This window comes from Nyctereutes procyonoides, unplaced genomic scaffold, assembly GCF_905146905.1.
Source record: "Nyctereutes procyonoides isolate TBG_1078 unplaced genomic scaffold, NYPRO_anot_genome, whole genome shotgun sequence".
NCBI lineage: Eukaryota > Metazoa > Chordata > Mammalia > Carnivora > Canidae > Nyctereutes > Nyctereutes procyonoides.
In genome coordinates this window covers 25,375,909-25,444,606 of record NW_026575036.1, presented here as the reverse complement: position 1 = coordinate 25,444,606, position 68,698 = coordinate 25,375,909, and the positions used below count along the sequence as shown (strand labels likewise).

At 54.2% G+C, this 68,698-nt stretch overlaps 2 protein-coding genes across 3 annotated transcripts; one reads left to right on the top strand and one right to left on the bottom strand.

The window, feature by feature from the left end:
- The first annotated feature begins 10,438 nt into the window (after positions 1–10,438).
- On the top strand, positions 10,439–41,000 carry COL2A1 (collagen type II alpha 1 chain). 2 transcript variants are annotated; one of them, XM_055318968.1, is made up of 54 exons: positions 10,439–10,564; positions 14,817–15,023; positions 16,462–16,478; positions 16,718–16,750; positions 16,856–16,888; positions 16,991–17,044; positions 17,221–17,322; positions 18,323–18,400; positions 19,035–19,079; positions 19,185–19,238; positions 19,640–19,693; positions 20,467–20,520; positions 20,934–20,987; positions 21,120–21,173; positions 21,486–21,530; positions 22,065–22,118; positions 25,141–25,185; positions 25,716–25,769; positions 26,980–27,078; positions 27,378–27,422; positions 27,515–27,613; positions 27,814–27,867; positions 28,219–28,326; positions 28,692–28,745; positions 28,826–28,924; positions 29,076–29,129; positions 29,533–29,631; positions 29,978–30,031; positions 30,384–30,437; positions 30,758–30,811; positions 31,028–31,081; positions 31,301–31,345; positions 31,488–31,586; positions 31,747–31,854; positions 32,126–32,179; positions 32,449–32,502; positions 32,859–32,912; positions 33,278–33,331; positions 33,607–33,714; positions 34,315–34,368; positions 34,821–34,874; positions 35,595–35,756; positions 35,949–36,056; positions 36,309–36,416; positions 36,741–36,794; positions 36,970–37,077; positions 37,305–37,358; positions 37,520–37,627; positions 37,884–37,937; positions 38,320–38,427; positions 38,792–39,080; positions 39,410–39,597; positions 39,792–40,034; positions 40,514–41,000. In XM_055318968.1, exons 1-54 carry the CDS (start codon positions 10,480–10,482, stop codon positions 40,658–40,660), a joined length of 4,464 nt encoding a protein of 1,487 aa, XP_055174943.1. In that variant the 5' UTR covers positions 10,439–10,479; the 3' UTR covers positions 40,661–41,000. The 2 variants fall into 2 exon arrangements, with proteins under 2 accessions (XP_055174943.1, XP_055174944.1); XM_055318969.1 differs by lacking the exon at positions 14,817–15,023.
- An 11,623-nt stretch (positions 41,001–52,623) lies between these two features.
- TMEM106C (transmembrane protein 106C) lies at positions 52,624–57,836 on the bottom strand. The gene is made up of 8 exons (XM_055318957.1): positions 57,722–57,836; positions 57,044–57,255; positions 56,072–56,135; positions 55,441–55,600; positions 55,208–55,348; positions 54,714–54,763; positions 54,200–54,253; positions 52,624–53,348 (listed from the first exon to the last, which is right to left on the bottom strand). Exons 2-8 carry the CDS (start codon positions 57,225–57,227, stop codon positions 53,252–53,254), a joined length of 750 nt encoding a protein of 249 aa, XP_055174932.1. The 5' UTR covers positions 57,228–57,255; positions 57,722–57,836; the 3' UTR covers positions 52,624–53,251.
- Between the last annotated feature and the right edge of the window lie 10,862 nt (positions 57,837–68,698).

The window sequence follows — 68,698 nt, the reverse complement described above, 5'->3', positions numbered from 1 at the left end:
AAATCTTTCATTTGTTTTAAAAGGAAGGTTCTGATTCAATAGGAGTGGGATCTGATAGTCTGTATTTTTGAAATGCTCCCAAGTGATGGGATGCTTCCGGTCTGCAGAACACACTTTGTGTAGCAGGGACATGATGCTGAGTAGGAGAGTATGATAACTATGGTCATTTAATTAAAATTAAATAAATTTAAAAATCCAGTTCCTCAGTTGCATTAGCCACACTTGAAATGCCCAGTCACCGCATGGGGCTAGTGGCTATCCTAGTAAACAACACAGATACAGAATATCTCCATCAGCACAGAAAGTTCTATCAGGTAGCTCTGTCTTAGAGCATTTCTTTGTCTCTGACACCCCATTCGAGTGACCACCTCTTGAAATGTTGAAGATTGAAGCTTTCTTGGTGGCAGGGAGCCATGGGGCTAGAACACATTTCTTCTGTTCTCCTCGGAGTGCCCAAGCACTGGGCCTGTAGTAGGTGCTCAATTAATACTTGCTCAGGTTAGAGCACTCATGCTTTTGTTCGTAGACTACCCTATATAAATACTAGGTGGTTACCTGATGCCTTCTTGGGCATCAGTCAGCATTCTTGGCGAGTTGTATCCAGGACCGCTCAATGGGTATGTCAGCTTGGCAAAGGTTAATGACCAGGTTGCGCTGGGAATGCTTCCTTACCCATGACTGGCCCATGAATCAGGCAAGAAAATGCAGGGCTCTGACACGGACCCAGGAGACAAGTAGGATGGGGCAAGTGGTGTTGAGTCCCAGAGGCAGAGGTGTTTCCCTCTGATTTAGCCACACTGGGTAGAAAAACTTTCAGCCAGTTGATCTCTTCTTTTAGCTTCACGGTAGTTGATTTTCAGATTCAACGGGAGGGACATTGATAGTGAAATTAAGTTCTGCTAGGATTAGGGTAAAGGATAGAGGCAAAGTGGAGCTGGTGCCTCTCATCACACAACTGCACGCAGCCACCCCACCTTACAGATTAACCATCTGAGGCCCACGGAGTAGAGCAAGTGGATCAAGAGCACACAGCAAGTTAGATGCACAGGTCAGTATAAGATGTAGAGTTCCTAACTCCAAGGCCAATACTCTTTTCACTGCTTCATGCCCAAGAGATCTACAAGAATGTATAAGCCATTCAAGAGAAGAAATCGAATATTACGTAAATCTGTGTCTCTAGTACAATATGTAATATTGGTGTCCTCGAAATGTTAGCTGGAAAAGATGGTAATGAAATTGCTTTTTTTCCTGCCTTCTCACTCCCACTCACCACATCCTACTGCTGGATTCACCTTGCACACACTCCTTCTGGGATGACTAACTCCCCTCCACCAGCTCACATATCTCAGCCCTACAGCAACATCTTTAATGAGTAACTCACCATGCATAAAGAAAGAAGACATGATGAGCACCACAACTATAGGAAATGTTTCCAAGCTGGTAAAGCAGAGAAGGGTAGCTCCGTTTGTGAGCCTGTGGATATGCCACCTGCACATTTGCAAGCTGTGCAGCCCAAGGCGCTTCCCTGGTAAAAAGTCTGCTCTTAATAAACACATGAACTTACGTCCACCAGCTTTTCTCAAAAATCTTCTTTCTCTCTCCCCACCCCGGCACGGATCATGTTATTTAGCCAGTTCTCGGGCTAGATGCCTATCCCAGAGTCATCACCATTCAGAGTTATCGCGACTGAGAAACTGTGTGGGCAAAAGTAATCCCTGCCCTTCAGTTTAACGCCAATAACAAACACACCAAAAAAACAAAACAAAACAAAACAAAAAAACAAAACAAAACACCAGACTGGATGGACACTCACAGGCATTAACATTAGGGGAGTCTAACATTTGCTAAGTGCTGTCATTTAAAAAACATTTGGGGATCCCTGGGTGACTCAGTGGTTTAGTGCCTGCCTTCGGCCTGGGGCATGATCCTGGAGTCCCAGGATCGAGTCCCACGTTGGACTCCCTGCATGGAGCCTGCTCCTCCTCTGCCTATGTCTCTGCCTCTCTCACTCTCTCTCTCTGGGTCTCTCATGAATAAATAAATAAAATGTTTAAAAATAAAAATGAAAAAACATTTGGTAGGTGCTCACCAAGAGTTGAAGACAGTAACTGAACTCACAAGGAGAATGTTGGGTATTTACGACCCTAATAGAAGAGTGATGTGACATTCACTATTAGGTGCATTTGCCAAGCCACGCTCCGGGCTCCTGGGCACTTTGCCTGCAATCGTGACACCAGGTGGATACCCTGTTTTACCTGTGGACAGTTTGAAGAATCTGGCACATGCAGTTTTCTATTTAACTCTATCTTCCCAAACAAAATGGAACCCTTTGTTAATGCAGTTAAGTGTAAAGATCACAGAGAATCAGAGCAAGTAACTTAGAAATAAAGCTACACAATTCTAAGCAAGACTTGAAGACACAGAAACACCTAGATACGATGAGGCACCTTTTTCGTTTATTCGGAATTGCTCTCCCTGTCTGGGAAAGATCATATCGGTGCTCTCCTGACCTGAGAAGCAGCAGCTTCTCCCTCTCACATCTTTGAGTTAGATCCTCTCAATCTTCTCATCAAACCAGATCAAAAAGCCTTGCAGGTGGCTCCCCCACCCCCCACCTTTATCTTTCCACAGTCAAATTAAACTTGTCTTTTTGTTTAACCTGGTAAGTGTTGAGAAGGTCAGTTGCTATTTTAGTCTTCCTAGACCTCAGGACAACATGACAAGCTCCAGTTCTCCTTCTTAGGGAAAAACTGTGCCCAAGTATCAGGTCTGTGTGTTCCCAGTGCCAAGGGTGCCTTTCGGGTAACAGTGAAAGTCTGTGCACCAAGAGTCTGTGTTACCGATTTAAAAATAATTAAAATGTCTTCAACTGCAAACCTCAAATTCCAGGATATTCATCGACCAGCCTAGATGCCATCGGTTGTAATCCAAACGCATGGAAACATAACTGGTAGGACAAAAATGGGACTCAATTAAAACCAGGGAAGTGAGATTGCTTTTTCATGGTGTGGCAAGCAGGTGGGATGAGTGAGGGTCAGAAACTAGGGTGGTGAGCAAGGAGGATAAATACGACTCCGAGCCTCATCTGTAACATCCTCTGTGGATGCTCCACTTCCGTTAATTCATTTATCCCAGCAGTGAGCCCAGGAGAGATTGCTGTTACCCTTGTTTTATAGATGAGGTTCAGGGAAGCTGAGTAATTCGCCCAAGGGGACAAAGCTAGGAAGCGCACTTGCCATGTTGAACCTGAGCAAGTTGAAGGGCAACGCTTATTTCTTGTTATGTTTACCCAAAAGAACAGTAGGGACTGGCGCTAGACTGACATCGTGACGGGCCTAGAACACTAGGATGGCCCTAGACTGACATCGTGACGGGCCGGCACAGGTGGCAGCTAGGTGCAAGTGGGGTTCTTTCCTCTCGTTCACATGAGAAGGATGTGAGGACTCCAGGACAGGGTCCCCGCGTGACAAGGAGCAAACCGTGGGGTGGGGGCCTCTCCTGTAACGTGGCTAAGCTGCCAGAGGAAGAAACTTCTCATTGAGGGTGAAGGTAGTGGTGGGAAAAGGCAGCTCTCTGGAGATCCTAACGAGATTAGCAAGGCCGTGGCCCAGCTGGCCTCCCTGCCCGGGGCCGTGTCCAGAAGAGCCACGCTCAGCTAAAGGCTGGAACAGGATGCTTCCGTGCGTGGCCCTGCGCAGCGCCTGTCACCCCTGGTCGCGACATAGTGCAGCTTATTTACCGCTGGGTTTGGCTCTTCCTGTATCTCCTCTGATGGGGTCACGTCCTTGAGCAGAGATCCTGCAGAGCAGATCCCCCCTGGTGGCCCCTGCACCCCTGAGCAAGTGTCTGGTGCCTTGTTGGTGCTGGAGCCGGGGGAGTGCTGGCTGGGGACGGGAGGGAGAGGGGACAGGAGGGAGGACAGGCTTGGGGACAGCCAAGAAGGACTGCAGGGCCCCAAGTGCCTGAGCATGCCCGGGAGGGGTTGGGCCGAGGGCAGCCCAGGCTGCGGGGGTGTGGGCGGGCGGCGCAGTGTGGCCGGGCTCCCCTGGACAGGTGCCTGGGCCAGGTCACACAAGGTGCCCTCCTTGGGTTTGCGGTGTGGAGGAGGGAGCACACGCTGTCCTGCTCCCTCCAGAGGTTGTTTTTGGCAGGGGAGCCCACTAGAAGCTTACCACTGGTTCCCTTGAGCTTTTCAGGGACTTCCTGGAGGGCAGGCCCCCCCACCCACTGGGGCAAAATAAACTTGGTTTCCAGGCACCTGGCTTTCTCTGAAGGTGTACGTGCCCTGACAGGCCCAGAGGCATCCCTGGATGGCGCCTCACTTCCCATGATCCTCGCCCCATCCCAAGAAGAATTCAGGGGTGAGCAGCCCCCCAGAGGCAGGCAGGGTGGAGGGGCTGTTGGCAAGGAGGCAGGACTGCAGCCTCTGCTCCCTGCTGCGCCTCAACACTCCCTCCACCTCCACGGAACCCAGCCTCTGCCTCGTGCTCTCATCCCATTTCCCATCTGGGGCACAGGAAAAGTGACCTCCCACCTACTTCAGAGGGAGATGTCCTTTGAGGGTTAACAGGCTCACACCCCCAGCAGCAGGCTTGTCAAAGTCGTGCCTCTTCCATAACCTTCTGACAATCCTTTCTCCTCAAGTCCTTTCTCCTTTCTACCACCCCTTGACTCAGCCCCCCGCCACCCCATCCCTGCCAGGCCTGCAGGTGCAGTGCACGTGTAATCCCAGCCATCTGTCACCGCAGGCCACACCGCCCCGTGAGCCAGGGCCACAAATAGCTAGCCACCCACCAATATTTAGGCCAGCACTTGGCTAAGGTCTAGGGGGCATGTGAGTTATCTGGAGATCTTGGTGAAATGCCAGGCCTGATCCAGTAGGTTCTGTTGTTCCAACAGTTCCCAGGGTAGGTTGGTATTGCTTGTCCATGGACCACACTTCCAGTAGCAAGAATTTAGAGCACTTCCCCTGTGACAGCACCGCGCTACAGAGACTCAAAATGTCTAAGTCACGGCCCCTGCTCTCAAGGAGGATATGAGGAGAGATTCACATAGGATTTCCCTGCAGGTTTGAGGAACAGACGAATGATTGGACGAATGAATGATTGACTAAGGGCACAACTCCACGGTGCTGGTACTAGTGTAAGTGTAGAGTTCAAGGGAGAGAAAGAGAGATGGGAGACAGAAGCAGCCACTTTCGCATGTCTTGCAGGGTTGTGGCCCCTAAAGGGTGTCCCTGGAGCCATTGGACTGTGCCATTGCTTGACGAGTGCCCAGGGCAAATGCTCTCTGGCTCTTAGAGATGGCCGGTGTGGCTGGACAAGCTTCTGATGCTTCACATGCAGCCTCTGGTGCAAGTGCTCGGACACCTCTGCAACGAGGCATGTACACTTCTCCCTTCACCCCAGCACCATACAAGAGATGATGAGAGAGACACGTGTTCCCTAAAGCTTGAATGCCACGTGTTTTTAAGAAAACACAAGATTTTGTATGAAAGGCCTCTGAAAAAAGAGAGAGAGAGAGAGAGAAGGAAACAAAGTGAAATGGGAAGATCATTTCTGTATTTCTTCCAAAAGTAAGTCTTTGAAAAACCCAGACATCTTTCTCTTGTTCCTCCAAGGCCTATCTAGTAGGAGAGAAGTCCAAGAGGGAAAAGAGGGGAAGTAAGAAAGGCAGGGTCTGGGCCAGACTCGGTGACACCCAGTGGCATTCATGGTGTCCTCTGTGTGTGGCCTAGATCTCAACCTTAGTGCCACGTCTTATTCCCAGTGGCCCCCACGGCTGACTCCATACTCTTCTGGGACCTTGGCCATGTCTTCCGGTTTGTGGGCCTGTTGGCCTTGTGATAGGAGCCATCCTGTGCTCTCGCCATACCTGTGCATTTCAAAACCCCACCCATCCCAGAGGCTCACTTGGCCCAGGAAACCTTCCCCAGCCTCCTCTATGGCCTCCAGAATGCTGTTCTTGCTCCCCCGCCCCTTCTCTGTGGTTTCTTTCCTTTTCTTTTTTTAGGAGGGTACCTTCCTTACAGGATTTTTTTTTTTTTGCAGTCTGTTTGTGTTTCCCTTACAAATTCAAAGACAGTCTCTTAATCCTGTCTCCCCACTTGACACAGCAGAAGGTGTTCAGTAGGAGTGCTGAGCTGGATTCGCATGGTGCTGAGACAGGGCCAAGGAGACTGCGATTCTTGACGCTGTTTGCGTTTGAGAGTACAGAGTGACGCATTTATGCTCCTATGCAGTGGAATGTACACCATAAATCTGGAAACCCTATCCTGGACTGTCCTGATTCTGTTACTCTTCCCCAAAAATGCCAAAGGAAAACAAACACGTCTTGAAAGGTTGTCTGAACTGAGCCCAACCAATAGAAGCTGAGTGTCGCTGAGTGAGCCGGACCTGCTCTCCCTCCACCACGGCCGTCTGGGTGAGGTGTGGCTGGAGGCTGAGTGACGTGTGTGCATTCACCACCTGCCATATTTGGGGTGGGTTTACCTCTTTGGAATGTGAATCCTTCCTCACTTTATCACTATTTTTAAATGGAATTTGTGCCGAGGGAGAGAAAGATCTTTTCTTTACAGTCTACCTACAAATATCTTTCCCAGTGAGTTTGTGTCTGCCTCAGTCTAAATTTAATATCCCTCCACAAGGAGAACACAGTGGAACAGTTATTTCACAATACAAAATGACTGGATTAATCCAGCTGTCTCACTGAGTCGATCTCGTCTGGGGTAGATGGAGCGATTGTGTCTGATTGTCCAACATTCTCCCTACAGTGAGGCGTGGGGAGTACACCTACATAGGGCGTCAAGGGTGTAGTGGATGAGGAGGCCATGGGGGAGCTTCATCCTCAGCCATCGATGCCTCCTTCCACCATGTGGGGAAAGTGGCAGCTCTTGGATTCCTTGTCTGCAGTTCTGGACATCGAGGTGCCTCCTCATCAATTTAGCACTGCCTGGATAGACGATGTGTCACATTAAGTGAACTCACACTTATTTTCATTAAGTTTAATGGAGACCTTTCTAAAATGCAACACAGATTTCCCTGCCTCTTCGAAGAGGCCATATTACACTGAAGTGAACATTTTATTGGACATTTAGGTTAATCATTATGAACCACAGGACGGCAGCAAATGCTATAAACCAGGATACTCCCTGGAGCCACACAGGACCTCAGAGCATTTGACCCCAACCCTATCGACCCTAGGCTACCATGTTTGTTACTCACTGTGGCAACTTCTCCTTGCTTTTCTATCTCCTCTCTTCTTGTCCCTTCTCGCTGTTCTTATTGTGTTTTCATCCCACAACTGCTCTCCTACCTTACCTTTCTGCATCTAACTGGGGGAGGTCAGATGACATTACCTGTTAACCAGAATCTCTAAACTATGAATCAACTGGACACTGAGCAAGAGGGACTCCAGTATGCATAAAGTGCATATGCTTTAGTACATGACCTAAATCCTGGCTGCTCAGAATTCTGAGTGGTGATTCTTCTGCTGTTCACTGGTTGCTTTTTTCTTCTTTTCAGCTTCTTGGCTATAATGAGATTGCTGGGTAAGTCATCCCCAAATCTGTGATTTTTTTTTTTTTTTTTTTTTTGCCGCATACAGGTTCAGTTTTAGTCTGAGTCACAAATTAGAGGTTTTTAAATGGTAGTTGTTTGGATTCATGAATGGGTAAAATATTAATATCGGTGTCTAGTTGACTTTAGAATTTAAATAATTTCCATAATTTATTTTGGCTTTGCCAATTTAAATTTTAAATTTTATTTTGCTTTGGTCAATTCTCATCTGTGATGAAAAAACTTCTGTTTTCCCCCACAGGGAGTGGAGAACTAAACTGTATTCACAGATGAAACATGATTACTGGAAAGACGCCAGAGCTCTTATATGTAGAAAGAGTTCACTGGCAAAGATGAATCACAGAGTTAGAGGATGAAATCTAGATCAGCTTAGCTCAGAAGTATGTGCATGTCACTGCCTACCAAACTAGATCACCTTGAAATAGGATTTAATTTTTTCATATTTTTGAGTGGTTTTCACGAAAACTTTTTTTTTGGTTGGATTTTTATGGCCACTTTTATTTGAGGTCAACTGAATGAATGCCTCACTTTGTAGCTGCCTATGTACTGCTTGTATCATAAAAGAAATCATATTTTGCATCTACAGGCACTACCTCACAGGGCTTTACCTAATTCCTCCTGTGCGCTAACATTGTGCTAGGCACTCTTCTTGTCCCCAGGAGGCTCGCAGGCTCATTGCTAAGATAAAACCAATTAATACAAAGTTAAAAAACAAAACAAAAACAAAGAAAACCATACACAAAAGGTATGTAGCATAGACTATAATAGTGGATGCAGGCTACAAATGCCAGAGGGATTCAGAAAGGCAGGGCGATGTTATGTTCTAGTGATATCAGAGACGACTTCTGGGGGGGGGGGGCGGCTTGCATTAGGGAGTCTAGAGAAATGCATGGGATTTAGACATCCTATCTTCCAGGCAGAAGACAAGCCCCAAGACCCCAAGGAGGGCATGGGACACTGAGGCATGAGACCTGCTTTCTCCTGGCAGAGGCTGGGGCCAAGGGAGGAAAGGCACAGAGCTTATTAATGCAAGCCCTTGAACAGGAGGCTGGGAAAAGAGCGAGGGAAGGCCCATGGCAGGCAGAGAAGTCAGAACCAGTGGTTCAATCCTTTACCCACCTCCATCCAGACTGCACAAAACATGGAGGCATCTCTTTAAACAACGAGATTTCTCTTTCTGGCCAGCACACGTGCACAGAAGTTCTGCACACTTGGAATTCTGGGCTCTACTCTAAGAACCTTCAAAGCGTGAGGGATTGGAGAGAGGGAGGGGGAAGCCCAGAACTCCTGGTGGAAGCCCGAAGCCCAAGCCCCGGTGATACAAGTAGCTTGTTCCAAGTGCCCTCAACCTCCAGGGGGAAAAGGCAGCAGAAACCTCAGTGCTGAGAAGGGGAGTTCGGTCAAGTCAGACCCCAAAGTCTGAGTTTCATGAAAGTTTGTATTTTTCCTACAATTCTTTGAGGGCCCTGACAGTCCTCAGGGATAGAAAACCATGTTCTCAAGAGGAAGAAGGCCTATTTGGGGTCCTTTCCTCTCTAATATCGTTGGAGAGACCAGGAGCCAAGAGAAGAGCAGGGGGAGAAGACCCCCCCCAGGAGCCCTGAGCAGCATGGGGCCAAGGTGCCCCAGGGTGCTGGTGGGGCAAGGTGAGGGGAGGTGGGAAGCAGCACAGGGCCAGGGGGCCAACTAGGAAATCCTGGCTCCTCCGCCGGCTCCCGGAACCGGTCCAGCTGGAGCAGGCTCCTCGCTCCCTGGACAGGCCTGCAGCAGTGACCAGGCATCCCTGGCCAGAGCCGCGGGGCCCGGGCACCGGTGCCCACTCCCCCCGGGCCTCCCGGACCCCGGCCAGGAAGAGCAGACACCACGTCTGAGCCTGGAACTAGACAGTCCCCCACCTGGGCAGCAAGCTCCGCTCCGTCTCGGCTCCCCCGTCCTCCGGGGCCGCTCGAGCCCCCTTCCCGGGGCCTGCCCCCGCCCCCAGCCCTTCACACAGGTCTCCCTCTGTGCTGCAACACACCGGCCCCTTTCCTGGCGATGGGCTCCGGCCACCGTCTGCCAAGGCTCCAGAGGAGGCTCTTTCTTCGCGAAGCTGCATGGGGGAGGGGTTGGGAGCTGCTGTTCCGAATCTTCAGGTGGGAGCCCCCGGGCCAGGTACTCCGGGAAGCGGCCGGAAGGTAGGCCGGGGCAGCTCCCCAGACCCGGCCCTGCTCGCCCGTCTCCAAGATTTAGGGTTCCAGACAGCATCGCGAGCTCCCCCTGCGCCCTCCTTCCTGCCCCCCGCGCAAGGCCCCGGCGCGGAGCCCCCCTGGCCCTCCCCCGCTGCCTCTTTCTACCACTTTCCCTGCTCCCTCCCAAGTCTTTCCGTCCACGGTCTAGGGCTCGCGGCCTGCGCCTCTGCAAACACCCCCCGCCCCTCCGATCCGGGCAGAACTCCGAGGGGAGGGGCCGGAGGCCCCCCTTCCCGCCTGCGGTCGGAGGGGGCAGCGCCGCGGCCCCGGGCTGGGGGGAGGACGGCAGCCGGCTCCGCGCCCCGCCCGATCAGGCCACTCAGCACACTAGGGGTGAGGGGCGGGGGGCGGGGAGCAGGGCTAGCGGAGAGGGGGGTCCGGCCCGGGCAGGTGCGGGCTCCGGCTGGGCCCCGGCCGGCTCCGGGGGCGGGGTCTCAGGTTACAGCCCCGCGGGGGGCCGGGGGCGGCCCGCGGTTTGGGCGAGTGCGCCAGTCTCGAGAGCGGCCGGGCGCATATAACGGGCTCCGCGGAGGCGAGAAGACGCAGAGCGCTGCTGGGCTGCCGGGTCTCCTGCCTCCTCCTCCTGCTCCAAAGGCCTCCTGCATGAGGGCGCGGTAGAGACCCGGACCCGCGCCGAGCTCCTGCCGCCTCGCCGCCAGGCCCCGCGGTGAGCCATGATCCGCCTCGGGGCTCCCCAGACGCTGGTGCTGCTGACGCTGCTCGTCGCCGCTGTCCTTCGGTGTCACGGCCAGGATGTCCGTAAGTCGCCCCACGCCACCTCGCTGTGTCCGCGCCCCTCTGTGCCGTCCCGCCGCACCCTCCCCCGCGCCGTCTCCGGCTCTGGAGCGCGGCGGGTCCGGGTTGGAGGTGGCCGCCGGGGTCACGGCGCGCCGGGACTCGGGCGCAAGATGCGCAGGAGCTCACCTGGCGGCGCTGCGCGAGTTAGGGCGCCCGGCCCGAGCGTCCTCCTGTGCGGCTCGCAGGTGGAGGCGTCGCAGGTCTCCGCGGCGCGCAGGAATCTGAAACCCGCGCAGTGTCGGGTGGAGAGGTTTGCGCGCAGATGTGAGCGCGCTGCTTCGCACCAGCGTGGGGAAGCGGGCAGGCGCGCACGCACGCACCTCGCCGCCCCGAGGCACCGGCGCGGCGCCTCGGCCTTAGGAGCAGGTGGGACGCGCTCTAGCGAGGGCGCGAGGAAGCGCCGAAGGGTTGACCTCGCAGGCTCGCCCAGGGGTTGGTGGCTGGAGGGTTCAAAGGGGAGTCAGACAAAGGAGATGCTCTGAAACCGGGGCTGAAATCCGAGGCCACAAAGAGGCTTCGCAGCCGCCGCTCTGAGACCTCAGCGCTCTCGCAGCTTCCTCCCCTCCCCGCTGGCTCTGGGGCGAGGTGCAGCCCCCATGCTCAGCTCGCCTCTCGTCCTGCCTCTTAACGGGTCCAGCAACTGCCCGGAGGCGAGGCCATCTGAAAGGCGATAACGTTCCAACCAGACCGTGCTTTTCAGACGCCCCAGAAAATAGCGCCCCCTCCCCGCGGCTTCCTCTCCAAATCCCGGAGGTACTACAATGAGTTACTCTTCTAAGTTTCTGGAACTCGCCTGAGCCAGGCTGCAGGCCGTGTGTGTGTCTGTGTGTGTGTGTCTGTGTGTGTGTGTGTGTGCGCGCGCGCGCAGGGGAGGGGGGGCACGGATGACCAATTGCTGTAACAATTTCAACTGGATATAGTTAGGGATGACAGTTTTACAGTCTAGTCCAGAGGCGGTTCGGATCGCACCTCTCCATCGCCTCCCTTGGTAAAGTCCCACCGTCTGGGATGATATTCAGGAAAAACGAAGCCTGGAAAGTGTATTAGGTAGAGAGGCTTCTTTTTTTTTTTTTTTTCCCCCCACGTGTTTGGGCACGTTTCCGATGGCTGGGATTCCAGCCCCGTCTTTGTGTGTTACAGATTGTAAATCAATCGCGGGGGGAAACTTTTCGTGGGGGGCGGAGGAGGAGAGGGGAAATCAAAATCCCTCTGCCCACCAGGCTCTGTTTGGTCTCTCCCGCCACCAGGCAGTCTCCAGAGACGGCTTGGAAGGCCCTGGGCCCAGGAGGACTTTCCGTTCCTCAGCGCCGCTGACCCAGGCGGGGGCAGGGCGGGGGCAGGGCGGGGGCAGGACTGGGGCCGCCGGCGCAGCCGCAGGGAGTCCGGGGCAGGACATCCTGGCGGGGTCGTCCAGCTCCGCGCTCCGCTGGCGGCGCGCTCCCGGGCACTTGTTGGAACACGGTGCGTCTCTAAGTGATCCCCAGGCTCGGACTGACCATATTTTTGTCTTCGCTCTGCCTGCGCATCCCCACACAGCTGTCTTCCTAACTGACCTCTGCTTAGTGCACGGTGAAATGAGCTAAGTGACTTTAAGATCACCCCCCAATTCTGCATCTGGTATTAGAGGCACTCACTTAAGGGGCAGAGCGCTCTCAACGCCGCAGCTTTGCGGGGAGCGAGCGAATTCCAGGGCTTCTGGGGCCCAGATCTTCCAGTCGCTCCTCCTTCTCCCCAGGGGTGGGGGGTGGGGGGAATGCGTCGGGGCAGTTGACTTTGCTCCCCGGCGCATCCCAGCCCCGTGGCCCCCTTACCCGGGGGGGTCAGGGGACCCAGAGAAGCGGCGTGGGGGGGGGGGGGAAGGCACCGTCTGCGTGGACGTCAGGAATGTCAGAAGCCTAGAGCTGGGGCACGCCCCTCCTCCCCATCTGTCCACGAGTTCGAGAAACTTATGGGAGGCGCTGTCTTTGACCTCCATCTGCATTTCACAGCCCCGGCCTCCAAAAGTGCCCCTCGGCTGCGGGGAGAGACCTCAATCCTCCTTTGTGAGGCTTGTTTGCGTTGGGAGATTGGCAGCGATGGCTTCCAGATGGGGCTGAAATGCTGCCCGTATTTATTTAAACGGGTTCCTTGCGGAGACCCGTGAATCGGGCTCTGTGTGCGCTCGAGAAAAGCCCCATTCATGAGCGGCGAGGTCCGGCGGGCGCCCCCGGACCCCCCGACCCCCTCTCCACAATGCCCCCCTGTGCCCGCCCGCCGCCACCTCCCGGGCTCCAGCCCTGCGCAGCGCGGCGGCGGAGCAAAAACAGTTCCCCGAAAGAGGTAACTTTTTAATTGGCCTGCGACAAAGGAGCACTTTATGCGGCGCGGCGGGAACCACGGGAACCGGATCGGGCGCGCCGGGATGCTATCGGCGGCCGCCGCGAGCAGCAATTATGGTGGCGCTGGGCTCCTGCGTCCACACCTAGGGGATCCGGTTACGGGGCTGGCTCCTTTCTGGGCCAGTCATTTAATCCTACTGCTCACCCTCCCGGTGTCCGTGGGCGAGCCGCGTCCCGAGCGGCCGCCAGGAGAGTCACCCCGCGCCCCGGCCCCGCCCCCGCGCCTCCCGGGCCGCCCCTCCCCGGGAAATCCGAGCCGCAGGCCGGTGCACCCCCTTCTCCCAGCATTTTCTTTTCTTTTTTTTTTTCCCCACTCGGAGCCCTGTTGGGTGAGATCGGGCTTTTCCTGAGTCCGGATGGGAGACCATTAACCTCTCCGCCTTCCCCTTCCCCGCCGCCCGCTTTCTACAGCTGCAGCCCAGCCCGGGGAGACGCAGGGTGCGCCCTGCGATCCCCCGACCCTCGCCCGGATCATCTCGCCTAAAGGCCGGAGCGGGTTTCTCCCGGTGGCAAAGAAAAAAAAAAGAAAGAAAGAAAAAAAAAAAAGATTTATCTTCCGATTTTCAGAGTCTCCTTCCAGAGCCGCAGGCAGGCCCATTTCTCTCTCCGCCCACCTGGTTTGTGGCTCTTTCCTATTATTCCTCCCCCGCAGCTGCCACTGCTTTGAGATTTTGATGAGAAAAACAGCGCTGGGCGCTCCCTGGCACGTGGTGCGGCTCCTCGGCCCTTGGCGCTCCCGGGAGCGCTCTTGTCAGCACAGGTTTCGTCTGCAGGGTGAATTCCAGACGGCAGGGCGCTGGTGCAGAGGGGCGAGTCCGTGCCGCTCCGCTCCGGGGCTGCATTCTTGCAGGAGGCCCGGACTGGCTCATCTTAGCCCTGGCCAGGCCATCGACGCCCCCTGCGCCCTCCCCCCCCCCACATTGAGGTGTTGCCTTCTGATGAATTTAGGGTCACTCCAGGGAGGGCTATGGCTAGAGGTCAGAAGCGGGGGGGGGGGGGGGGGGGGGGGGGCTTGGTCCTTCTGCCTCCCAAGGTATTTTGTTAGCCTGCTTGGGTCCCAAGTGTATTGTCTGAATCGGCCTATCCTCCTCCTGGAATTGAATTAGAATCCTGATTTTTTTAAAATATTTTATTTATTTATGCATGAGTGACACAGAGAGAGGCAGAGACACAGGCAGAGGGAGAAGCAGGCTCCCTGCGGGTGGTGGGGGGGAGCCCAATGCGGGACTCGATCCCAGGACCCCGGGATCACGCCCTGAGCCAAAAGCAGATGCTCAGCCACTGAGCCACCCAGGTGCCCCTAGAATCCTGATTCTAATATGATTTAAATAACTGGATATGGTCCTCATTCTGACAGCCCCTCCTTTCACCACCAACCCTGCCCCATAGATCTGCTTTTGGAGGCTGGCAGTTCCTGTGGGGGTGGGTGGGGGTATTCTCCAGTTTCCCCTGTCCTCGTCTTTGCAGTCCCTGAGTTCCCGTTCAGGGTTTCACCCCCAGCTCCCCGTGCAGCTCACCTCTGCCCCCTCACGATTCTCCCAGGCTAGATGCCAGTAGCACCCCGTCACCTTCATGGCTGGGTCCTGGTTTCCACCGGCCAACAGACAGCATAGTGCAAGGTGCACAATAAATACACCTTGAATTTATTCAAGATGATCGAATGATGGCTTAGAAAGATAATTTTCAAGTTCTCTGTGTTTGGGTGGCCAGAGCCCGCATTCTTCGGCATTTGAATGATGTCAAGTTGACTGCAACCTCTTTCTCTTTTTCTCTTCTGGCCCCCGACCCCCTCCTTCCCTTTGCTCTCTGCTTCCCCTGCCCTGCCCTTGGTGCAGAGAAGGCTGGCAGCTGTGTGCAGGACGGGCAGAGGTATAATGATAAGGATGTGTGGAAGCCCGAGCCCTGCCGAATCTGTGTCTGTGACACTGGGACTGTCCTCTGCGACGACATAATCTGTGAAGACATGAAAGACTGCCTCAGCCCCGAGACCCCCTTCGGAGAGTGCTGTCCCATCTGCTCAACTGACCTCGCCACTGCCAGTGGTCGTAATTTATTTATTTCCTGTTCCACATAAATAAATTACTTGCAGGTGCAGCAAATGCCCTCCCATGGATGCTGGTCATCTCTGCGAAACAGAGGGACTGGTTATCCATGGGACCCCAGCAGCTGAGGCTGAAAGGAAAGGCCACGTCTTGCTTGCAGGTTGAAATTGAATGAGCCTGAGACACTAGCGGGGGCGGTCCTCACCTAAAACCTCCCAAAAAATACACTTCCGAGATATGGAAGGACAGATGTGATTCCACAAAAGTATCCTCTCTGGAATCGTCTCCGCAAATCCCTAGAGCCGCAAGGGAGATGCCCTGGTCCGTGGGCCAAACCACAGATAGAGTCCTCTCACCTGCAGCTAGAAGACCGCTAAGTATCCACTGAATATGTGGTCTTCAGTGGGGAGAAGTCGCCGCCGGCTTGTAGGGAGACAGAAGACAGGCTCCCTCTTTGAATTATGGGACAGTGGTGGCAGTTTTCTTTTGTTTTTACCTCTCTTGGAATTAACTGCCAATTAAGAAGCAAGTTAATAAGGGAAGGAGGAGCCGGGCTCTGGGAGGCGGGCGGGGCTGGAGCCCTGCAGGCCTGAGCCCTGGTGGGTTTATTTGCTCCCAGCCAGAACCAGTGCTGCGGGCCCACCTGGGCCTACGTGACCCATCCCCAGCACTTGGACTCAGGCCCCATCTCCCTATGGGGGGGAAGGTGGGGGAGGCACATGGCCAGGCCCCTCCGGTGGTCCTCACCCTCCCCTTCCTATCCAGTGGGGAAGCAAGTTGACCTGGAAGCAAGGAGTTGCCCTTCCTTAACACTTCCCCAACACTGGCGAGCTGCCTTTGTGGTTCGGATTTTCGGATCATTTCTGAGGCCTGTGTGGAGGGAAGTGTTGATTGTCTCACTACTGTGCTGCTACAAAGGGGGAAGGGGTCACTGATTTGGGATGGCCCTGGCTGCAATGCCCTCTGTAACTCCTATGCCCTGCTGTGTTTTTGTGCTTGCTTCGAGGAGACCCAGCTTGAACGTAAGACCCTTCTGACTCCCTAACTTCCTCGGGGAGGGCTCGGGCCGCGGGCAGGGCTTCCTACCCTATGAGGAGGGAAGAGGCTCGGACCCTCTGCCAGCTTCTGGTGCTTCCTTTCTTGGTGCTAATTAGATCTTGAGCTCCTGGTTTTCTCTTCACACGCCCCGCTCCATTCTCTTGCATGCTGGCTGCTTTTTCAATAACCGAGTCTGGGTCGGCTCTGTGCCTCAAGGGACCTCAGCAACCCCGGGACCCCGGTGACCCTAACATCCCAGCAGGACAGGAAGCTGCCTCCTTCCTGGGTTGTGTCCTAGTCTTTGTTTAATTCATTCAAGAGCGTGGGAGTGACAAGCACTTGTTCTTAGTCCTTCTCCATCTCACAAATTTTTCACTCTTCTCTATTTTTCCACTTGCAGGGCAACCAGGACCAAAGGTAAGGACTTTCTCTCTTTTTTCTTTCTTTTGTTTTTGTTTTTGTTTTTGTTTTTGTTTTTTTTTTTTTTTTTTTGCTTTTTTCAGAAGCAATGTTACGCTCACCCAGCCCATGGTTTTTAGGCAGCAGCGGAGGGCTGTTTTAGGGGGCACCTCAATGCTCAGGCTGCAGGGCAGGCTTTTGTGCTTGGGGCTTAGTGGGCTTGCGTGGATCGATCCTCAGACTGTGTCATGTTTCAGGGACAGAAAGGAGAACCCGGAGACATCAAGGATGTAAGTACAGATTACTCGCAACAGGGGTTGGGTCTCAACTGGGTCAGCTCCTTGGACTCCCTCTAACATGCCCTCGTGGTGGGTGTCTCTTTCTCTGTCTCACAGATCGTAGGACCCAAAGGACCTCCTGGGCCTCAGGTAAAAAAGGGAGAAATCCCTTCCGCCATCCTCAAGTTACTGATCTGCAGGACCCCCCCCCCCAAGGCCTGGCCGTCATCTCAACATTTTCTTTGCCTTCAGGGACCTGCAGGTGAACAAGGACCTAGAGGTGATCGTGGTGACAAAGGTGAAAAAGTGAGTTGAGAAATGCTCCCTGACCCACGTGGGCTGCCCAGGTCCCCTGAGTGTCTCGCCCTCCACTCACCTCTGCCCCACCATGTGCTTGACCACCTCCTCAGGGGCAGCCCGTGGACGGGTGGTTCTTGAGTAGGCCTTGCTTCATGTGTGTGTCCTGTTCTCTTTCTGCCAAGGGCGCCCCTGGACCTCGTGGCAGAGATGGAGAGCCTGGGACCCCTGGAAATCCTGGCCCCCCTGGTCCTCCTGGCCCCCCTGGCCCCCCTGGCCTTGGTGGAGTAAGTATCCTTATGTCCCCTTCCTTCAGGCTGTCCCTCCAGAATGTGGCTTCTAAATTGCTACTCACACTCACCTGGCTGGCTCCCAGGGCTGCCAGCAGTGTGTACACAGCCTGTCCATGGGCTTTTCCCTGAGCCTGTAATTTAGTGGAATCACATATTAGGCTTGAGACTGTGGTGCTAAGGGATGGCTTTTTTCACTCACGGGGCTTCTGCAAAGAAAGTCTTCAGTTACCTGGCTCCCAGGCGTCTGTCCTGTGTGGTTGACTCCTGGGCGTGGGTGTGGGGGCTGAGGGACGGGATGACTGGGCACTTGTAGTTCCCTGGAAGAAGAGTGACCACTGTCCTTGGAAGACATTTAAACCTGGTCCTTGCCAGGTACATTCCAAGCAACCATTCATTCTCATGAAAGAGCCCCACTGAGCAAAGGTGTGTGGTTAAAGTCAGTTTTGGAATCCAGCCAGCCAACAGATTACATTATTGTCCAGTTTTTGCAGGTTTGCCCTTTTGATGTTTGCTGTGTTTTAAGTACGTAGGTGGCTTGCAGACGCTTACTCTTTCCCTTGCTGAAATATCTTAGGGCTGTTGATTTTAGTCTTTTGCTGGGCATCAAATTCCTGGGAATTAAAAAAAAATAACTTTAAAAGTGATATTTTAGTTATACTTCTCAGTGTATATTGAACAATGTATTAATATTGTAGAATTTAAAAAATAATTCCATAAAATGAAATGCAGGTAACTGATTACCTGCGCCTCTGAAGAGCACTTTATCTTCCAGGGAAGTGATGCCACTGGCATCTAATAACACATTTCCAGAACGATTTTTCAGGAATCATTGGCAAGTCTGTTCAATGCTAGGTTAGTCTCCAACACTTAGAATTTATCTAAAATGGAACTGTCGCCGTTTTTTTTTTTTTCTATCCCAATTTATAGCTTACCTTGTTGAGAGGGAACAATCTGGGACCTCACAAGCTCCTAATGTTGTTGGGTTGATTTGCAGAACTTTGCTGCCCAGATGGCTGGAGGATTTGATGAGAAGGCTGGTGGCGCCCAGATGGGGGTGATGCAAGGGCCAATGGTAAGAAAAAGACATCAGTTTTTTTTTTTCAGCCAGAGTGGTGGGAGGTGGCCCTACGCAGAGCAAGGGAATCTGACAACCTCACTTTATAGATAATTGCTTAGAGCAGCTCTTCTCCAGAGGTTATGTAACCTCCCATGTGGTTAGCCCAAAGCATTTGGTTTTTAATGGTGACGGATGCCAGTTCTAATGATGCGCTGGAGTGACCAAGAAGAATGAGGATGGAGAGACACATCTAGGCTGAGCTGTTGGAAGGCCGGTCGCTATTGCTCTTGGAATGAGAACTGAAGAATGCAGACAGCAGCCACCGTCCTCCAGCGCCCACAGGACTTCCAGCAGGAAATCTCAGCCCTGCAGCTCCGACTTGGCACATGCTAAATGAAACTCAGACTTTAGTAAACATGGCTGTGGGCCAGGAGAAAGCAGGGCCAGCCTCTCCATCCAAACGGTGCCTATAAATAAATAGATTGTTGCGTGGGGAGTGGGAAATGAGAGGGAGCAGCCACCGTAGGGCCCCTGCCCACAGAGTAACTTTTTGTCCTTTGTCTGGGCTGTTGGCTGGGAGGAGGTGGTGCTCTGGAGGCCGCTGGCGAAGCATTTCCAGTAACCCTCCTCCTCTCCTGTTCCAATGCAGGGCCCCATGGGACCTCGAGGACCTCCAGGCCCTGCTGGTGCTCCCGTGAGTACTGGGTCTTTCCTCTCCCTGGCAGGGCAGATGCTCTCAAGCTCTTGCATATCAGTTTGTGGAGTCAGTTAACCTGGTGTCCTCGTGTTGCTTTTTTAGGGACCTCAAGGATTTCAAGGCAACCCTGGGGAACCCGGGGAACCCGGCGTCTCTGTGAGTACTGGCACGGGCCCCCCCTCTTCCTAGGGAGTGATGTACCACTCAGACCCCAAGACTGCCCAGAGCTTCCCCAGTAGAGGGCCCAGAGGTGCCACTTCTTAGCTCTGCGGGATCCCTGACAGAGGACCCCAGGTGGCAAGGACCACCAGGAACTCTGTCACCACCATCCCCTTTCTGGCTCACCCCTGGCCTGTGTTGCCTGCTGCCTTCTGGTATTATGGGCTCTGCACTCTTGCTTTCTCAGCACAAAGTGGGCTTCCCCTCCACCCCCCACCCCCACCTCTCTTCCTTATGAGAGAATGTAGATTCCAAAGGCTACAGTCCCGAAGTCTTGTCCACTGATTAGGTATCTTTCCCCCCCCCAACCATCTCTTACTCTCTCCCTTCATTTGTAGGGTCCCATGGGCCCCCGTGGTCCTCCTGGCCCCCCTGGAAAACCTGGTGATGATGTGAGTATACCTGAGTAGCGGAATGAGTGGCTGCTCCTCGGAGGGAGGGCTTGGAGAGGGTGTGTACTGGGGCAGGGGTGCAGAAGCGCCCTCAGATTGGCCCAGGGTGGGGGTGTCCTCTGGTCCACCAGAGCCTCAGACCCTGTCTACCGTCTACATTCCCACTTGCAACCTAGCTTACGAGTGTCCGGGGACTGCCTTGGAGCCATTGGGAAGGGAAATAATTAAAACATCATTAGCTCCAGGAAGAGAAATTGAGAGACGGGAGAAGGGTGAGGGAAAACACAGGGGGACCATGGTAGGGAGGGGACAACAGAGGGAGACACTCAGCAGCCCGACATGACATTATCTTAATTGTAAATGAGTTAGGAAAAGCGGAGCAAGGCCTGGGCGGGGATGTCTGCAAAGGATGCAAACGAAGGGAAGAGACAAGAGTTGGCTCTCGGCTGCTCTTGGGAATCACATTGGCCCATTAGAAGTCTCTGGGCGTAGGGCAGCGCTAGCCCAGTCTGCAGAGCCCAGGAGGGGAGAGAGCAGACTCTCTGGGAGGCCGCAGGCTGGTCGGTGGCCCGTGCCACGTGCAGCTGTCTGAAAGAACACATGGTGACCCGGGAAAGGCATTGAAAGTCTGGAATCCAAAGGAGGTGAGGGACATGAGTAAGCAGGTGGGCCACAGGCACAGCGGACCGCCAGGAGAGGCGATCGGATCTGGAGCGCGCCAACTGCGCTAACTTGTCTCCTGGGGAAGCTGAAGTACATCTCTCTCCTTCCAGGGCGAAGCTGGAAAGCCTGGGAAATCTGGTGAAAGAGGCCCTCCTGGCCCTCAGGTAAAGTCCTGCCACACCTTTCCCAGCCTCAGACCTTGTTCTGAGTCTCCCTCCTTTGCAGCTGAGGCCTCACGCCCAGTGCGTCCAGTTCAGCGGGCTCACTTCTAAAAGGGAACTCCAACAGCCCCTACCTGCATCAGGCCTTCGTGCTGATGTTTAGGATCCTGACACAGCCCCCTCCCCGCCCTGCCCCGTGGTGGCTGAGCTGCTGTAGTTTTCACCCATTTTGGATAAGACGGGGCGATCACAGGAAGGGGGGGCTCTGGGAGCTCCTGCGAGAGCTGCCCCAGTGCTGGGTTTCTGACCGCTCGGCTGGCCTGAGGGAGCTGGCTCTGGAGGTTCTCCAGCAAAGCAGGGCAGCCTCTACTTCGCCCTCTGCTCTGGGCCTTGACCGTCTCCTCTTTGGACCACAGGGTGCTCGCGGCTTCCCGGGAACCCCAGGCCTTCCTGGCGTCAAGGGTCACAGAGTAAGTATCGCGGACAAGGGTTTTGGAAGGAAAGACTTATCCAGGGGGGAGAAAAAAAGCATGTGGGAGCATGAATCCCCTTATTAGGGTTCATCCCAGAAGTGTGATGGAACGTGTTCTCTCATCCCCTAGGGCTACCCAGGTCTAGATGGTGCTAAGGGAGAAGCCGGTGCTCCAGGTGTGAAGGTAAGGACCAAGGAACACATGGGGGTGGGGACAGAGGGAGACGATGAGGAGCCTCTCCCTCTGGTCAAGGAGCTGCTCTTGAGTCAGTGGAGTGAGGATGTGAGGACAGCTTTGGTTGGGAAGACCCAGTCCTACTTCCTTGATGGGAGAACAGCAGGCCGGGGGAGCTCAGGGAATGGTGCCTTGCAGAACCCAAGTGTGGGGTCTTGGTGCTAGCTGAGTTGACCAGAGCTTTCAGGTTCTTCCTCGGGAGTTTTCCAGGTGGGGTGGCAGTGGGGTCCCGCTCACTGACCCTATGCATCTGCTTCCCAGGGAGAGAGCGGCTCACCGGGTGAGAATGGTTCTCCAGGCCCAATGGTGAGTATGGACAGCCTCCCCTGGGAGGGCCTCCAGACACTCCTCAGACATCTCCTAAAGCCTAGCAGATGGCTCCGCTATAAATGCCCTGCTCCCTTTGTGCAAGGTAGATCGTCAGCTTTGTAGATCTGATGATTACGATCGGATCAAAAAGGTGAATCTATCGAATAGATGATGTGGTCAAGTTTCACCAACATTTCCTTGAAATAGCCCTGTGAGCACACTTAAGGTGTGCTTCAGTTTTTACAAATTCCATTTTTTCTCGATATTTTGGGGAGCTCATCTATTGCATGAAGCAAGATGCGCCCATGACAAGGCTCCCAGCAGGAACCACAGGAGCATCTGTGTGTTGGGCCTGGGCAGGAAGGCCTTTGATGTGATTTGGGGAGTCCTAGATGAGTCGGGAAGGCCGGATCGGGGGCATCCACACCTTTGCCTCCTGGGCGCGTGCATGCTCCCCACTCTGGTGTCTGGGAAGGACTTGCAGAGTGTCATTGAGCCAACTCATGCTTGTGTCGTCCTGCCGTGTTCCAGGGTCCCCGTGGCCTGCCCGGAGAGAGAGGACGGACCGGTCCTGCTGGTGCTGCGGTGAGTAATGACAAGGCCAAAGCCACCATTTGGCCAGCACTTTGGAGGTTGCTTTCATATAGGGCTGTGCTTGATCCTCCCGACAACCCCCATGAGGTGTAGAGGGTGTTGTCATCCTGGGAGGATTGATCCTGTCTCAAAGCGCCAGGCTGAGCCTGCACAGTTGAAGGGCAGGGGTGGGCTGTGGCAGGGTGGTTGGTTGGTGAGGGCGGGACTTTCTCTTAAGCAGTCTGCATTACTCAGCTACTCCCCTTCCCAGCCCCCCGCCCACTCCTAGTCAATCCAGTTTGAATTTATGGACAGCCTTCATATGGCTACAGTGCTGGGCTACATTTTGTCCTTTCTGGTTGTTGAGATGATGCTCTAGGGAAAGTGTAACAGTCTCAACTCATGGGGCCTTCATACTTGATGTCACTGGTGCTGGCAATAGGGCGACATTCATGGCCACTATGCCACAGGCACTTTCTAGGGTCAGTCAATACCTTCTGTGCTTTGACTCCTCTCATCTTCCCTCAAATCCTGTAAGATAGATTCTACTGTTCTCCCTACTTTATTATTATTTTTTAATAAGATTTTATTTGAGAGAGCGAGCAGGAGCACAAGCAGAGGGAGAAGCAGGCTCCCTGCTGAACAAGGAGCCCAATGCAGGGTTCGATCCCAGGACTCTGAGATCATGACCTGAGCCAAAGGCAGATGCCTAACCAACTGAGCCACCCGGGCGCCCCTGTTCTCTCCATTTTAGAGAAGAAGGAACTGAGGCCTAGAAAGTTTAAATCGCTTCAGACAGTGCTGGGCAGCCTCAGACTCTGGTGGCCTCTTGGTGTGGGAAGGGCACGGCGTGGGGATCGGTAGGGGATTTGCAGCCAGAGGAGTGTGCAGGTGTTTAGCTCTGATCCCTGAGCGCCAGAGCCCTTGCAGGCGCTCGCTCAGGCGAGTGATGTGATGAAAGCTGCGTTTAAGAGAGATTATGCTTTCCGTTGAGCTCATGCCCCAGCCACCCAAGCTCCGCGGCCCCTCCTCACGCGTCCTTGTGAGGCCGGCCTGAGTAAATCAGCTTCGCTCCCCGGCTCCCCGCGCTGTTCTCTGTCTGGCGGACGTTTCCCTCAAAAGCAGATCGGTGAGATATAACAGGCAGGCTTGACCCCCGTTTGTCAGCCGGAGCTGCTGAAGGGCCTTGTCCCAGAGTCACTCTGTGTGAGGGGATTAGAGTGCTGGGGCTGCCAAGAAGCACCACTATTTCTGCAGATCCTTCGGCCCTGGCTTGTGGCTTGTTGGCCAGGCCTGAAGCCACGTGGGTGGCGCCCCGTGCGGGGCGAAGATGAGCTGCATCCCTGCTCATCCTCCTTCCTGGGCACAGCAGGCCCTGCTTCTTGCTCCTCCTTGCTGGTTCCTGTCCCCACAGTAGTCTGGCTGGCAGGCTGTGCGCAGGATTTGGCAAAGAAAGTTGACAACGTCACATAAGTTCCCAGTGCGGGCCTGCTGTCAAGCCTGGGCCTGGGACCCGGCTGGGTTGGGCTCTGCTGGCCATGGTCACGCGCCCCCTTGGACCAGGCTGTGCCCTCTCCCGGCTGTACTGCAGGGAGAGCCACGGATGCCAGCCCAGGCCTGCAGCTTCCCTTTGCTCACGCTGGGCCCCAGGCCTCTCCTCTGGCCTAGTCCTGGAGGGAGGGAGGGTGCTCCAGGGTTGCCCGAAGCAGCCAGCCTGGCCCAGAGGGGGGTCTGGCCAATGCCGAGGCTTTACGTGCCCTCTGACATTTTCTTTTCTGTCAAGTCTCCTCTTGCTTTCATGCTTAATGCCAATGTGGAGTGTCTCCATCAGGAGAAATGGGCCATAGCCAGGAAGAAGATGTCTTTTTTAAAACGTGAGCTCCCCCTAAAGTATCCTTCTTCAGCACCCCAGAGAAAGCAGAGGCAGGGGCAGGCAGGCAGGGAAAGGTCACTTTCTCAGCTGCTCTGGTCCCCTGTCAAGGACCAGGGGCCAAGCTCCCTCCTGCATGGTCTGATGGCTCCTGGAGTTTGGGTAAAAGTTCCCTAGGCCCAGAGGGGCTTTGAGAGAGAAACTGGGGAGTGCTTACCTCAAACCTGGGGGAAAAAAACCCTCAAAACTAGTCCTAAGGTGCCTGGGTGGCTCAGTCGGTTAAGCATCTAACTCTTGGTTTTGGCTCAGGTCCTGATCTCATGGACAGTGAGATCGAGCCCCACGTCGGGCTCCACGCTGAGCGGAGAGTCTGCTCCAGGATGCTCTCTCTTCTCCCCGCACTCACGTGCCGTCTCTCTCAAATAAAACTTTACCAAAAACAAAACAAAAACAAAAAACAAAACAAAAAACACCCAAAAAACTAGTCTGAGAGAGAAAGAACCGGCAGCCTTGTCTTACTGTGTAAAGGACTCTCAGAGGCGTGAGCTCAGATGTGGTCCTCAGGCTATGCCCAGTGTCCTGTCCCCATCACAGGCTGCTTCCAAGGCCAGTGGCAGACATCCTGGGGCATGTGTGCTCCCTTAGGAACAGGTGGTCTTGAGTGGCTGGGAAGGGGGTGGAGCCCAGAGACATCCCGGGGTTAACCAGAGGGAGGCCTTAACCAAGCCTTAGCTAAGGAGGTCAACCAAGCCCCGAAAGTGTCTCTCCTTGTGTGGGGGCAGGAATTGAGTTAGGTTTGCTGCTGGGCTTCCATTTCTCTTCGGCCCAGTTCACCGAGTCTTTAAATGATAACCTGGCCTTGCAGTTGGGGATATTTGGGGTCTAAAGGAAAGTTTCCAAAATGACGGAGTAGCGAGGAGATCACCAAGCTTTGTTTACAAGAACATGCCCACTGCGCCCCACACCCCTCCTTGCGGCCACCATGGAGGGTTCCCGGCTGCTCCTGCCCGGGGTGCTGGCCTGCACCCGCACCCGCACCGGCCAGCCTGCCTCTCGTCCCCGGGGCCCGGCGCTGCCCGAGTTCCCCGTGGGGGTGGACCGTGGACAGGGGAGGGCCTGGCCTCGCGGGGCCTCTCACCACGCTGCTTCCCTCCCCACTCACAGGGCGCCCGGGGGAACGATGGCCAACCAGGCCCCGCGGGCCCTCCGGTAAGTGCCCTTCACCGCCTGGGCTCGGCCTACCTGAGCCGGGGGAAGCGGGCAGGTGCCTTCCGTGGGGGGGGTGGGGGGGAGGGGGAGGAGGGGGAGGAGAAGGGGGAGGGGGAGGAGTGCTTTCTCCCTATTACCCTCTTACGTTGATTACAGGCTTTGAAATGATGCTTCATTTTGCTCAGCCACTCTTTTAGCATTGCTTTTCTTTTTCTTTTTCTTTTTCTTTTTCTTTTTTTCTTTCTTTCTTTTTTTTTTTTCCGAGGAGGGATAGCCAGGGAGGTCAAAGAGTCCCCTGCTTCTCAGCATGTATATAGTTGGATACTTGCATTGCCTTGGGAAGCCAGGCTCGGGGACACTGGCAGTGGGGACAGTTTTCATCCAGGGGCTTCGGGCTACAGGGGACGCAGAGCAAGATCAGTACAGACGTACTGTGGGGAGGAGTGTGAGGTGTGGGGTGGCTCCCTCTGGGGGTGGAGAAGTCCCACCCAGAAACAGCATTCCCCTCCCCCCTCCCCCCTTCCTCCCAGGGTCCCGTAGGTCCTGCCGGCGGTCCTGGCTTCCCTGGTGCTCCTGGCGCCAAGGTACGTGCCCTGTCCCCTTTTCCCGTGACCCTGCTGCCCTTGCTGACTGCCACCGCCCCCCCACGGTGCCCCCTCCTTTCTTCAGAGTGTCTCCCACCCCCGCCCACCGCTGCTCTCCGTGGGGGCAAGGAAGGGCCAGGCCTTTCAGGGCCACCAGCTGGAAGGGAAAGTAAGAGGGCATGAGGAAGAGCGTCAGACTTGGGGAGGCAGGAAAAGATGGGGGACATGGCTGAGATCTGGGAGGGAGCAGGAGACCAGGGCCGGGAGGGAAGCGGGCAAAGCTCAGAAAACTAGACCCGGAGGCAGTGGGAGGAGGTGGGGTGGGCAGGAGATGGCTCCAAGCCCCCCCTGCCCCCCCAGGCTTGGCGCCCCCCAGCCCCGTTAGCGAGGATGAATGGGGGCCCGCGGGAGGCCGCCGGTCAGGGAAAGGCCCGTGGCCCCAGGGAAGCGGTGCACGGGTGCACGGGTGCGTTCTCCGGAATTCGGGCCCCAGATGAATGCGGGCCTCCATGTGGTCACTGGCATCAGGTTGCCTTCCCCTCCTGGGGTTTCCATGGCAACCAGACAGTGTCTGAGGCCCGGGAGCTGGGTGAAGGGGACCCATTGTGACGAGGGACAGCGGAAGGTGAGGGGGCCTGACCTTTAGAAAGAATAATTACAAAAGTGAACCGAGAACGTAGGGAGGAGGAAGCTGAGGAGGCTCGGCCCTGCCTGCAGGTCCGCGGGCCTCGGGGTGCCCTGGAAAGGGGGGGAAGCCGAGGCGTCCTGGGGCTGTGGGCACTGCCAGAGGCGAGAACTGAGCCCCAGAGCCCCGGGGTGGAGTGGGGCGCTTGTCCCAGCTTGCTTCGGCCCCTGCCAGCCCCCCCCCCCCCCCCCCGCCACAGCAGGCCCAGGCCAGAGCCGCTGCAGAGCAGAGCGGGGCCTGCAGCCCAGACGTCGCAGGGACCCCACGTCCTCAGTGCAAGAACCCAGTGGCAGGGGGGGCGCCGGAGAGGGCAGGACCCCGCACCGGCCTTCCTGAGGGCGCCCGCACCTACAAGTGCACCTGGCCTGGGGCGTGGGGGACGTGGGGGGCACAGAGAGCGGGCGGCAGGGCTGGGGGGGTGCCCAGGGGTGCCAACAGCTGCCCCCGAACTGCTGCTGGCCTGTGAGAGGTCTGTGCCCCCAACCCCGTCGTCTTCTCGTTCCATCCCTGTCTGTCTCTACCCAGGGGGAAGCTGGCCCCACTGGCGCCCGAGGTCCCGAAGGCGCTCAAGGTCCTCGCGGCGAGCCTGGCACTCCTGGGTCCCCCGGGCCGGCTGGTGCCTCTGTAAGTGGTCTGTGGCCCGGGTGCTCTTGACTCTGTTTACCTCTGAGAGGAGTGGGGCCTGTCAGAGCTCCACTCACCAGACCCTCATTTTGGCCCAATGCTTGCATGCCCATCTCTAGGGCCATCTGTAGGGTCTCCCTACAGCACCCCTGTCCCCCCCTCCCCCGCAACCCCCAACGGGACCATGTCTGGAACTGAAAACCGCTGGTCTAGCCCCTGGATCTGCAGTGGGGCGGGCTGGGAGGTGCCTGGGGTTTCTTTGCTGCTTATTTTGTAATGACACCCTCTCCCTTTTCCAGGGTAACCCCGGAACTGACGGAATTCCTGGAGCTAAAGGATCTGCTGTGAGTGTTGCCTGGGGACTGGGCTCCTGCGGGGAGGGGAGTCCCTCCTGGCCGCCTCTCCTGATGCCCCCCTCTTCTACTCACGCTGACAGGGCGCTCCTGGCATCGCTGGCGCCCCCGGCTTCCCAGGGCCCCGTGGTCCACCTGGCCCTCAAGGTGCGACTGGTCCTCTGGGCCCGAAAGGTCAGACGGTAAGGTTCACAGAGTGAACCCCAGGTCCCACCGGTACCCCCGGAGTCAAACCCCGCCGTCCCCCCTTCCTGTGCTCACACCGGTGTCCTTTGTGGGGGATGGTGGCAGGGGTGGGGGGAGCCTTTAAGGGTGTCTGGAGGTGGGGGCAGAGTCCGTGGAGAGGACCCCATGTGAGAACCCGCCTCTCTCTCCCCCCAAGGGCGAACCTGGAATTGCTGGCTTCAAAGGCGAACAAGGCCCCAAGGGCGAGCCCGTGAGTATCTGCCCGCAGCCCTTGGGCGCCCCCCTCCTCTGCAGCCCCATCCCCTGATCAGGTGGCCGGAGGAGGGGACCCTCCAGGTCGAGAGGCTGACGCAGCTCGAGCTCCCATGTTTGGTTTGAGCCATGTGAACAGTTTCCACTTTCCACCGTCCCTCTGCCCACTGGGCCGCCTGTTCCCCCTGGGCTGATCCTTTGCGGCCCCGCTTCCCCCCACCCCAGGTCCCCAGCACCCCAGCCCTGAAACAGCAGCGGAGGCCGCTCCCTTGGCCCGCCGGCCAGTGACTGGCTCCGCGGCGGTGCCGGGTCACCGCTCACCCGGTTTCTCTTTCCTCCTGATTCTCAGGGCCCTGCTGGCCCCCAAGGAGCCCCCGGTCCTGCTGGTGAAGAAGGCAAACGAGGTGCCCGTGGAGAGCCTGGTGGCGCTGGGCCCGTTGGTCCCCCCGGAGAGAGGGTAGGTGGGCTGGGAGGCCCCACTTTCTGAGGGGTGTGACCTGGATGTGGAAGTGGAGTCTGCAGCTGTGTTCTGGCCAAGTCCCGTGGCCTGAGCATCAGTCCTCTCTCCCCACTCACTGCCGGGGGAGGGGGGGCAGGGAGCCCATCTTATTTCTGCCCCCAACCCCAGGATGGCATGAGACGGTCTGAGCTCCCCTGTGGGACAGGCCCAATAGTTAACCCCTCGGAGACTTGCCGGCCGTTGCTCCTGCCCCCCGGGAGCTGTGGCTGGGCGGTTGGTGCGATGGAGCTCCCGAGGCTCCCTGTGTGGTTGGGTCGGGGCCATTCTGACTCGCCACCTGTCCTCCTCCCACGTCCTTCTAGGGGGCTCCTGGCAACCGCGGTTTCCCAGGTCAGGATGGTCTGGCAGGTCCAAAGGTGAGTGGGGGGGGGAGGGGCTGGGGTCCCTGCATTGCTGGTCAAACGGCCTGCTGACTCCCTGCCTCCCCCCCGTGTAGGGAGCCCCCGGAGAGCGAGGGCCCAGCGGCCTTGCTGGTCCCAAGGGAGCCAATGGGGACCCTGGCCGTCCCGGAGAGCCTGGCCTTCCTGGAGCCCGGGTAAGTAGCCGAGCTGCTTTTGCGCTTGACCTCCAACTGAGCAAGTCCTCGTGCCCTTCCCCAGCTGGCCCCCCAGCCTTGTGCTGCCAGGATTGGGAAGACCTGGGGCCTCCCCTGATACCCGTCTTCTCTCTCTCTCTCCTGATCAAAGGGTCTCACTGGTCGCCCTGGTGATGCTGGTCCTCAAGGCAAAGTTGGTCCTTCTGTAAGTCTACCGTCTGGGGTTGTTGGGAGGATAACCCCGGGAAGGCAGGTAGTAAGGGAGACAGGGGTCTGGGTAGGGGCAGCCTGTGAATTTTGAGACTTGAGAAGGGGGACAGACGGTAGTTATCGGGCCAGGTGCGGAGCTCTGAAAATGCCAATCTCTGCCCCTTTGGGTCTTTCCTTGGAGGGAGACAGAACCTGGGTGCGTTTTGAGGAGCAACACTTCTCATTCGAGCAGTGCCCTGTTGCTGCCTGGGCCGCATGCTGGTCCAGACCTCGGCCAACCCCACACGCCGGGGGTCTGGCTGTTGCCTCGCCCTGTGCTGCCCACGCAGTAGGCACTCAGCGGGTGGATGACTGTGGGTTGAGTGTCTACACTCTGAGAATGATGTTCTCTCTTTCAGGGAGCCCCTGGTGAAGATGGTCGTCCCGGACCTCCAGGTCCTCAGGGCGCTCGTGGGCAGCCTGGTGTCATGGGTTTCCCTGGTCCCAAAGGTGCCAACGTAAGTAACAGCCGACCCTTCCACTTCCTTCCACATGGTGCCACCTTCCCCCTTGCCCCCTGGAGAGAGGACTGGCTCCGAGTAGAGTTAACCCACAGGCAGTCATGAACACGATCCCTGGTGCCGTGGGCAGCGTGGGCCTGTGTGACCTGGGGAAACGTGGGGCTCCTGGGGGCTCGAGGGCACCTCAGCCATGACATTATTCCGTCACACGCCTGAGCGTGAGACAGGGTGCCGACGCTGGGCTTGGGCTTTTGCCCATGGCCCCAAGCCCCACTCTCCCCGGCCTGCTCTACCGCCCTCCCACCGACACCCTCCCCTCATGGTCCTGCACTCTTTCCTCCAGGGCGAGCCTGGCAAGGCTGGTGAGAAGGGACTTCCCGGTGCTCCTGGTCTGAGAGTAAGTACCCCGCCTCGCTGTGCACATGCATTGGTGCTGGCTGGACACCTGCAAGGGGAGACACCTCCCGGGGCATGCTCCTGGGGCCCCTCGTCGTGGGTTCCTGTGGTTGAGCCCATGTTGCTCCGGGAGCCCCCACACAGAGACTTCTAGTTGCTGTTGGTCAGCAGCCCCGGGGGTGGGGAGGACTCCCACATGAGAAAGACTGGGGAAAGGAGGGGCCCAGGGGAAGAAGGGGTAGAAATAGAATTCAGGTTGGGGGATCATGGACCACCAAGTGTGACTGCTGGGCACTGGGGTCTGCAGACCGAAGAACACGTGTCATGACACCACCCTTGTCTCTCCCCTCTAGGGTCTTCCAGGCAAAGATGGTGAGACTGGTGCTGCAGGACCCCCTGGACCTGCTGTAAGTAGCTGCCTGGCCCCCTCGAGGTGGCCCTGTGGGCTTGGGGGTGGCGGAGTGGGGGTGACGGATGAGGAGCCGTGGATCCGGATCCCTCTGGGGCACCGGACCCACTCTCAGCCAAGGCAGTGTGGACCCCACCCCCGTTTCAGGGGTGCAGGTCACTGGGGGGAGAACAGCAGGGGAAGCACCCACGCACATCTTTCTTGGGCAGTGCTGGAATGTGTCTGGCCTGCCCTCCTGCTGCCACCGAGGTCCCCTCCCACTGAGGCTCTCAGATTCTCTGGAACAATGGCTCAGGCCACCTTTGTTTCCCTCTGCAGGGACCTGCTGGTGAACGAGGCGAGCAGGGTGCTCCTGGGCCATCTGGGTTCCAGGTAGGTGGCTGGACAGGGCCCTCTCTACAATGCTGTGTGCAGGGCTCTGTGGGCTGCAGCAGGCCCCTGGGGGGCGGGGTAGGGCGCCCCCCTCCTGAGGGGAACAGGGGAACGAGGCCTCCCTGCAGTCCTGCCTCTTGTCCCAGCCTGGGCCTCCCTGGAGGGCTGGGGCAGTGAACTCACTCCTTTGCTAATGGATATCACTTTGCCTTCTAGGGACTTCCTGGCCCTCCGGGTCCCCCAGGCGAAGGTGGAAAACCAGGTGACCAGGTGAGTATGGGGCTCTTTGCAGGTGCAGTGTTTAGATGGGAAGATCTCTTCCGATGCCCCGGAGGTGAGGGCAGGAAGGCACAGGGCCCCCATGATGTGACACTGGGGATGCCTGGGGCCACACCCCAGCTCCCCCCAGGGGACAGTGTGAGCTCAGCCTCTCAGGGGAGGGACTCTCGGCCCTGGCCGGCGTCTCACCTGTCCCCCTTTGTCCTCCAGGGTGTCCCTGGTGAAGCAGGAGCCCCCGGCCTCGTGGGTCCCAGGGTGAGTATCGGTCATTTCTGCTGCCCCCTCCCTGCGAGCCTCTGCCAGGGCACCCCCGCGGCACTCTGCTGTCCTGCTCCCCGCTCCTCCCTGCGCCCCTGCCCCAGGTCTCTTGCTTCATGGCTCCTGGTGTCTGCCACAGGGTGAACGAGGCTTCCCAGGTGAACGTGGCTCTCCCGGCGCCCAGGGCCTCCAGGGGCCCCGTGGTCTCCCCGGCACTCCTGGCACAGACGGTCCCAAAGTAAGTGAGGCTGGCGGGTTGTCTGGGCCACCTGCTGGGGCAGAAGGAGGAAGGGGAGGGGCTGGGAGGGCAGAGGAGGAAGGGAAGGAAAGGGGGCCTGGGCGCTGGGGTCCTGGGCAGCTGCTGCCCACCACAGACCCCCTTCCCCCTCCTCCCGCAGGGCGCATCTGGCCCGGCTGGCCCCCCTGGGGCTCAGGGCCCTCCAGGTCTGCAGGGGATGCCCGGTGAGAGGGGCGCGGCTGGCATCGCCGGGCCCAAAGGAGACAGGGTGAGTACCAGGTTGAGCTCCCCCAAAGTCGCGGTTCCCTGACCACACCCCCTCTCCCCATGGCCCGTGAGTGGGGAGGTCCCTTTGCCTTGTAGTGACACCCTCCCCCCACTTCCCTGCCTCCCACTCCTCTCACTCACCCTGAACCCCACCCTGAACCCGGAGCAGATCCTGCTGGGTGCGGGGGTGCTGAGCTCTGCCGGGAGCCTCGGCGAGGGGGAGGCTGAGCTGCAGAACCCTGCTGAGGTGGCCCTTCTTCTCCATCCCACAGGGAGACGTTGGTGAGAAAGGCCCCGAGGGAGCCCCTGGAAAGGACGGAGGACGAGTAAGTGAATGCTGGTCGCAGGTGCCGTGGGGACCCCGGGGGTCTCCAGCCCTGCACCCTGGGGACAGAAGGGCAGTGTGTGAGTGCAGCCCCTGATCCTGTCTCAGTTGTACAGATCTGGGGACTCTCCTGACTAGACTGGGGCCATGGGGTGAGGGGGAGTTCTGGGGGCTGTGGGAGCGTAGGCCAGGGTCCCTGGACTCCCTGCTGGGCTCCAAGTCCCTGGTCAACTCTTCCGTCACCCTCACCTTTGCCTGCTTTCTCCCTAGGGCCTGACTGGTCCCATTGGCCCCCCTGGCCCCGCTGGCGCCAATGGTGAGAAGGTGAGTGCCTCCCTCCGGCTGGCCTCCCCATCAGCCTCCATCTCCTGCCAAGGACTGCTTTCTCTCCCCCTCACTCAACAACTGGCCCCCTCCTGCCCACTAGGGGGCTGCAGGGACTGAGGGGTGGGAGTCTTCTTAAAAGCAGAGTCATAGGCTATGGGCCCTGTCCAGTGGAGCCATGGGGGGAGGGGGAGTGGCCAGGGAGGCCCCAGGATGGGGGTTGGGGGGAGGGTGCCTGAAGCAACAGGAGAAAACGGACCATCTATTGTGAGGCTTCCTGGATGCACTTTGCTCTTAAGAGCCCCACTCCGACCCCCAGCCCTTCTCCGTGACTCTCATCCCCTTCCCCACCTTAGGGAGAAGTTGGACCTCCTGGTCCTGCAGGAACCGCTGGTGCTCGTGGCGCCCCGGTGAGTATCTGCCCCTGAACCTGGCCCTGTCCCCGGGGCCCTGGGAGCCAGAGAAGTGGCCCTGCCTCACAGCCTGGCTCTTTGGGGCTGGAGGTGGGGGAGAGAGGAGAAAGGGAGGGAGAGAGCTTGTCATCCCCATGATGTGGTCACGGTGGAGGGCCTTCAGGTCACCAGACCCTCTGACCAAGGGAGGCCTTCTGACTTGGGTCTCTTGTCACTAGGACAAGGTGTCCTCCCTCTGGGGTTATTGTGTCGGGCAGGGAGGGGCAGGGAGGTGCGGGGCCAGCCCAGAGGGCTCTGGTGTAGGAGGGGACCGAGGCAGGCAGGCACGAGGCCTGAGCTCTCCTGGGCCCCTTCTCTCACAGGGTGAACGTGGAGAGACTGGACCCCCTGGGCCCGCTGGATTCGCAGGTCCTCCCGTGAGTGTCCCCGACCACCCTCCTTCCCACCCCTCTGCTCAGGCCTGTGGGGGAGGGAGGGACAGAATGTAAAGAAGATGGAAGTGGCCTCTTTCTCTCCTTGCACACCCACACTGACCTCACCATCCCATCTGAGGGCAGCGTTCCGGGCCAGGGTGGACACAGGCTCGCTCACTCATTCACCCCCAACCACCCACTCACCCAGACTCCCTGGCCCTTTTGGAAGAACCCTGAGTATTCAGCTTGCCTCTCACTCCCCTTTCTCCTTGGGACAGGGTGCTGATGGCCAGCCAGGTGCCAAAGGCGAGCAAGGAGAGGCCGGCCAGAAAGGCGATGCTGGTGCCCCAGGTCCTCAGGGCCCCTCTGGAGCTCCTGGGCCTCAGGTGGGTAGCCGTGAGCTCCCCCAGCAACTGTTTTCATGGGGCAGGGGTGTCTGGGTGCAGGGTGAGGGGCCCGGGGCGAGGCCAAGGCTGGCCAGGAGGCCTGGGTGTAGCCCCTCCTGAGTTTCGCCTGGGACCTACCGGAGCCTGCCACCGCCCCAGACAGAGGGAGAGGCTGTGGGGAGGAATCTGTACTCTGGGATAAAGGTTCAAAAATAGCTAATTGGATTTCATTGTCTTGGGGTAGGGTGTGGGTGCCAGAGACAGACACAGGGTGAGGGTTGAGGACAAATAGCCCGGGACAAAGCAGCCAGGCTCCTGGGGAGGGACTGGGGAGCCCTTGGCCGGGCTCTGCAGATGCCTGATGGGCTTGATGGGCTATCCTCCCCGAGGTCTCCTAGAACATGAGTCTGTCGTGGCGGGGGTGGCAGGCCCATCTGTGACGGCTTCCTCGGGCTGGGATTTTAGCACCAAGAAAGCTACGTCTTTGCAAACCTAGCCCTCAGGAGTCCATCGTTGGGCATAGGGCCTGTTTGACCCCCACAAGGCCCACAGCCCTCCTCTGGGTGACCAGGCCTCACTGTGTCCCTCCTTCCTTGCCAGGGTCCTACTGGTGTGACTGGTCCTAAAGGAGCCCGAGGTGCTCAAGGCCCCCCGGTGAGTGAGGTCCCCATTCCTACCAGGTGGGGTTGGGGGGACTATGGGAGCAGCAGCAGCTCCACTCTGGCCTCATGAAGAAGGCCTGCCCGGAGGCTCCCGCGCCAGTGTTCTGGGATTCACTCACCTTTCTCAGCATTGCTTTTGCCCCCAGCCTCAGTCCAGCCCACAGCCACGTGGGAAGGAGGGGCCCTCTCTGTGGGTGTGCCGTGGTCCTGGGAGGTCTGTGGTCCCATGGAGGCCGCGCTCAGTTCCCAGGGGCACTGAATGTCCTGGCCGATGCCCCCTGTAGGGGCTGGAGGCAGAGAAGCTGCAGCTTCCTGATCCGATGGCCAGACCCTACAGGGCCCTCTCTAGCTCTCCTTTCCAGCCTCTGAGACCCCCCAATCCAATCTGATTCTTGGGCCTCCTGAGGGCCCGAGGGATTCAGGACCTCTCTTCTCCTCATATAGGGAGCCACTGGATTCCCTGGAGCTGCTGGCCGTGTCGGACCCCCAGGCTCCAATGTAAGTGATGTTACTGGCCGGTTCCTACCTTCCTCCAGGCATGAGAGGCATGGGCAGGGGTCAGAGTCTGGCACAGTCCCCCCAACAGGCACCCAAAGAGCCCAGACTGGCGTCCATCCCTTTATACCCATTCCTACTCCCTGGATGAGTCGTTACTTCATCACGGGGATCTGTTCTTGTAAACAGCTGGGAGCAGGGGCTGTGACCCTCTTGTTAGCCAAGGCCAGCCTTCCCTGCTGACTTGGGCTTGAACCCTCAGACTTCTGGCACACTGGGTGGGATAGGCTGGCACAACCACCTTGATGCATCTCGCCCACAGGGGGTTTGCTATGGAGGGAAGAGAGATGGTGAAAAGTCACCCAGGTCACCACCCCCACCAAGTGCAGAGGGAGCGGGTACAGAGGCTTAGGGGTCGGAGGAGCCCAGTTTGAGTTGTTCCTTGAGGAACCTAGGCTTGGGCCCCAGAGTAAGGAGACAGGAGAAAGTCCACATAGATAAGAAAAAGCAAATGCAGGGGCTGGGGAAGCCGGGGGGTGGGGTGGATCACAGATCCCACATGGGAGAGAAGATTGAAGAGGTGGACTGGGGGTCGGGGTCAGGCCATCCTTCGTGTGGAGGGAACCCTGGGGGGAAACTGTTATCCCTAGGGTCACAGTGGCTTTGGCAGCCTGGATGGGGCAGGGTAAGATGAGTTCTCATGTCTTGCATTTGCTCTTCTAGGGAAACCCTGGACCCCCTGGTCCCCCTGGTCCTTCTGGAAAAGATGGTCCCAAAGGCGCTCGAGGAGACAGCGGCCCCCCTGGCCGCGCTGGTGACCCTGGTCTCCAAGGTCCTGCTGGACCCCCTGGCGAGAAGGGAGAGCCTGGAGATGATGGTCCCTCTGTAAGTCCCTCACATGCCTGGCCAGGGAGTCTTCTGAGCTCCCAGAGCGCAGAGTGGAGGGGGACGCCATGGAGGGGCCTCTGCCGGGACAAGAAGAGTGCTGGTCCCTGGGAGTGGCAGCCAGGCCGGGTGTGGATGGCTGGCCACTCCATGTCAGAGCTCACGTTCTCACTCCCGCCTCCCCTCTCTTAGGGTCCCGATGGTCCTCCAGGTCCCCAGGGTCTGGCCGGTCAGAGGGGCATCGTTGGTCTACCTGGGCAGCGTGGTGAGAGAGGATTCCCTGGCTTGCCCGGCCCATCGGTGAGTGAAGGATGATACCCCTTCCTCTGGTGAGCTGGGCCCAGTCCGGCTCAGACCTGAGCTCTCCACCCACAGCTCTTGGTGTGGTGGCCCGGCCTGTGCAGAAGCACCACCGCCCTCTGGGGCTTCCACCCACTGTGCACCTGCAGAACTCTCCCTTCGTCAGCCCTTTCTTCGGAGAGGCTCAGCAGCAGGTCCTGGGCCAGGATTCTTAAGAGCGCACGCTCATCTTCCCTCTCGCTGTCCCTCCAGGGTGAGCCCGGCAAGCAGGGAGCTCCTGGTGCATCTGGAGACCGAGGCCCCCCAGGCCCCGTGGGTCCTCCTGGTCTGACTGGTCCTTCTGGTGAACCTGGACGAGAGGTGAGCAGTGAGACCCGTTGTGCATGGCCCTTACTGGGGAGAGGTGTGCGGGCCAGACCAAGTCCTGGTGCCTCGGCAGAGGGGATGACAGGACGGGCTGATAGGCCCCAGTGCCCGGCTGTGGTAGGGAGGATGTGATGGGAGGGAGAAGGGCATGGCATGCAGAACTGGTGCATGGGGAGGAAGGCACAAGGAAGCCTGGCGAGCTTCGGCAGCTCCAGCTGCATGGAAGGGAGCAGGCTGGGGCCCAGGGGGGAGGCTGGGGGAGCAGAGTGGGAGCCGTGCAGGGGCAGCTCTGAAGGCATCCTGCTTCCCCTTGCCCAGGGCAGCCCCGGTGCTGATGGTCCTCCTGGCAGAGATGGCGCAGCTGGAGTCAAGGTGAGTATCTGGCGGTCTCTATGTGCAGTGGGGACAGGGAGGACATTCTGTTGGGCCTAACAGGTCAGCCTGGGGTGGCAGGTCGGGGTCAGGGTCTTGTCTCAGTTCGGGAGGTCAGTTTCTCCATGTCTCCCTGGAACATTCTTCTCTAAGCCCGAGACCTCTCTCCTGACAGGGTGATCGTGGTGAGACTGGTCCCGTGGGTGCTCCCGGAACCCCTGGGCCCCCTGGCTCTCCTGGCCCCGCCGGCCCAACTGGAAAGCAGGGAGACCGAGGAGAAGCTGTGAGTGTCCTGAATTCGGTCAAAGCTGGAAGTGGAGGAGGGTGGCCAAGGGAGCTGGGAGCTCACCCACCGTCCGCCGGTTGCCAGGCCCTGGAGGCGTCTCTGGGTCCACGAGGTCTCTGGGCCCTGGGAGCAGCAGCCTCGGTGCCCAGCCCCGGGCAGATGCAGAGGAGGGCCAGCTCTGTCCCGGCTCTGCTCCGACACCGTTCCCACTCTCTCCCTCACAGGGCGCACAAGGTCCCATGGGTCCTGCAGGACCGGCTGGAGCCCGGGGAATCCCAGTGAGTATCTGCTTGTGCTCTGTTGGCTTCTCGAGGGTGGAGGGCAGGTCTGGAGGGCAGTGGGGACCCTGTGGCTCCTGGGACTCCTTGGCTGAGTGGAAGCCAGCAAAGTGCTCCTGCCCTGGCCAACCCGACCCAACCTGCGTCTCTCTTGTTCGCAGGGCCCTCAAGGTCCCCGAGGTGACAAAGGAGAAGCTGGAGAGGCTGGCGAGAGGGGACTGAAGGGACACCGTGGCTTCACTGGTCTGCAGGGACTGCCCGGCCCTCCTGTGAGTGTTGCTGTCTATGCGTGGCTCCCCAGTGTCTCCCACTGCTCAGAGCCCTCCCGAGTGTCCCTTGCTGCTAAGTCAACTTGGGCTCATCCTCAGAAATTGCCAGGACTTCCTCAGGGTTGGAGGGAGGAGCCAGTGGAAAGGGTACAGGGGTAGGACATGTGTCATATGTACAGTCAAGAAGGCCTCCCACCCTGGAAGATGGGGCCCTGTTGGGGCTGACCTCTGACCTTTGCCTCTTCCTTTTGCACAGGGTCCTTCTGGAGATCAAGGTGCTTCTGGCCCTGCTGGTCCTTCTGGCCCTAGAGTAAGTGAGATGGAGGGAGTCCTTCCTCATGGGGTGGACCGGGCACTGGCCAGGCGTTCTGAGGGGGAGGGAAGCCTTGGGCTCAGGGAGGGGACTGGCTCAGGGTGACCAGGGCCAGAAAAGCTCCTGAGTCCACAGGCTGGATGAACATGACAACAGCTCCCGGCTGTCAGCTGGGCCCCCTGGGAGTAGGGTCTGACAAGGAGGAGCTTAGGATGGCAGCAGAGCCGTGAAACCACCCTGCGGTCCTTGGCCAAGCAGCCGCCAGCCTGGCCTCTGTGACTGAGACGTGTGCAGCTGCAGGGCCTCACAGCAGGACGGCTACGTGACCAGCCACTCCCGACGGCCCCCTTGGTGATGGCTCTTCTCTCCTGGCCTGCAGGGTCCTCCTGGTCCCGTCGGTCCCTCTGGCAAAGATGGTGCTAACGGAATCCCTGGCCCCATCGGACCTCCTGGTCCCCGTGGACGTTCAGGCGAAACTGGCCCTGCTGTGAGTGTGCTGACTCCTTCCCCGCTGTCCGGGCTGTCCCCAGCATCCCGAGGCTCGAGCTCTCTTGTGCCAAGGGCCTTTTTCAGGGCATCAGCCTGCGGCCAACGATGATGGCATCCTTTATCCTGGGTCTTCCTGGGACGTTTAAAGGGTCCATATTGGTATTGGGACACAGAAGAGAGGGGCTGATGAAGAAGTAGGGGAAGGGCTAGGATTTTCTTGGCCTTGGCCTGCCGCACCCCTCCCCCACTCGGGGACTGGAAGACGATACCCGAGTATCTTCTAGCAGGTGGAGAGGTACACAGGAGGGGCATGTCCCCACAATTCCTGGCTGACTGCTGTGTTTCCGGCTTTCCTGCTGCAGGGTCCTCCCGGAAACCCCGGACCCCCTGGCCCTCCAGGTCCCCCTGGCCCTGGCATCGACATGTCTGCCTTTGCTGGCCTGGGCCAGAGAGAGAAGGGTCCCGACCCCCTGCAGTACATGCGGGCTGACCAGGCAGCCGGCGACCTGAGACAGCATGATGCCGAGGTGGACGCCACACTCAAGTCCCTCAACAACCAGATTGAGAGCATCCGCAGCCCCGAGGGCTCCCGCAAGAACCCCGCTCGTACCTGCCGGGACCTGAAACTCTGCCACCCTGAATGGAAGAGCGGTAAGCCTGCAGGGCAGGTCCCCTGGCCCCAGTAGAGCAGGACGTCAGCCCACTGGGCACGGCGCCTTCAGAAAAAGGGAGGCGGCATCTCTTAGCACCAGGCAGAGCAGGCCTGAAAGGTTCTCATGGGTGGCTTGCACCCGCAAGAGGGTCTCCTTGCTCCTGGGTCCCTGCTTCTCCCCCCACCCTTGGGCTCCACATGGCCTTCACAATCCGTGCCTCTCCTGTGGGTCCCCATAAGCCTTTCTGTCTCTCCCAGGCAGGCCCGGCCCTCTTGGGAGTGCCTGCCTCTCTGAAGCCCGATGGGGTATTGCCTCCTTCCCCTGCAGGAGACTACTGGATTGACCCCAACCAGGGCTGCACCTTGGATGCCATGAAGGTTTTCTGCAACATGGAGACTGGCGAGACGTGCGTCTACCCCAACCCAGCGAGCGTTCCCAAGAAGAACTGGTGGAGCAGCAAGAGCAAGGACAAGAAACATATCTGGTTTGGAGAAACCATCAATGGTGGCTTCCACGTGAGTACCTGGCTGCTCTAACCAGAGATGGCGCCTCAAAATCTTTCTCTCTCCAAGCTGATGGCACCTCACCCACACTCTTGCCAGTCCTTTTGGGGGCTTAAGAGGAAGGAAACAGGAGGGATAGTATTTTTAACTGGGATTCCTCTGGATGCTGCTCCTGGGCCTCACACCACTGCTGTCTGCCCTAACAGTTCAGCTACGGTGATGACAACCTGGCTCCCAACACTGCCAACGTTCAGATGACCTTCCTCCGCCTGCTGTCTACCGAGGGCTCTCAGAATATCACCTACCACTGCAAGAACAGCATTGCCTACCTGGACGAAGCAGCTGGCAACCTCAAGAAGGCCCTGCTCATCCAGGGCTCCAATGATGTGGAGATCCGGGCTGAGGGCAACAGCAGGTTCACATATACTGTTCTGAAGGATGGCTGCACGGTGAGTCAAGCTGGCTGGAGCTTCCAGAGGGGTGGCGCACAGCTGGTGTTGGGCCTAAAGAGATGGGATCCTCAGGGGTGTGAGTGTGAGGGGTTGGGTAGAGAAGACATGCAGAGTGACGGGAGAGGGCAGGGTGCTGTTCCATCTTCTTCACTCCCCTGGCTCAAGACAAATAAGGGGAATAAGCCCTACCCAGCACATCCAGTTACTCTTACTGGGGTACTCACATCATGAGTTTGGCTCGGCCCACAGGGTGGAGCAAAGAGAGGCTCTCACTATAGTGGACGGAGCAAGGAGGGAAGGGCAGTGTGGAGGGGGCCTTGCTCTAAGGACAGGAGTTGAGGTGGAGATGGCTCTGGGAAGCCAAGGAGAGGTCGAGAGAGCCCCTGAGTATGTTTTGTACTTTGTTCTCTATGCTGCTCAGTTTTGGGGTCCTTGGCAGCTGGCACTGAACAATTTCTCCTCTCTTTCTCCCCTAGAAACACACCGGTAAGTGGGGCAAGACTATGATCGAGTACCGGTCACAGAAGACCTCGCGCCTCCCCATCATTGACATTGCGCCCATGGACATAGGAGGGCCCGAGCAGGAATTTGGTGTGGACATCGGGCCTGTCTGCTTCTTGTAAAAACCCGAACCCACAAACAACACAATCCATTGCCAATCCAGAGGACCCAAGTACTTTCCAGTCCCAGTCACTCTAGGGCTCTGCACTGAATGGCTGACCTGACCTGATGTCCATTCATCCCACCCGCTCACAGTGTGGACTTTTCTCCCCTCTTTCTAAGAGACCTGAACTGGGCAGACTGCAAAATAAAATCTCGGTGTTCTATTTATTTATTGTCTTCCTGTAAGACCTTTGGGTCGAGGCAGAGGCAGGAAACTAACTGGTGTGAGTCAAACGCCCCCTGAGTGACTGTCCCCAGCCCAGGCAAGAAGATCTCCCTTCAGGTGCCGGGCGCAGGAACTGCGTGTGTCCTATACAATGGTGCTATTCTGTGTCAAACACCTCTGTATTTTTTAAAACATCAATTGATATTAAAAACAAAAAAATTATTGGAAAGTACATACTGACCTGTGCTTTGTTCTTTATTTGCCCTCAGTCTTTGAGTCTGTAGGCAGGACCAAATGGCCATCCTAAGGCCTTAATCTGTTGACTTTTCAACCAGGAGGGGAGGGCACTAGAGTCACATTGCCTAGTGACCTCACATGAACACAGACTTGCTTCTTTTTGTAACCTTCACACTGCATGGAACCCAGGAGTGAACTGGGACCAGAGGCCAAGATTTGGGAAGGGAGGCAGAAACTATAGGAATTGCCTTGTTCTGGAGCACACACAAAACACAACTCCAGGGCATACGGGGGTAGGACTCTGTGTGGGCCCCATCTTGCTGGATGGCAGGGGGTGGGGAGGAGGGGAAGCAAGTCCTCAGGGGCCTGTGATAAGTGGACATGACGGGCCAATCTGGGTGATCTACTTATCTGTGACTTATGTCATGGAGAGGTGGAGGTGTTACATGCTTGCCTGTACCCCTTATTCCATTTTCCTGCCCCCTGCTCTGGCCTTCCCTTCTCCACTTCATAGGCCTGAACTCAAAGCTTCCATGGACTTCCTCTCAACACCAGGGTTATGAGCGGATAGCCTCCCATTTCTCCCTATCAGCAGGGGTCCCTTGCTTTCCAGTGACTCATGAGTGGCACACTGAGGAAACTGTCACCTTCCCTACCAGAGGGTATGGTGGGGGTGATGCATGATGTGAGCAGGAGACACGAAGACAATCCAAATCAACACCACTAGTATTTTGTAAAATAAATTTCAAAAGATACCTGGCACTGCTGATAAACCAGGGAGCCATCTCTTTCTCCCATCCCTGCCTCTTCCTTCCTCCAGATGATGAAGGTAGTTTTTCTATTAAACAACAAAAATTAAAATACCTAAGATATTTTTGTTGGACTTGTATTAAAATCCAGCTTACAGTGTCAACTTTGTTGAATAAAGTGTAACTTATCATGGCTAGTTTGTGACAAACTAAAAGAGTAAAATGAAAACATAAGTGAAAATACCTAACTAGAAAAGCTATCTGATAATTTAAAATAACTCTTCCATCTACTGAGAGAGCTAATGCCAGTGAGGGGAGAGCAGTGGGGTATACGGATGTTTTTGAAAACTTCTACTTAGACAAAGGTGGAGGTGAGTGGTGGAGTCTAGCTCCACCCTGTAGCTACATTCAATGAACTTACACTGCTTCCTAGCCCACTTTGCTTCCCACAGTGGTGTCACAGCTCCCGGTTCTTACTAAGGCAGCACAGAGGATTGTGACCATCAGCGCAGACTTTTATAAGAGAAGTCCCATTTATACCAAGATATCAAGATGATCCCTCAAATCCCACCCACCTCCTCAGCACCTAGTAAAACCTAGAAATAAGAGCAACTGTTGCATTGGTCATCAACAAGTAAGCCAGAAAGAAGAGCTCAAGGGAAGGGAAGGGAAGCAGTGGAACAGAAAGCCTGCATCTGCTTCAACTGTGGTCAAATCAAAATATACATCCTTGGCTGCCAAAGCTATGCTCCCTACCAGTGTTCTCTTGTCCCAACTTAGCCTAGAGGGAAAGGTGAGAATAACCTTTTTTTTTTTTTAAGATTTTATTTATTTATTCATGAGAGACAGAGAAAGAGAGAGAGAGGCAGAGACATAGGCAGAGGGAGAAGCAGGCTCCCTGCAGGAACCCGATGCGGGACTCAATTCCTAGACCCGGGATCACACCCCGAGCCAAGGCGGATGCTTAACCGCTGAGCCACCCAGGCGTCTTGTGAGAATAACCACGTTTGTTACTAATTCCTGTGATCCCTGGTGCCCCAGGAAAGGCAAAAAGGTCTGTCTGGTGAGGATAGCCTCTCCTGACCCCAGTAGGATTGAATGGACAGACCTGGCTTACAAAAATGAGATCGCTTATATCCATAAAAACGTAGCATTAAAGGGCTTTCACTAGGAACTGGAGCTCAGACTTCCTCAAGTCACTTAGTTCCTAAGTTAATCACAACTTCTGAAATTGGTTCCCCTTCTAACCATGTGAAGGAACACAGAATCTCAAGAGTGCTGTCAAGGTGGTAAAGAATCTTATTTATAGTTACTTCTGGGGAAAATTGCAGAGTAAGAGGATCCTGAGCTCACCCTGTCCCACAGATACCTCCAGAATTACCCATATCACTGTTAACAACCCAGAAAATGACACAAATAGTCAAAAATACCATAGCTAAATGTAGAGAAGAGGCCACATCAGAAACAGTAGAAAGGGCCAAGATGTGGTCCAGAGCTAAACAGACTTAGAGGACTGTCCATGGGAGGGAGGGACACCAAGGGTGTGGAGGAGGGGGAGAGAACAAACCTTCACACCAGAAATCCCAAGCATGGAGCTTGCATATGGAAAACAAAGTCCTGTAACACTTGGCTTTGAAAACCACTGCACAAAACTTTGTAGTTCTTACAATCAATCAGCAGGGGCTTAATACCTGGAACTTTAAAAATAAGTAGGCTCAGCTCTGGGAGAGCTGGGAGGGTGACAAGGAACAGAGTCCCTGTCTTTAAAGAAACAGCAAAATAAACACCCCTGCTGAGATATAGCATAGAAGAAATAGTTTGAAAGACACCTAGGGTATATGGGAGGGAAATTTGTTTGCTAATCTCAGAGCATGTGCTGGAGGAGCAGGGATCTTTGGGAGACTTGTCCAGGAACAAAGGAGCTGGCAGGCAGCATAACCCTCCCCTGTCTCAGCCTAGACACAAGGACACCTGAGGGAACCAGTGTGACATCAACACTCCCCACCTAGCTTGCCAACAATGGCAAGCTAGGTTCTCCTGAAGACATGCCCCCTCCAACCTGGCTGGCTTTGGCCAGAGTTTTGGGCAGCTGCATATCCTCCCCAACAGTGGAAGGGTACAAGATTTACTGGCCACAACCCTGCTCCCATGCTGCCCTGTGGACCTGTCCCCTCCAATATGCCTTTGGCCAGAACCTACCCAAAGTGGTGCCACAAGTGTGGCAGTGTGCAAACAGCCACAAAAGGGGCCAGCACCACTCCAAAGTGACTAATGCCCTGGGGAAAGGTGAAGATAACCATACACACTAGTCCAACTATGGCCCTAACAGTGGGCTAGGGGCAGGCAGCTGATGTGATTGCTGACCCCACTCACCAATGAAAGCTCTCAGGGGATAACACAAGGAAAGCACCCTGCAGTTTGGTGCTACTATATCTCTGGCAAACATCTAGACTGACAACTCAAGCCCAAAGGCAGCCCCAGACTGGCCTAACACAGGGGCCAAACCTTGCCCACAATAGGCAAAAAGAACCATTGCAGATGACTGGACTGAAGGCAAACACGGTTCAGCCACAATAGCAGGGCTCATGCAAAACACATAGGAGACACTCTTGAAGCACCAGGTCTTGGTGAACAGAGGACATTACACTGCAGGGCACTCCAGGACCTCTCCTTCATAAGGCCACTACTTTCAAGAGTGAGACATAGCTGACTTTCCTAATACAGAGAAACAGACACAGAGAGTTAGACAAAATGAGGAGACAAAAGGATATGTCCCAAGTGAAAGATCAGGACAAAATCACAGAAAGAGGGCTAAACAAAATGAAGATAAGTAGTATGACTAAGTAATTTAAAGTAATGGTCACAAAAATACTCACTGTACTGAGAAGAGTAGAGGATCTCAGTAAGACTCTTAACATAGAGAAAACATAAAGAAACAATCAGAAATGAAGAACTCAATAACTGAAATTAAAAAATACACTACATGGAATAAATAGTAGAATAGAAGCAGCAGAAGGATGGATCAACAACCTGAAGGACAGAACACTAGAAATCAATAGACCTGAATAGGGGAGAGAGAGAGAAAAAAAATGGGAGGGGGTGGAGACAGACTTAGGGAAATCAGTGACTCCATCAAGCATAACAACATTCACATTATAGGTATCTAAGAAGGAGAAGAGAGAGGAAAGGGTGCAGAAAATTCGAAAAAATAATAGCTGAAAACATTCTGAATCTGGGGGAAGGAAACAAATCTTGGGGCAGCCTGGGTGGCTCAGAGGTTTAGCGCTTGCCTTCAGCCCAGGGTGTGATTCTGGAGACCTGGGATCGGGTCCCATGTCGGGCTCCCTGCATGGAGCCTGCTTCTCCTTCTGCCTGTGTCTCTGCCTGCCTCTCTCTCTGTGTGTGTGTGTCTCTCATAAATAAATAAATAAATAAATAAATAAATAAATAAATAAATAAAATCTTAAAAAAAAAAAAAAAAAGAAATCTAGGTCCACGAGGCAAAGAGAGCCTCCAACAAAATCAACCCAAGAAGGTCCACACCAAGACACCCAGTAATTAAAATGGCAAAAAGTAATAAAGAATTTTAAATGTAGCAGGAGAAAAGTTATATAAAAGGGAAACCTAAAAACCCCATAAGGCTATTAGGGTACTTTCTGGCAGCACCTTTGTAGGCCAAAGTACTGGAAGAAAAATTCCTGCGGCTAAGAATATTCTATACAGCAAGGCTATCATTCAGATTCAAAGGAGAAAGATTTTCTCAAAAAACCAAAAGTTAGGGGCACCTGGGTGACTCAGTCGGTTGAGCATCTGACTCTTGGTTTAGGCTCAGGTCATGACCTCAGGGTTGTGATATTGAGCCCCACACTTGGCTGAGCTCAGCAGGGAGTCTACTTGAGATTTTCCCTCTCTCTTCTCCCTCTCAACCCCTTCTCTCAATCCAAAAAAATAAATAAATCTTAAAAAAAAAAAAAAAAAAAAACAGGGATCCCTGGGTGGCGCAGCGGTTTGGCGCCTGCCTTTGGCCCAGGGCACGATCCTGGAGACCCGGGATCTAATCCCACGTCAGGCTCCTGGTGCATGGAGCCTGCTTCTCCCTCTGCCTGTGTCTCTGCCTCTCTCTCTCTCTCTGTGTGACTATCATAAATAAAAAAAAAAAAAAGGTTAAAAAAAAAACCCAAACCTAAAAGTTAAAGGAGTTCATGACCACTAAGCCAGCCATACAAGAAGTATTAAAGGGAACTCTTTGAGGGGAAAAGAAAGATAAGTAGGAATAAGAAAAAGTAGGAAGCACAAAAGCAGTAAAAATAGGTATATCTGTAAAAATCAGTCAAGCGATTCAGAAAACAAAAGGAAATAAAGTATGACACCATAAACCTAAAATGTATGGTGGGGGGAGAGGAGTAAAGAATGGGTTCAAACTTAAGTGATCATCAACTTAATATAGACCCCTACATGCCTAAGAGATTACAAACATAATGGTAACCATACATTAAAAAAACCCACTGATAATGCAAAGAATAAAGAGAAAGGAATCCAAGTATATCACTAAAGAAAGCCAGCAAACTGTGAGAGAAGAAAGCAAGAGAGGAAAGGAACAGAGAAGAAGTACAAAAAACAAATATAAAACAAGTAAGAAAATGACAATAAGTACATACCTATCAATAATTATGTTGATTGTAAATGGACTAAATGCTCCAAACAAAAGACACAGAGTGATGGAATGGATAAAAAAGCAAGACCCATCTATATGCTGCCAACAGGAGACTCAGTTCAAACCTCAAGACATATGCAGATCGAAAGTGGAGGGATGGAAAAGAATTATTATCCAAATGGAAGTGAAAAGAAAGCCAGAGAAGCAATACTTGTATCGGACAAAACAGACTTATGAACAGACTGTCACAAGAGACAAAGAAGGACACTACATAAACATAAAGGGAACAATTCAACAAGAAGATCTAACAATTGTAAATATTTATGCACCTAACACAGGGGCACCCAAAAACACAAAGTAGCTATTAACAAACATAAAAGAAGTAATAAAGAGTAATACAATGGCAGTAGAGGACTTTAAAAACTCAGTTACATGAATGGACCATTCAAATAAGAGTATCAACAAGGAAACAACTTTGAATGACACACTGGACCAGATAGGTCTAACAGATATACTCAGAACATATCATCCTGAAATAGCAGAATACATATTCTTTTACAAAACAGCCTCAACAAATTCAGGATCAAAGTCATACCATGAATCTTTTCCAACCACAACGCTATGAAACTAGAAATCAGTCACAAGAAAAGTATCTGGAAAGAACATAAATACATGGAGGTTAAATAATGCTACTAAACAGTGAACAGGTCAAGAAGTCAAAAAGGAAATAAAAAATACATGGAGGCAATCAAAACACAATGGTCGAAAATCTCTGGGACGCAGCAAAAGCTGTTCTAAGAGGGAAGTATATAGCAATACAGGCCTACCTCAAGAAGCAAGAAAAATATCAAACAACCTAACCTTACACCTACAGGCGCTAGAGAAAGAACAAAAAAAAATTTAAACCAGCAAAAGGAAGGAAATAATAAAGATTAGAGCAGAAATAAATGATATAGAAACTAGAAAAACAACAGAACATTATCAGTGACTCCAGGACCTGGTTCTTTGACATGATCAACAAAATTGATAAACCTCTAGTTAGACTCATCAGAGAGAGAGAGAGAGAGAGAGAGAGAGAAACAACCTAAAAAAAACAAAATCACTAATCAGAAGAAATAATGACCAACACCACAGAAATACAATTTTAACAGAATATTACGAAAACGTATATGCCAAAAAATTGGACAACATAAAGAAATGGATAAATTCTTAGACATGTAACCTCCAAAAACTGAAGTAGAAAGAAATAGAAAATTTGAACAGACCAATTGCTAGCAATGAATTGAACCAGTCATCAAAAAACTCTCAACAAACAAAAGTCCAGGACCAGACAACATCATGGGTGAATTTTACCAAACAATTAAAGAAGAGTTAATGACTATTCTCAAACTATTCCAAAAATTAGAAGAGGAAGTAAATCTTCCAAATTCATTCTTTGAGGCTAGTATTACCCTGATACCAAACCCATATATAGACACTGGAAAATGAATTCAGGAAAATCACAGGATACAAAATCAATGTGTAGAAATCCATTGCATTTATTTTTTTTAAAAAAAGATCTTATTTGAGAGAGAGAGAGAGAGAGAGAGAGAACAAGTCAGGTTAAGGGACAGAAGGACAGGGAGGAGCAGACTCCCCGCTGAGCAGGGAGCCCCATGTGGGACTTGATCTCAGGACCCTCAGATCATGACCTGAGCTGAAGGCAGACACTTATCTGACTGAGCCACACAGGCACCTCCCATTGCATTTCTATACACTAAAAATTAAGAAAACAATCCTATTTACAACTGCACACATACACACAAATCTAGCAATAAACTTAACCAAAGAGATGAAAGAGCTATCCTGTGAAAACTCTAAAGCACTGACAAAAGAAACTGAAGATGACACAAAGAGATGGAAAAACATTCCATGCTCATAGATTGGAAGCATATCATTAAAATGTCTGTACTACCCAAAGCAATCTACAGATTTAATGCAACCTCCATTAAAATAACAACAGCATTCTTCACAGAACTAGAACAAACAATCCTAAAATGGATACAGAACCACAAAAGATCCCACATAGCCAAAGCAATTTTGACAAAGAAAAGCAAAGCTAGAGGTATCACAATTCCAGACTTCAACTTGTATCATAAAGCTCGTAGTAATGAAACCAGTATGGCATTGGCACAAAAGCAGACACAAAGATCAACAGGACAGAATAGAAAACCCAGAAATAAACCCACAATTATGTGGTCAATTAATCTTTGACAAAGGAGGACGGAATATCCGATGGGAAAAAGAGTCTCTTCACAAATGGTGTTGGGAAGACTGGTCAGCTACATGCAAAAGAATTGAAACTGGACCACTTTCTTACACCATACACAGAAATAAACTCAAAATAGATTAAAGACCTAAATGTGAGACCTGAAACCATAGTAATCCTGGAAGAGAGCATAGGTAGTAATTTCTCTGACATTGGCTGTAGCAACATTTCTCTAGACAGGTCTCCGGAGGCAAGGCAAACAAAGGCAAAAGGAAGCTACTGGGACTGCATCAAAATAAAAAGCTTCTGCATCACTAAGGAGACATTCAAACAAACCAAAAGACAGCCTAGGGAATGGGAGAAGATATTTGCAAATGACATATCTGATAAAGGGCTAGTGTCTAAAATATATAAAGAACTGATACAACTCAACATCCAAAGAACAGATAATCCAATTAAAAAATGGGCAGAAGACATGAACATTTTCCCAAAGAAGACATACAGATGGCCAACAGACACATGAAAAAAAGTTCAACATCACTCATCATCAGAGAAATGTAAATCAAAGCTACAATGAGGTATCACCTCACACCTGTCAGAATGGCTAAAATAAAAAACACAAGGAACAGGAAGTGTTGGCAAGGACGTGGAGAAAAAAGGAACCCTCTTGCACTATTGGTGGGAATGTAAACTGTTGCAGCCACGGTGTAAGACAGTATAAGGGTTCCTCAAAAATCAGAAATGGGGGCAGCTTGGGTGGCTCAGTGGTTTAGCGCCACCTTCAATCCAGAGCGTGATCCTGGAGTCCTGGGATCGAGTCCCACGTCGGGCTCCCTGCATGGAGTCTGCTTCTCCCTCTGCTGATGTCTCTGCCTCTGTCTCTCATGAATAAATAAAATCTTTAAAAAAAATAAAAAATGGAACTAACATATAATCCAATAATCGCATGAGTGGGTACTTACCCCCAAAATATGAGAACACTAATTTAAAGGGATACAGGCACCCCCACATTTATTGCAGGGTTATTTACAAAAGCCAAATTATTGAAGCAGCCCAAGTGTACACTGATTGATGGATGGATAAAGAACATGTGGTATATGTACATAGTGGAATATTATTCAGCCATAGAAAAGAATGGAATCTTACCATTTATAATAACACGGATGGAGCTAGAATGACGTTAAGTGAAATAAGCCAGAGAGAGACAAATGCCATATGACTTCATTCATATGTGGAACTGAAGAAATAAGCAAAGGAAAAGAGAGAAACCAAGAAACAGAACTAGAGACCAAACTGATGCAACAGGTGAAGAGCACATAGGATGAGCACTCAGTAACGTACAGAAGTGTTGATTCACTAAAATTATATACTGATAATTAATATAACAGTGTTTTTTTTTAAGTGTCAAACTTTGCATATTTTTTAAAATTTTTTTTTAATTTTTATTTTTAAAATTTATTTAAATAAATTTTATTTATTTATGATAGTCACACAGAGCACACACACAGAGAGAGAGAGAGGCAGAGACATAGGCAGAGGGAGAAGCAGGCTCCATGCACCGGGAGCCCGACGTGGGATTCGATCCCGGTCTCCAGGATCGCGCCCTGGGCCAAAGGCAGGCGCCAAACCGCTGCGCCACCCAGGGATCCCAATATAACAGTGTTAAGTACATTGAAAACAAAAATCTTACTTATACAGGGAAAGAATAAGTACTGCTTGGCCCAGAGGAAGTACTTGCGGCCCTTTAGATTCATGTAGAGCTTTTATAAACAGCTTTTATAGTATTTTCTTTCTTTTCTTTTTTTAAAGATCTTATTTATTTATTCATGAGAGACAGAGAGAGAGAGTGAGTGAGAGAGAGAGAGAGAGTGAGACAGAGACATAAGCAGAGGGAGAAGCAGGCTCCATGCAGGGAGCCGACGTGGGACTCAATCCAGGGACTCTGGGATCACGCCCTGGGCTGAAGGCAGACGCTCAACCACTGAGCCACCCAGGCGTCACATATTTATTTATTTTTTAAAAGTAGGCTCTACCTCCATCGTGAGGCTTGAACTCACAAACTTGAGTTCAAGAGTCACACAGTCTACCAACTGAACCAGCCAGGGCCCCACCGAGTAGGTGGAACCTTTTAAATAATTTGGTTCACACCTGAGGCCAGAGTCCCTAGAACAGCTGATCCAAAGATCTCGGGGATCCTGCTTTGAGGAAACTGGGGTTGCAGAATAGAGGGGGAGGAAAATTGTGGCCTATATGGAACCTGGCAAATATCAAAAGATTGGGACAGATAAACTTCTAGCTCTGATTCTGGACAAAATGCATCAGACAAAATGCAACCCTTGGCATACAACAGGTGCTCAGTTAACATTTTTCTGGAACAAGTAAACAAATGGAGATTTCCACCAGGTGACATAGAAGTAACCTGAGAGCAAAAAAGTTGAGAGTACAGGCCAAGCCAGAAACTACAGCGATACCAATAGTGAAGCCTCATCTCGAAGAAACATATTCTCTCCAAACCTCAGCGCACTAGAAAAACAATAGTGACGCCAACCACTTGCCCTATTTTCGTGCTGCTGACAGCAACCACGCAGAACAGCCCGAAGGCTAGTTTGGGATGTCAGGATATAAACAGGCCTGGGAAGCCACATAGCATTTTGCAGTCAGACGTGTTTAAAGACTGTGAGGCGCCGTCACCTGACTATCATAGCTGAATTCTATGGTTAATATGTAGTAGAAATGCTGAGGCACACGGCCATAAAACGTGACTCAAAACTGAAGTACCAAGATGAACGACTTTTCCAAAATTACATGAGAAATGTGCTAGAGGGGATCCCTGGGTGGCGCAGCAGTTTGGCGCCTGCCTTTGGCCCAGGGCGTGATCCTGGAGACCTGGGATCGAGTCCCATATCGGGCTCCCGGTGCATGGAGCCTGCTTCTCCTTCTGCCTGTCTCTGCCTCTCTCTCTCTGTGACTATCATAAATAAATAAAATTTTTAAAAATCTTTTAAAAAAATGTGCTAGAGGCTATTTGCAAAAGGGAAGACTAAAGAGAGAGCGTGTAACTGTGAATGTCTTCCTGTGTTGAGGGCACGTTTTGGTTTAGGACAGTGCCCTGAGATGACGACGTGCCCCCACGCCGCTACACCCAACAGGCATCGCCAACACGCACATGAACACCCCTGAAGGATCTGGTGCAACACTGAAACTCGGCTTCTCACCCTCAGCTTTGGGTTACTCAATCGTAGTCAACATCAGCCAAACAGTTGTGACATTTAACCATGGCTGGAAGATTTGGGAGTCCAGAAATCATTAAGCAAATACTGAGAGGCACGCTACGGGGATGGGAAGCAAAACTAAGCTAGGCTCCCTGCCACCATCTGTTGCTCTGTGAGGGAGAACATCTCAGCCGAGTCCTGAAAACCAACCACTCAACTAGATTCGCTGCCGTCACGGGGCTGGAGCCCACTCTCTGGGCGCCAAGAGGGTGGTGGTCACACTTCAAGGAACTGTCGGCCTCGAACCAGGTCCTCTTAAGTCAGCACTACAGCCAATTGATGGGGGAAGTGATTCCTCCTTAGGAAAGCAGCTTCTCACTCCTCAGGCGTCTGCGCTACCTCTAGGGGTACCGAGTGCTCCGTTTCAGAAGAGCAGGAGGGCAGCCTCCCACCACCAGGGCCAGATGGAGAGAAGCAGGGCTGCTGTGGCTGGGGGCTGCTTTTCTATGATGGGAGCTCAGGGGGACAGAGCAGTCAGGGCTCCTTTTCCTCCCTCCTAATCCTGTGCTGACCCACTTAGCAGGCAACTATTCTAGAGTCCCCCGGAGGTGGCTCCTAAGACACCCAGACAATCAGAGGAGACACAGATGAATCAAAAGCAGGGTTTATTTTTCTACCAAATCCCCAATCCATGTTCCAGCCAATGGATGAAGGGTAAATCAAGCCTCACAAAGACTCTATGTAAAAACAACTGTAATTTTCTACAGGAAAAAGGTTTCTGTTAAGTTCCTAGGCATTTGCGAGATGAAAAAATTTCCCGTATTAGACAGTCTGTGCTTTCTTACGTATTCAAACGTTCCCACCTGCTGCCTCTTCTGCACAGATGAGGGAGACCCGTTCTGGAGCTGCCCTAACAGTCCAACCTCCATGTCGCTCCATGGTCTGATAACCTAGAACCGCGGTAGGATTTCAATGTGTAATGCCCAAGAACAGCTGAAAAGATGGGAATTCAATTCTTCAAACTTGCTCTGAGTGCCTACTATTTGCCAGGCACAAGCGAGGCACTGGGCAGTGATTCTGCTGGTTCTGAGAAATACAGATGGTGCTACAAAGAGGAGCTCTCCCCACCCCCACCCCTAAATGGCAGGAGGATGTTTGCTGGGGGTTAAGAGAACCAATTTCTCCTCTACTTCTACCACCTGGGATAGGTCTGTAACTCAGGCCCTGGGAACAGGTGCTGTGTCTCTTCTGGCAGGTGCCGCCATGGAAGAACCAAGAGCAGTTTCTAAACAGCTGTGGAATTAGCTCCACAGTCCACATAGTGATGGGTTTCCAAGGAGCTCTGGGTCATGTGGCCAATGTATGCAATCTTCACTGAAGTTCTAGGGGGGAAAAAAAACAAAAACAAGAAGAATAAGTTCTGTTTTTGAGATGAAGTAGAAAAAAATGCCTACATAATTTCTTGCAAGCTCAGGCAACAATATCCACGGGTTCCAGCTGCATATCTTCTTGCTTACAGAACCAGGAAGCCAGAGGATCTCTGTACATTCATAGAAATGCTATGCCATGAGACGACCTTCTAAATAAGTGGTTTTCAACCCAGGACAATTTTACCCCACAGGAAACTTCTGGCACTGTCTGCAGACATTCTGGGATATTACAACTGAGGGTAGGGGGAAGTGGTGACTGTCATTGGCGTTCAGCAGGTAGACGTCAGGGTTGTAAAACATCTTGTGAGGCACAGGACAGCCCCTCACAAAAAGGGTTGTGAATCTTCCGCTGAGGTTGAAAATCCCTGGCTTTAGACCCTAAAAGTAGTTCAAATGCCTGCAGCAGGTGCTTTTCATCTGCAGATTTAACAGTTATGGTTCTAGGCCGAGCCCTAAAGATCCGTGGCATAGGGTAATTTGTGTGGACAAAGTAAGCTGGCCAAACGCTCAGTACTTACACCTTGAGAAGCTTTTCTTTACTAGTTTCATTAGGATTCTAATGGGATCACAAAACTAGACCTCACTCCATGGAGAAAATGGTCTAACTGCTCATTGTAAATCTGGTGATTTGTGATTTGGACGCAGCCTCTAGAGGACACCCAAGAGGGTGCCTGTATGTCACTGGGTGTCTCTGCTTTGATTAGGTGCCTCTACTTTGTGGGTCACATAGCACCTCCCGAGCAAAGGTGGTGAGGTCCAGGCACAAACACAAAGGCCATGGGGATAGGGGAAGAGCAACGTACCGCATGAAGATCACTATGTTGTGCACCAGGATATCGGGCAATGTGCAGAAGAAGCTACCAAATGGCAAATATGGAAACAGTCGTGTTTTGTTTTGTTTAAAAGAAGAAAAAGAAGAATCATAAGAATGCCGAGTTACATGGTCAGCCCTGTATGGGGCTCCTCTCCTCCCCCACCCTTCTGACCTAAGCGGCTGCCAAAGTCCACTAGCTCTGAGTTCCCACAGTGTCCATGCATCTTCCCACATTACGATGCTTTTCTGGTTTTTTCAAACCCACCATATACATGCTAAAGCTTGGAGATGTTTCTAGTGCGTTAATGTTCTCTTAGAAATTCCAGCACTTCAGTCTCCTATTCAACAACACATCCTCCAAAGAAACTTCAGGATGGCCAAAGCTTAGGGAACCTACAGGCCGAAGCCTGGGACTTAAGGTAGGGCTGGCCCCAATCAATTGAATACACTCTGAATCCCTTCTATCCGGCAGAGAGCACACATATAGAGAACACTGTTCTTACTATACATAGGAAAACGGTCCTCCCATCTCAGCCTTCGCAGTAAAATTCACCTGAAAATAAAGACACCAGAGTCAGTTTTTGGCCAGGCAGGCTTGACCCAGAATGGTACTGTTAGGAGCAATTCATAGACCTGGGAGCATTCTTCTATCACATACAAAATACTTCCCCAAGATTGTCCCTGACACAGACTATGTCCCTTTAACAATGCCTGCAACCTCTTCTCTTCTGAGGCCAATGGACCTCGGACTGTCCGGTGGCCTACCCCCACTTCTTGATTTGCAGAGAACTGCTTGCTCTGACAAATTCTTCTGTTCCCCTATATTTAAACGCTGATTTCCTCCCTAATTTCTCAGTTATGGGGCATGATGGGTCTTCCCCACCAACCAGTTCCTACCAGTGGAAATGAGGAAACGCAAAGTCAGGAAGCTACGCATCCCATAGCCCCTACTCCTCCTGGAAACCTGTGAAGCAAAGACCCTCAAAGAACAGCATACCAGTTGTTCGCTCCGAGGAGGAATGAGGGAGACGTTAGTGGTCACATATGTGCCCACCACTGTGTTCATGTACTGAACCTGGCTGGACAGGCTGGTCACTGCCACCGAGTAGAAGTTGGAGTTCCTGATTTTCAGGGTAGCCTGCATCCGGGCAAGTGAGGAAACAAGTTATGAGTGTTCTGAGTCCCAGACTTGCAGGTGCATGATCTGGGAAGCGAGGCCCTAAGTCTTACCGTGATGGCAAGGATCACAAGGGAGTCCTGCTTATTAAATGTGACTTTCACCACTTTGATGCCGTCATCATCCACAAGGACTGAATGTGGAAACAGGAAGAAAACCACCAAACCAGATGCCAGGAGACAGAGCAGGACAGACAGGAGGACGTACTGCTTACTGCAAATGACACATCACATGATCATACGGGCAGTCAGAGATCAAGGTCCAATTAGTCAAGATTAAATGCAAAACTAGATATGAGGGAAAAGGGAAAGTACAAAGAGCCAGGAACCATGAATCAGGCAAGAGTGAGTGCAGTGGGAGGAGCCTTTAAAACCCATCTGACTGCTGTCTGTCATCCGGGAGAGAAGCTGAAGAGAGCAGCTCCGAGGACAGAAACATTTCCTCACCTCCCACGATACCCCTATTCTCCAAAGTCTTCAAGTCAGCTCTTTCACTTGGCCCTGAGAACGTTTCTAGCAGTTTCCTTCCCCAGGCTGTGATGGGGCAGAGATATCTTGCTACGGCAAACAGTATAAAAGGAAATGGGGAATTTACAAGAACAGATAAAAGTTTTCAAAGAATTAGCAGGTGCTCCTAAATTTATAGGACAGAAGTAGTTATTAACAGGAGAGGGAAATAACTCACGTTCTCTGAGGGCGCAACCTCTGATCACTGTGTGGGATCAAAGCCACCAACTCATTTACTTGTTCTAGGAAAGAACCAAACAATTAACGTTGGTAGAAATTAACCTCATGTGCTGGTGGTAGTTTCCTTTATGTCACACGTCAACCTGCCGTAACACACACTTGTCTGTAATTAGACACTTCTAGGATACAGGTTTCACATTTTGGGTCTAAGGAACAAGAAACAAGTAAAGCTATAGAGTGTGCTACAAATTACAAAACATTAATCAGTCATACCAGGACTGTGACACGGAAGTTGAGAAACTTACGATCTTGTTCTAGTTTTACCGCATGGCGGCCTGGAGCTGCCAAATGGCCTTGGGGAAGTAGTCATTACTGCTCTAGGCCACGGTCACCTCATGTGTCATACGAAGGCTCTGAAGTAGATGGTTTCTAAGGTTCTTACCAGCTGCAAACATCCGTGACGCTCCATCTAAACTGTTAGGACTTTCTGAGGGCCAACTTAGTGACACATGATCCTGCACTTTAATCAAGGCTTCATTCCTGAGCACGTGTTTTTCTCTCCCCACTTGAAATATTTTCCAGACCTTAGGCTGTTAATGATTGACTACCTGCTCCCTTGAAAAGAAGCTTCCAAGATGGTTCACCTGTAGAGCTGTGCCAGGCCTCATGAGTGAGAGTGAGCAATAAAGAGATGTGCCTGTCAACAAATCCCACAACGTGGAACAAATGGAACATTCCAAAGCAAGGAAACAAAGAACAAAAGAGAGGAAGTGAAGAAAGGCTTTCGGATATAAGGAGACCAACAGAAGTTGTGGAACCTACCCAAGTCTATCAAGTCAGCTCAACTGGCTCCTGTTCGGGACACTGCCTAGGACTACGGCACGACTGCTAGAAGAAAAGCTTTGCCTGGGAGACAGGAGAAGCCCTGTGGGTACCTTGGGAACCCCTCCCATGATGACCAGAGTCTCACCTGTTGGAATGTAGCCTGTCCCCTGGCACGTGAGACAGGTGATGCTATCTCGACCGGTGAACTCCACATATGGGAACTGAGCAATGGCTTCTTCTTGCTCCCTTTCTGCCAGCAAATCCTCCCTGTTCTCTTTCTTTCGCTTGCAGTAAGAGGGGCGAGCGGAGGTGGAATGCTGGGACCCCATGGCCGGGATGTGCCACTTGTGTCATGTCCTGGGAGGTAGGTAGAGAGGCAAAGTAAGTGCAGGTTGAGTGGCCGCACTGAGTGAGCCAGGAACAGAAGAAACCGCATCTTTCTAGGAGAAAAGCGAAACCACAAAAATGACCCAACTGCCGTCCCGTGATTCCACACACTTGCACCATTTCATCAAGGGTCATTTTCTAGCGACGTTCCCCACCCCTCCCAGCCCTCCCAGCCCCTCCCTAAGCCCAAGGAGCCACAGCCCCCTCCGCCCCCGCCCGGCTCCCCGCAGCCCGGAGACCCGCCCAGCGCCGCCCCGCCCGGTCCACTCTGCGCAAACTGCGCGCTCCGCCAGACCTCCCCGGGCCGACGACGGGGCTCCGAGCTCCCCATCCCCCTCCAGGCCCAGCCCGGGGGGCGCGCTCAGGTCACGCCCCCTGGCAGAGCGGCGCTCCGAGCCCACCACGGGCGCCCGCGTGGACGCCGACGCCCCCGGACCTGCAGGGCGCCGACTCCCGGCAGCTCCGGTTCCGGGCCGCACCCGCCGCCACCTGCCCGCTCCGCAGGTTGACCTGCCTCTCGGGTCCTCGCAGCTGCCGGCGCTCACTGCGCACGCGCCGAAGGGCCAGCGGCGTGGGGGCGGGGCCTGGGAAGGGGCGGGGCCTGGGAAGGGGGCGGGGCGCGGGAGACGCCGGCGTGCGCTCGCGCGTGCGCTCTTCGCAGCCCGGCTGGGCGTCGGCAGGGGGCGGTGGAGCCAGGTGGAGGCAGGTGGCCGCTGGCGGCGGCGGGCGGCGGTTCTCTGCGGCTCCTCGGAAAGGCCGTCGGGGCCGCGTGTCTCCGCCGGGGGCGGGCGGCGGGACGAGGAAGGAGCCGGCGGTGGCCCGAGCCGTTCTCAACTACGTGGACGCGGGCGGGACGGAGATGCAGAGGACGCGCGCGCTGCTCCATGCTGCCCCCATCCTGCCTTGAGTCCTAGTCCGCACGCACGGAAGGCGTGTATAGGACGGGGTAGAGGACACTTTTTATTCTATTTTTTTTAAGATTTTATTTATCCGTTCATGAGAGGCACAGAGAGAGAGAGAGAGAGGCAGAGACACAGGAGGAGGGAGAAGCAGGCTCCATGCAGGGAGCCCGACGCGGGACTCGATCCCGGGTCTCCAGGGCCACGCCCTGGGCTGAAGGTGGCGCTAAACCGCTGAGCCACCGGGGCTGCCCTGGAGAACACGTTTTAAAGGGTGGATTTCGGGGCACCTGGGTGGCTCTGGTTGAGCGGCTGCCTTCGGCTCAGGGCGTGCGTGATCCCGGGGTCGGGGATGGGGTCCTGCAGCGGGCTGAGCTGGTTTCTCCCGCTGCCTGTGCCTCTGCCTCTCTGTGTGTGTGTGTCTCATGAATAAATAAATAAAACCGTAAAAAATAAATAGAAATAAAGGGTGGGGGCGGTCCCGGTGGGTCAGCGGTTCAGCGCTTGCCTTTGGCTCAGGGCGTGATCCTGGAGACCCGGGGTCGAGTCCCACGTAGGGCTCCCTGCATGGAGCCTGCTTCTCCCTCTGCCTGTGTCGCTGCGTCTCTCTCTCTCTCTCTCTCTCTTTCTCTCTCTCTCTCTGTATCTCATGAATAAATAAACAAAATATTAAAAGAAAAGGTGGATTTCTTTGCACGTACTGCCCCGTGGAGCTTAGCCTGCAGCAGTGGGCGGACCTTAAGCAGGTGACATTGCTTAAGATGATGCTGGGGAGGGGAGAGAGTCTGGCCTGGGAGGATGAGGGGTCTGCTTGGCAAGGGGGAGTGAGGCTGGCCACGTCTGCTGAGGCCCCTGCCCCCTCCGAATCTCTATCCTGATTCCATGGGTAAGGCTGGTGCCTCCCCTTCCGCTGTCTAGCCGCCTGCCCAACCGCTGGTCACAGTCGGTCCACTGAGCCCTTGGAGTAAGAAGTGCTAAAAAAAAAAGAGAGAGAGAGAGAGAGAGAGAGAGAGAGAGAGAGAGAGAGAGAATGACACTTGTTAAAGACAGTAAGGCAGACTTGACTGAAGGGGGCCATGGCCACAGGGGTAGGGACGGCTGCACCAGGGACTTGGTGTGAGGGAGAAGGGTTGGGCGAAGCTCTGAATACAACATGGGCAAGGAGGAGTTTAGAGCCAAGGAGCAGGGTAGGGGTCAGTGGATGGAAAATTACTAAGAGGAAACCTCAGGCATAAGGAAGATTCTGGCTAAACCGACCTAACAGGATTCCTGCTGAAGACAGGCCAGGGTGATCAGACATTTCCTGAGGGATGGTGGAGAATGATCAAGTATCCAGGGTCAGGAGTTCTTGCTCAGACTGGCTTGTACAATACACACACAGATGGGCCTATGAGAAGTCTTAGGAGCCTGACTAGAGTTTGGTCGAGCAAAGAATCTTTATCAGAAGCGACAAGGAGCCGTTGTTCTTCTTTTTCTGTGTCCAGCCTGTACCTTCTCCCTCTTGAAATCTGATCTTCACCTCTCTTTGCAAGCTCTATATCAATTTATATTCTTTATACAAATCTGATTTTGTCTTGAGACAACGATATTCTCAATTAAAAATATATTTCCTTAAAAGGGACAGACACAGGCAGCCCAGGCGGCTCAGCAGTTTAGCGCCACCTTTGGCCCAGGGCCTGGTCCAGGATCAGGTCCCACGTCGGGCTCCCTGCATGGAGCCTGCTTCTCCCTCTGCCTGTGTCTCTGCCTCTCTCTCTCTCTCTCTCTCTCTCTCTCTCTGTCATAAATAAATAAATAAAATCTTAAAAACAAACAAAAAGGGGTGGACACTCAACTGGCCCCTTGACCTTCATCTTCCTGTTTGTAGTTTGAACTTGATGTTGAAGATAGGGCAGCCTTCTTGTGGCCGTGAGGCAAGAATTGCATGCTATAGGGAGGCTGGGTAGAAGCATACAAGGAGCCTCGGTCCCTGTGGCATTTGGAGCCACATTCAGGCCCCCAGACTGCCTATCTTCTTCTCAATACATGAGAAAAATACATGAGAAAAATAACCACTCCCCACCAAAAGTGAGCTTTTTGGTGTGTCTCTCACCATGAGATGCGATCCTAAAAGATAGAGACATAGACCTAGTTAGGGGTGAAGCCTGGGCTTTAAGGCAAGCAGTCTCACTGCTTTAATCACACTGTGTAGGCCACACTTAGGTTTCTATCTTCTGCTAACGTCTGCTCTTAGTAGGAGGGGGGCCTTTTTCCTGTGTGAAGCCATTCTTCCAAGTTCAGCTTTCTTGTCTGAGGACCCTCTTCTGACAGAGAATTCATCTGGGGAATCTGGGGAATGAGCCCATCCTTTCATCACGTGGGTGTTGCCTCACCTTATGGCCTCTGTTGGAACCCTGCCAAGGACTGATGTCCACACTACACATGGGCATTCCAGAGCGTCCTGGCTGTCCCAGGAGCCGGGAGGTGAAGATGCAGCTGCCTGATTTATAGGAGGTGGAGACCAGAGGAAGATGGCAGGCTGTGGATGCTTTGAAAAGAGAAGGGAACAGGCTAAGGAAGCACTTGGGCTTGTGGTGAAGACAAAAAAGGGCTTCGGGTTGGTAGAGGCTGTGAAGGGGGCCTTAACCAGCAGAAGAACCTCTGAGGCTCTCTGGTCATCTGCTTCTGAAAGTGAGTGTGGGACAGATAGACGACACTCTCCAGTGTGGCTCGAATATCTCCTTGTGTTCCCGGCACCCAGCTCGCCACCTGCATAGTAGGCAGTATGCTACTCAGTAAATGCTTGCGGGATGGCTCAGCCCGAAGGCTGGCCAGCACTGCCTGGGGGAGCAGTCCCGGCATCCGCCTGTGCCATCCGGGAGGCAGTTTTAATTGGGCGGCGCATTCCTGAGGAGGCACCCATCACTTCGCACCTTTGCCTGGCTTCCAGGTTTGTCTCACCATCCCGGTTATGAGCAGTGAGGTTACTGCAGACATGAGCTCACTGGGGCTCTCCGGGTGGGCCAGGGCAGAGTGGGGCCACCTGGGGATCCCTGCACTCCCAGCCTCTTCAGTTGCTCCCTGTGCACTAGGTAGCCGGGCCTCACAGGCAGGGAGCAGTAGGGGCCCCAGGGCTGCCATCCTGAGAGGCACCGAGGGATGGGGGAGACGGAGACCAGCTCTGCTCAGCTCCATACCCTCCCCCCTCGCACATAGGGACGGGTGTGCAAAGGAGAGTTTAGGACTATGCTAACCTCCCTCTGCTCTGACGTGGAGGCTGAGGGTTGAGAGCTGGAGCACTCTTCAAATCTCCATTCTGCTCCCTTTATCTATTCCACACGTGGGAGAACTTGCTTGAAGTCAAGGGACACCCTGTACGTGAAACAGTCAGCATTTGCTTCTAAGCCCGGGAAGCAGGCCACCACCGTGCCCTGCTCTCTCCTCCTTGGACAGTGTGCCACGGGCCTCTGGTTTGAGCGATGTGACTGCTTTGCCTGGGCTGGGACCCGCACGCCGTTCCCCACAATGGTGCCAGGGCAAAGGTCTCAAATCCTTGTGAACCCTCCAGCGGGCTCACCTGCCCCAGGTCCCTTCCCCGCCTAGCACAGGCCGCGTCTCTCCCTGCTCTCCCCATGTTTTCCCCTTTCTCCTCAATGGCACTTCAGGGATACCTGGTGTCATCTCCCCAGTGAGCTGAACCACTGAATGAAGATGGTTGAGGGATTTTCCAGAAGCCATCTTTTAAGAAAGATTTCTGCCCCACAGAAATCAAAGAAACCGAAAGGACTGTTATCTCTTTGGAACGAGGGACAGAAATACAAGGAAAACCCAAACACAAACCAACATCTTAAAATAAACACTGGAACCAGGCTCTCTTGTCGGGGGACTCGCAGATTGAGGAGACCTCCATCTGGCCCTCGGATACTGTTAACAACTGTCCCCAGTGTCCACGTGATGGCCCCGGGGGCCTTGGTCCTTAGTAAATGCCAGAAGCCCCCCCGCAGCCCCTGCTGGCAACCTCAGAGGAACATGCGTGCCGAGTCACATCAGTGTGCGTGCTACACACATGTGCACTGCCTGGCCTCCCCCCCCTCCAGGAGTTGCCACCCCTAGGTGCCCCCGCCTGGAAGTTCTGGACCTCCTGAGTAGAAACTGTGTGGGGAGTTAGCACCCTCAGGCCAGGTGTGGGAGGAAGGTGTCTAGGCCAGTGAAGCAGGGAAGCCTGCCTGGCGGAGGTGGAGAGGCCAACGTGGGCTTGCTGGATTTTAACTCCTCAGTGAGTGTTTGCTGGAACCCGAGCAGGAGTCAGCCAGTCTCCTGGTCAACCTCCCCCAGCACTGCCTTTCTTACCTCAGGGACAAGTCTGGTGGCCAAACACATCTACACCTGACTGTTGTCACAAACTGCCATTAAACTCCTGTCTGTGTGTGCCGCTGCGTTGGGCAGGGTGCCTGGGGCCTCAGCCAGCAGAGCCTCGGCCCCCTGTGGTCTCTGAGACTCCACCAGACGAACGGAAGAGGGACAAGCAGTGAATGGGTGGACACCCTGTGCAAAGGGGGCAGCGAAAACCGTGGGCGAGGAACGAGGGATCCGCAGGGCAGAGCCTGAGGACAGACGGCAGAGGTGACCTCCTAGAGGATTTGAGAAAAACAAAATCCATCCTCAGCCCCATCCCCTAAGTTAACTGTCTGAATTAGCTCTTGGCGGCTTCTCTTCTCTGTCTATGGTCAGGCCACGTACATCTCTGGCCGGGGCAATGCAGTGGGCTTCTTAGTAGGCTTCCTGGCTTAAAAAAGGTAGCAGTTTCTCGAGTAGATACTACGCGTGCGGCACCGTAGCAGGCACTGGTTACGTGTTTAGTTCTGGCAACAACTCTGCAGGCTGGCTAGCGACGCCCCCCTTGGATGGATAGGACGCCTGCGGCTCAGGGAAGTGGGGTGACTTGCCCAACATCACACGGCTGAGTAGGAACAGCACACCGCCACTGGCCGCGTGCCCTTCCCGCTCTTCCTCCGCAGGAAGAGTGGTCCTTTAATAAGATGCAAACGGAGTCATATCATTCTGTTTCTTAAGACCTTCAGAGGCTCCTCACAGGCTTCAGGAAAAGACCCAAACCCCTTCCAAAGCTGGCAAGGCCCTTTGTACTCTCCTGCTGCTCTCTTCCCACTAACCACACGCTCCGACCACAGAAGACTATTTGCAGCTCCCTAAACACGCCGGCACTGTGTGTGCTTGCTGCTTCTGACCTCTCTGTGTAGGACATTCTTTTCTCCCCGCCTTGCCCCACTCCACACCCCATTTCCTGCACCCGGAGAGCTCCTACGCGGCCATCCAAGCCTAGCCCAGATGCCACTCTGCACCCTTCCCTGCACACCTACCTCCCGCTGTCCCCGAACACACACCGCTCAGCCTCAGCACAGCTGTCGTCACATCTTCTCCAGCACCTGTGCTCTCCCTACTGTGCTTTAAGTGCCTGTGAACCAGACGAATGTCCTGCTAGACCGTAGACTCCCTGAGGGCAGGGATGGAGTCCCTGGGGTGTAGAAGAAAGCCTGGCAGAGAGTAGGTGCTCCATCAACATTTTGTTGAGTGAGTTGAGTGAATGAATGGGGAGGGCAGGGACAGTGTCATAGTCACAGGACTCTTTCTGTGTCCCCATCTCATGGCACGTGCTTGGTACCCAATGGAGGTGCAGTCGTGGTGAATGACCAGAGGCAGGAGGAGAGAGGACAGAGTGGGGGGAGAGGGGAAAGAAAGCAGAGCTTAGGTGGCCCTACAGGCCTGGCGCTGCTCTGTTCCTTCCACCAGGGGGCGCGGGAGGCCCAGCACCGGAGGCCTCCACCTTGGAAGTTCTCTTCCCTCTGAGGCTCAGCCTTAAAACCTGCAGAAGTTTGGGGTTGTTCCCCTCCACAGCAGGGCCAAGGAGGCGGCCAGCTTCTAAGGGAAGGAGCCCACCCAAAGCTGGGTTACTGCAGCAGCAGGCCTGGGCCTGGCTGGCTGGCCCTTGCCTGGCGGGACAGGAAGCAGCCAGCTGCTGGCATCTAGATGCGCCCGGGCAAGGCCCACCTTGGGACAGATAGAGGCTTGCAGCTGGTGGCTCTGGCTGGAGCTGAACTGGAAATGGGTGCAGAGCCTTCCACATTGTGGGCGTGCACAAATTCCTGGACACTAGCAACTCGTTAGAACTCACAGCTTTGTCTCTCTGCTCTACCCCATGCCAGTCAAGGCCAACCCGATCTTTTAGGGAGTCAGGGCCCTGGGAGACGGTGACAAACAGGACATAGTCCCTGCCCTCCAGGTGCTCCCCTTCTCCTCTGTGGACGCCCTGCACCTGCCTCCTTCCAGTGGCTTCTGGAGCCAGACTGCGGCAGGGGATGCCTCTCACTAGCTGTGTGACCTCGGGCGCTGACCTTAACCCCTCTGTACCTCAGTTTCCTCATGTGTAACATTGTTAAAATGATGGAGTGAGTTATCCCATGACAGCCCCTTAGAGGAGTTCCTGTCAGGTAGTAAGCATTCAAGAAATCACAGCCATCATCATGGTGACGATTCTCTATCAACTGGCCCTCAGAAGCTTGCAGTTGAAGGTACATAGGAGAAGAGCTAGACTTGTGTCCTGGCAGCATTGTCACCATCTTTGGATTACCTTTGAGCATCCCACCCCCAGCCGGTCCTTCCAAGTCCTTAGATGTGGAGAAGAAGATCCTGTAGGACTCAGGGGACTCTGAGTTCATGGGGCTTTTGGATCTGAAAGGGAGCACACCAGACAGGTCCAGAGAGAGAACTGAGGCCCAGAAATGCCAAGTGACCTGATAAAGGTCACAGAGACAAGTAGAGGCAGGGCAGGGAGAAGATTCCAGTCCCCTGACCCACCACCCTATCTCTTGGGGGTCTTTGGGCCACATGGCTGTGTGGCCACTCTGGTGGGCCATCCATCCCAACTGAGACAGCTTGGTGATTTTTGTCTAAATTAAATGGCACCAAACATTTGTATTATAAAGACTTTTTGAGTGTTCTTGTTTTGTCTTTCACCCCTCCTTACGGACAAGTTTGTAGGGGACAGCACAAACAGTAAGAGTGAGAGAACTGGGCAGGTAAGAGAGGGGTCGGAGGTGAGAAGCAGCTGAGGGTGTAGAGAGATGGAGCAGGAATCTGTCCACGGTGACAGATGGGGTGTGGAGTGGGGCGAGGCAGGGAGCAAAGAATGTCCTACACAGAGAGGTCAGAACGAGCAAGCACTCACTGTCACGGTGGCGGCCTGGGCGCCTGTACATCCTTCTCCGAGCTCTGGGCTGCTGTGAGGACAGCCTCTTGAGCGATGGGCGCCATACGTCGGGAGCTGGGCCTCTTGGGTCCTGCATCTGCCTCTGCTCATGCCTCATCTCTCTCAGCTCGTATGGTCGTCTCCCTGCCACTGCGCATGGGCCCTCAATCCCTGCTCTCCTTCCAGAAGCAGCGCGTATGCTACTTCCTCCATGAAGCACTTCTGTCCTAATCCTCTGCCAGGGACCCTCTCTCCCCTCTGCAAATTCTCACATTAATTTCTCTAGACTTCTCTCTGGGGTGGGGGGTGGGGGGGTCGGGGTTGCTTCACCCTTTGCATGGTCCTCCAGAGGCGGCATAGCACAGTGGCCAAGAGCCCCTAGATTCTGGGCCCGCTGAGCACAGAGCCCCACTGTTACACCAGCTGTGTGGTGGTGTGTGAGTTTCTTAACTCCCGCGTGCCTCAGTTTCCTCCTCCACAAGACCGGGATAATGATAGTACCTTCCTTACAGGGTTGTTAGGGCTTTGAGGGGGTCGATGCATGTAAAGCACTTAGACCAGGACCTGGTGCCTGGGAAGTACTCTCTCAGGGGGGCTGTTGTTGTCATTGGTGTGTTTGTGTCTGTGCCCTGTCTCCTCATTAAGCCCACAGCTCCTTGAGGGGAGGGTCCCCCTCTTTTACTTAAGCCAACCTGTGTCCCCGCCCCCACCGCGGATCCTCGCAGACTGTGGAGTGATGATGGGGTCCAAGGGCCCTCTCCCCTGGGCCGCAGCCCTACCACCGGGGCCCCTGCCGAGAGCGGGGCTGTCTCCGTGGCTGGGGCCCTTCCTCTCACAGCCCCGCCCGAACTCCGGCAATTTTCCCTGGCAGCTCCCACGTTCTCCACTAACTTTAGGGTTGGTTTCCAGCTGTGGTTGGATTTTTCTGTTTGAAAAAATATTTTAAGCAGCTGGTGGGGAAGGGGTGGAGAGGTGGGAAGAGAATAACAAATAAACCAGTGAAAGGAAGATTGTCTAAGTGACTTGAAACTGCCACCGCCGACAGCTCCGTCTGTCTCTGGGTCGCGCCAAAGACTGGGGAGCTATCAGGTGATTGGGGGTGGGAGGGGACACCCTGGTAGCTTCCCAGGCTGAGGAGAGAGCCTTTCTGCCGCTCACAAGCACCTCTTGCACTTGCTCTCACTTTATGCCTCATGTGAATTCTGAAGATGCAAACAGTTGGCTCTGCAGCAGATGGCATTGAGGTTAGAGAAGCCCACCTTTATTTCACCCAAGACCTGTTTTTCTCCAGAACTCAACTTTCTTCTCAGACTTTATTATTTTTTTTAAGATTTTATTTATTTATTCATGAGATTCACAGATAGAGAGGCAGAGACACAGGCAGAGGGAGAAGCAGGCTCCATGCAGGGAGCCCAATGTGGGACTCGATCCCAGGACCCCGGGATCACACTCTGAGCCGAAGGCAGTTGCTCAACTGCTGAGCCACCCAGGGTCCCTCTTCTCAGCCTTTATTACACAATACCTCGGGGAGCCCCTGGGCACCCCATTGCTTTTCATTCCCCCAACACCACCCCATGCTTCCAAACTTCCAAGAGAAGTACCATCCTCCTGCGACCCCAGCTTCATCTGCAACCCTGTCCCGCTCAGCTCTGCTCTGCCTCTGAGACCCGCAGACTCTTTTCCAAATATGTCACCTTAGTTACCTCCCCGCTAGTGGTGGGGCCTCAGCCAGGGAGACCTCCCTAGCCGGCAGAGGCCCAGGCCAAGGGCCAGGAGCGGGGGGGGGCCACGGCCACGGGCTGCCCCACACGCAGATGGAAGGTTCACGCTGCCCCTGTGTGGGCCGGGGGAGGGTTGCTGAGACAGAGACCCACAGAAATTCAGGGATGGGAGAGAAAGCAAATCATAGAGTGGAACAGAAGCCGAGTCAGAAAGAGACAGGGAGCGAGTCAGATGTGGGGGTAGGGAATTGACAGTCACTAGGCAGTGCCCCTGGCCAGACCCACATGGAAATTCCTGTGGCCTCTGATGGTAGGGTGGGCTCAGCTCCCGGGGCTGCCTGGTGCCATCGGGTACGGGGGCCCAGCGGGGGGTCTCGGGCCTGGGTGGGCAGGGAGGTCCTGCCCTCCACACCAGGTTCTTCTGAGGGCTCCCTCCACTGGAGTCAGAGCCCGTGGGGTGGGGGGGGATGCCCCTGTGTGCTCTGGAGCCTGGTGGAGCTGGGCGGGGTGGGGCGCAGAGTGCCTTGCAATCTCAGGGAGCCAGTAGCAGGGGTAGAAAGGCTGGGAACTGGGGGCTGACTTTTCAGGAGTGAGCTGGGGTGCCAGCTGAGCAGGGCATCGCTGGGCCTGAGGACCAAGAAAGTGGCCAGGCTGTTGAAGAATAAGAGGTGGTGGGTGGGGGTGAAAGGAGGCTGTCTGGGCTTCAGAGCGCCTTGTCTTTTGGGGGGGGTGAGGATTGCTGTGGCCAGGAAGTGTGGGTGGGAGGACGTGCCCGCAGTGCTCAGCAGTCTGCAGGGGCGAGGAACCACGGGGAAGGGGAGGCTCAGGATTGCGAGTGGGCTGACAGCTGTCTTCGAGGCCGCCCTCATAATGATCCGCACCCCCAGGCACATCTGCCCTCCTGGGTCTCCCCCAGCAAGGAAGACAACACACAGGTCTCAATTTATAACTGAAATTGCTACCTATTAGGCGATTCTTGCAGCTGGCTAACTTGGACCACCGCAAAATTTAGAGTCCTGGAGGGTTCTCAGGGGCTAGGAGAATGGGAATTTGTACTCCCTAATACAATTTTACGTTCATGTTAAATTGGAAGCTTCACAAAGCACTTTTTTTCTTATTATGAAACATAACATGCTTCTATTAAGAAATATATGTACAGTTTAACAAATAATTTAAATCGTATACCCAGGTTTCCACAGGCCAGGCAGAGAAATAGAATAGCATCAGTGCCCCAGAAGTCCTGCCTGCCCCCCCCCATCAGTCCCACCCCTCCGCCCCGGAGAGGACTGTATCCTGACTTTCGTGATCGTCATTTCCTTGTTTATCTTCCAAAGCATTTAGTCTCTTAGATAGTATCACCTTTGAGTTTCACAGTAACCTTATTATTCCCACTTTACAGATGAGGAAACCGAGGCTCAGAAAGGTTAGCCATCAAGCCCAAGGCCACCCACCCAGTAAGTGGAGAACCAGCAGCATATTTGGATTGGCTGATGCCTGGGGCGGTTTCTCAGTAAAATCAGAATCTCTGGGACAGCCCCAGTGTTGGTGTT

Excerpts from the sequence above, each read along its gene's own strand:
- TMEM106C (XM_055318957.1), bottom strand. The coding sequence starts at position 57,227 with ATGGGGTCCCAGCATTCCACCTCCGCTCGCCCCTCTTACTGCAAGCGA. Across the intron at positions 55,601-56,071 it reads AGGTTGCGCCCTCAGAGAAC|TAAGCAGTACGTCCTCCTGT; the intron begins GTGAGTTATTTC and ends TGTCATTTGCAG. Across the intron at positions 55,349-55,440 it reads TTGTGATCCTTGCCATCACG|GCTACCCTGAAAATCAGGAA; the intron begins GTAAGACTTAGG and ends GCCCGGATGCAG.
- COL2A1 (XM_055318968.1), top strand. The coding sequence starts at position 10,480 with ATGATCCGCCTCGGGGCTCCCCAGACGCTGGTGCTGCTGACGCTGCTC. Across the intron at positions 27,079-27,377 it reads CCGGGCCGGCTGGTGCCTCT|GGTAACCCCGGAACTGACGG; the intron begins GTAAGTGGTCTG and ends TCCCTTTTCCAG. Across the intron at positions 31,082-31,300 it reads GTGGAAAACCAGGTGACCAG|GGTGTCCCTGGTGAAGCAGG; the intron begins GTGAGTATGGGG and ends TTTGTCCTCCAG.